The sequence below is a fragment of the Anguilla rostrata genome, chromosome 19 (assembly GCF_018555375.3).
Source record: "Anguilla rostrata isolate EN2019 chromosome 19, ASM1855537v3, whole genome shotgun sequence".
In the NCBI taxonomy this organism is placed as follows: Eukaryota; Metazoa; Chordata; class Actinopteri; order Anguilliformes; family Anguillidae; genus Anguilla; species Anguilla rostrata.
Genome location: NC_057951.1, coordinates 13,273,823 through 13,345,039, shown reverse-complemented (window position 1 = coordinate 13,345,039; position 71,217 = coordinate 13,273,823). Strand labels below are relative to the sequence as shown.

The following is a 71,217-nucleotide window of genomic DNA, read 5'->3' as shown; positions in this document are numbered from 1 at the left end:
AGTAGTGACTCAGCACTGACACGGCACTCCCACTGCCTGTGCTCTCATTCTGGGGCCTGGTGCATTTACTGAGAGGGCGACTCGCAGGTTTTAGAAGGATTCTTAACAGCATTGCTCTAGAACAAAGATGTCTCTCTCCAAATTTATTTGTTTACCATGTGATTTGAAAAAGAACCCAACAAACTTTTTTTTTTTTTTGGTCATTTGTCTCAAAATTAAAAAGAATTTTATTTATTCATTTATTTTTTTCTGTGTGCACTTGATGTTGATGCTCACCAGCAGTGACAGTAATGTCCACTAGGTGATGCACTAGGGCTGGGTTTTCCCTGCTCTCTCTCTGGGGGTTTTATAACAGTGATGGGTAATAGATTTAGACTGAGTGGAAGAGACAGTAAAGGGCTGTGCCTGCGTCAGGCAGCTGGGAGCAGAGTACAGGGGCATTGAGTGTAATCTGATCTGCTTTAATGAAATGTGCTGTGCAGCACTCAGGCTGAGGAACGGCTTCATCAATTCGATCAGCTTCCCCTTTTCAGTGGAAACTTTGTTCAGTGTGTTGAAATGGGGAATTTTTAAAGATGTTAGTTGATTCATCGCTTAAACGTACAAAGCTAAATAATATGCAAAGGCCTGGTAACCAGGTAAATCCGGTTGATCTGTGCCTGCTAACCAGGGAAATCAGTTTGTTCTGTGCCTGGTAACCAGGTAAATGTGGTTGCTCTGTGCCTGGTAACCAGGTAAATGTGGTTGCTCTGTGCCTGGTAACCAGGTAAATGTGGTTGCTCTGTGCCTGGTAACCAGGTAAATGTGGTTGCTCTGTGCCTGGTAACCAGGTAAATGTGGTTGCTCTGTGATCATCGATTAGAGTCCTCCTGCACAGCTGGTGGTGATGCTCTCAGCCTCTCTCCCTCTGAGCCGCTCATTACATCAAATTACCTTCCATCGCTCTGCATCTCAATGCAGTGCATTACACTCAGGGAGCTGCTCAGCCACGAGCACTGCCCTGTTTAAAGCCGCCAGTCAGGCCCCTTCTGAAGGACATGTCTGCCTGCCTGCTTTAGCCTGCTGCATACACACACATACAGTGTGTTTGCTGCATGCCAGTGTGTGTAAATGTGTGCATATATAATGTAAATGTAACACATAAATAATAATGTAATATAAAGTGCGTGTGTGCAGGGCTTTGCGGGACTCAGTGTCTCTCTCTCCTGTAGAATAAGGAGTTTGTGTGTCGGGGGCACGACTACGAGCGTCTGGAGGCGTTCCAGCAGCGCATGCTGAACGAGTTCCCCCACGCCATCGCCATGCAGCATGCCAACCAGCCTGACGACACCATCTTCCAGGCCGACGCCCAGTGTATCCTGCTAACCGCGTAGAAACTGAGATGACCGGGGCACTCTCCGTGTCTCTGGACATGCTGATTTTGAGTCAGATATTATTCACACACACACACACACACACACCTGTGAGCTGCAGAACCAGCTGTAAGACAGAAAACAGTCGCTGTTTCTCACTGTGAAAGCTGCTGCGATCGTTTTGGACGGTTTTTTGGAAGAGCTCTGTTCTGTAATGTGTGACTCCCCCCCCCCATGTGAAATTAGCGCAGAGGTGGCCAGTCAAATAGCATTAGCACGGCGCTTAGTTATCCTTGTGTAACAATTAATCAGCTCCCCCTGTGGGCTCTGGGCTGGTGCTTCTGTCCTGCACTTCCTGTCCTGTACTTCCTGTCCTGTTCTTCCTGCGGAGCCGCGGTCTGGCGGCCCCCGGCCCTCCTGGCTGTGTGTGTCGAGCGTGTGCGTTTGGGCCTTGACCCGCGAACGTGTCCAGACCTGCAGATCTACGCGGTCAGCCCCATCCCAGAGAGCCAGGACGTCCTGCAGCGGGAGGGGGTCCCCGACAACATCAAGAGCTTCTACAAGGTCAACCACATCTGGAAGTTTCGCTACGACCGGCCCTTCCACAAGGGCACCAAGGACAAGGAGAACGAGTTCAAGGTGCGCAGCTCGCTCGCCCCGACCCGCGTCCCAGCATGCACTCTGTTCTCGCTTCTCGGCGTGCCAAATTGAAAAAGTGGGTCTTATCTTCTGGAGGTTATTAGCCCAGAGTGGGCAGAGCCATTTGCGATGAGTGGAGCGGCGTAACAGTTCAGTGCAATCTGCAGTCATTTAACCACCGTAATTACACAACACTTATCAGTCCTGCTTTTCATCAGTAATTCTGTCCGTTCCCTTGATTCACTCTCCCAGTCCCTGTGCAGTGCGTGGGCCGAGCTCTGAAGAGACTGGGTTGGCGTGTGTGCTGTACAGAGACCTCCGCTGTAGACCAGGGCGTCAAAGCTTCACGCTTAGAGGGTCATAGTGTCCACAGGTTCTCGTGGTTTCCTCCAGTGGCTGGCTTAAATTAATAACAAACATGATTACACGTGTGTCCCTTTCAAATACCTTGGTTGCATATGCGTGTGTGCAGTGATCGTGTGTGTGTGTGTGTGTCTGTGTCACTTATGGACATAAGTGTGTGTGTGTCGTAAGCACTGATTATGTGTGTTAGTGTAATAGATGTGTGTTTTTGCAGAGCCTGTGGGTGGAACGGACCACGCTGACTCTGGTCCAGAGTCTGCCCGGCATCTCGCGCTGGTTTGAGGTGGAGAAGCGGGACGTGGTGAGTGAGGTTCCTCTCTCAGTCCCCCCTGCCCCACTACTTTTTTACTCTCCTGATTTTAGTCATGTGACTGGCTTTGTAAATACTGTATAACAGCAAAAGGCAAAAACAGTTACAGGTTTGACTCGGCTTCAGGAAGACTGTTTCCTTTTTAAGTGTTTCTGTTTGTGTGTGTGTGTGTGTGTGTGTGTGTCATGTGTATGTGTGTGTGTGTGTGTGTGTGTGTGTGTGCATGCGTGTGTGCGTGTGTGTGTGTGTGTGTGTGTGCATGCATGCGTATGTGTGTGTGTGTGTGTGTGTGTGTGTGTGTGTGTGTGTGTGTGTGTGTGTGTGTGATGTTCAGGTTGAGATCAGCCCGTTGGAGAATGCGATGGAGGTGATTGAGAATAAGAACCAGCAGCTGCGGACGCTGATCTCTCAGTGCCAGGCCCGCCAGATGAACAACGTCAACCCCCTGACCATGTGCCTGAACGGCGTGATCGACGCGGCCGTCAACGGCGGGCTCACCCGCTACCAAGAGGTACAGTACAGCAGCAGTGCGCTAACCTGCTAACCCACCCGCTACCAAGAGGTACAGTACTGCAGCAGTGCGCTAACCCGCTAACCTGCTAACCCACCCGCTACCAGGAGGTACAGTACCGCAGCAGTGCGCTAACCCGCTAACCTGCTAACCCACCCGCTACCAGGAGGTACTGCAGCAGTGCGCTAACCTGCTAACCCACCCGCTACCAGGAGGTACTGCAGCAGTGCGCTAACCTGCTAACCCGCCTTCTGCAGGAGCCCAGTACCAGCGGCTCACTCGTGAAAGGTCAAACGGACAGTGATGGATGCCTGGGAGAATTGCGACGTGCGAGCTGCTTCCGTTTCGTTTTTTCTCTCTCTCTCTGGACCTGGGCATCCCTGCGGTGGTGCACCTGTTTTATCTTTGACCCGGCGCACGGTTTAAAGTGCCCCGCGTCTCTCTCTCTCCCCCCCGCCCCCTCCCCCCCCCCCCCCTTGGAACAAGGCCGGCTTGCTAGAGGGTGCCAGTGGGGACTTAACGGGTGAAACTTGCACAGCAGGTTGCTTGAGATGAGATTTGTGCAGGGAAAAAAGCAGCAGGTTTAGAAGTGTCTCGCCTGTACCAGGGCCAGATATTAACACCCTGTCTGTGGAATTGTGCTCCAGCTGGAGTTTGTGTTGGGTTTCTATGGATTCGTGCACGTCAGTGCCAATAGTTATACAGCGATAGAGTCAGTGTTCTTACAGTGCTGCAAGTCAGAGTACCGATCCCCCTTCTAAACACAGCCCGAATGAAAGTTTATCCCAAAACAAACTTTGCCTAAGCCATTTCAGCCTGTGCGATCTGTCATCAGCTCTACCGAGTAATTATTTCCTCTCTGCTGCAACTCCGGAGAGGAGTTCTGAGATAAATTCACTCGCCGCTCTTCTTAAAGGAGGGGGGAGAAAAACACATCAGTGTTTGCCTTAATCAGTTCATTTATAAAAGGTCTTGATAAAAAAAGGCTAGACAGTCGCTGGAGTGGTGTGTGACTGCCGTTTGGAAACGATCCATTCTTCAAGGCCACAGCATCTCCTGTGTGGATCAGATTTAATTCCTTTAAGCAGTATTGAATATAAATGATGCGATTGCGTGTAAAGAATACTTTTTTAGGGTCATTGGCGCGTGGTAGTTATGGTGACGGGTAGCCGAGTCCGATGTTATTGACTCAAGTTATTGATAAGGTCTTTTGTTTCCCCGCTGGATTTGTCCCTTTATTTAGTGCGGTGTCTTTCTGTCTCTTTGGAGATACACAGGAGTGTCCTTCTGAGGCCGATTCGGACGCTGTTCCTTTATGTGCTCTTTTATTCGTTTATATTTTTCTGTGGGACGGTGCCGCTCTGTCACGGCGCTCGTATTGTCCTGTTCGGTCCTCCTGTAGACCGCTAAGTTGTGCGGAACGTCTGGAACGCCGGGCGTGAAGTTTGGCGATAAGGCCCGACCCCGGCCTCCTCTGTGCCGTTTTATTTCACAGACAAAAGGCCGTGTCCAAGGATTCATCGCTTCTCAGAGCTCACACTGCGCTCTGTGCATGAGGCTCAGGGAGCACCGCTAGATTCATTCAGTTCAGCATACAAATTATAATGTTCACTTTTTTTTGTATACCGCCTTTGTATACCCATGGTTGCTTAACAGATCATGGCAATGCCAATGCATATATATATATGTGTATATATATACATGCAAAGACAGAATAATAATATGAATAATAATAATAATGAGTTCTGAAAGTGCCTGGAGATGTAGGTGTTACTGCAGAGTGCTGCAGGTTTTCCTCAGGGGGGGTGGAGCTTCATTTTGAGTGACAGCTGAGCCCCGCCCCTCCTCTCCACAGGCCTTCTTCACAAAGGACTACGTGGCCAGCCACCCCGAGGACGGCGAGAAGATCGCGCGGCTGCGGGAGCTCATGTTCGAGCAGGTCAGCCTCACGCAGCACAGTCATTTATTAAACATTTATAACAACGCTGGGTGTCATTTATTAAACATTTATACCTACGCTGTGTATCATTTATTAAACATTTATAACTACCCTGAGTGTCATTTATGAAACATTTATACCTACAGTGAGTATTATTTTATTACAGTAATAATTGTAACTACGCTGTGAAATCTTTTATTAAACGTGTGTAACTGCTCTGCAGTCCATAGGGATTTATTCCATATCCTGCTATTGTAAGCCTTTCAGGTACAAGACTTGAACTGTAACGTATTCATGTCTGTTTTCCGTGACTTGCTTCGCTCCCCCAAACCGCGCCCCCTGTGAGGTTCTGAGGGGGAGGTCTCGTGGCTGTAGCTGAGCCTGTGTGGGTGGATGTGAGCAGGGTTCAGTGTGTGGGTGAATGTGAGCGGGGCTCAGTGTGTGGGTGAATGTGAGCAGGGTTCAGTGTGTGGGTGAATGTGAGCGGGGCTCAGTGTGTGGGTGAATGTGAGCGGGGCTCAGTGTGTGGGTGAATGTGAGCGGGGTTCAGTGTGTGGGTTCAGAGGTGTAACGGTGAGGCCCGTTTCTCCAGGCGCACATCCTGGAGTACGGGCTGGCCGTGCACGACAAGTTCGTGCCCCAGGACATGAGGCCGCTGCACAAGAAGCTGGTGGACCAGTTCCACCTGATGAAGTCCAGCCTGGGGATTCAGGTACGGCAGAACTGCCCCGCCCGCCTCCGCCTGCTGCTGTCCCGCACGGAACGAGAAGCTGCTCTAGAACCGCAAAGGCTTCTGGGATCTCATTTTCATGCCACTGCGGTGCCGTTCAGCTCTGTTTGTGTCTCATCTATGGTGCTCTCTCTCTCTCTCTCTCTCTCAGGAGTTCCCTCCGTACGTGTGCGCCAGCCCTGTGCATTTTCCCAACGGCAGCCTGCGCTCCTGCAGGGCGTCTGTCCCCAACGTCCTGAGCCCCGACGGCCCCCGCGTGCTGTCCAGACGCAGGTAAGCCTGAGTCCGTCTGCGCAGACGCAGCTAAGCCTGAGTCCGTCTGTGCAGACGCAGCTAAGCCTGAGTCCGTCTGCGCAGGCATAATTTATCATCATTTAAAAAATTCATAAAATCAGCAGAATGGGCTTTCTGTTAATCAGTTAATCAATCTATCTCTCTCTATCTCTTTCTCATTTAAATTTGCATGTTTTATTTGCATGCCAAGAGAGCTTTTGTTGATTAAGCATTAAAGTATAAAAAACAAGTGTACATTGTACACTAACACTCCCCCTCTCTCTCCCCTCCTCCTTTCTCACCCTCTCTCTCTCTGCCTCTCTCCCTCCCTCCCTCCTCCCCTCCCTCTCCCTCTCTCTCTCCCCCCCCTCCCTCTCCCTCCCTCTCTCTCTCTCTTCGTCCGGCAGTCCGCTCAGCTACCCTCCGGTGAACCGCTACTCTTCCTCCTCGCTCTCCTCCCAGGCCTCTAACGAAGTGAGCAACATCACGGGCCAATCGGAGAGCTCGGATGAGGTCTTCAACATGCAGGTAGCGCTCTGCGCTTAGCCGCCGAAATGGAGCCGGGGGGGGGGGGGTGCTTCCGCTGCCTCTACAGGCCCCTGATCAGAGCTCTGTCTGCCTGCGTAACCCGTAGCCATGGCAATTACCCATGGGGCCTTGCAGTGTACTCATTTCAGATCAGGGCAAACAAGCCTACACAGCTTTTCCGTACATATATTTGAAAATTATTAACCGTATATATTTATATTTCGTTGTATATTTCTGATATATTTCAAGCTCCTGAGTGACTCATTTGTAAATTAGTTGTGATTGCAGGCCAGGGAAAATGAGCTTCACTGAATTTTGTTTTGCATTTTTTATTCTCTCCAGCCAAGCCCGTCTACCTCAAGCCTCAGTTCCAATCACTCCGCCTCTCCCAACGTGACCAGCTCCACTCCCTCCAGCGCCAGAGGTACACCTGTTACACAGGAGAGACTCCACACTGCTCACCTGGGAGACTACACCTGTACACTGCTCACCTGAGAGACTGTACACCTGTACACTGTTCACCTGAGAGACTGTACACCTGTACACTGCTCACCTGAGAGAGACTCCACACTGCTCACCTGAGAGACTGCACACCTGTACACTGCTCACCTGAGAGACTATACACCTGCACACTGCTCACCTGAGAGAGACTGTACACTGCTCACCTGAGAGACTACACCGGTACACTGCTCACCTGAGAGAGACTATACACCTGCACACTGCTCACCTGAGAGAGACTGTACACTGCTCACCTGAGAGACTACACCTGTACACTGCTCACCTGAGAGAGACTATACACCTGCACACTGCTCTCCTTAAAGAAGCTGTACACTGTCAACGAGGTTTAGCACACGGGGGTGGCCTGTATGATAACCCAGTCATTGTCCTGCTGACCTGGCAGTCCTGAGTACCTGTGGAGTCACAGGATTCACCACAGAGCTGCTTCTGTTCCCCCACCTCCCCCCTGCAGCGTCCCCACTGCTGTCTGACAAGCACAAGCAGCCCAGAGAGAACTGCTGCCTTTCACCACGGGACAGGCCCTGCAACGCCATCTACACCAACCCGCTGGACCCCTCACAGGTGAGGCTATATACCCAACCTCACACAGGTGTGACTGTGTATCCCAACACCACACAGTTTGGTTTAGGTTGGCCTCTTTAGTGTGGCTGTTTACTATTGCTTCAGGTATAATTAAAAAGAGAAAGACGAAAAGAAAGGTAATGCCTCATACGGTGTCAAAGGCTGCTACTGCATTCAGTAATCACCGCTGTAGAAAACAACATACAGTTCATCTTTCAGCAGTCAGATGAAGGGTCACGGAGTGAAGTTTGAGTGTGATTTCTCTTCTGACATCACATTGCACAGAGGATGACTCCGCACCCGACTGGGGAAAGCGCCGTACCCCGCGGCGACCCAAATCTCTCTGCCCCAGACAAAGGTACAGTAGGCTCATTTATCTCCATCCCAAAGCAGCTAGCATGCATATGAAAGTGACCCTTAGTCTTCACCCTGCCAGGTCAGTCAAATTATTAATGCCATGACTGTTTAAAATGCAGGCATTGTTTTAATTATTGTGCGTAGTGTCGTGTGAGAGGGACTCTCTCATACACACTCATCGGACTAACGGGCATCCCTGAAAATAATGATTTGCTTTGTTTTTATGAACTACTGCAGTATGACTGATATTCATAGTCAGGAGTAGGGCTGCCCAACCCTGTTCTGGAGATCTGCCTTCCTGTAGTTTTTCAGTCCATCCCTAGCAAAGCACACCTCAATCGGCAGCTAAAGATCTTTTAATTAGTGGAACCAGGTGTGCAAAATTAGGGTTGAAATGAAAACCTACAGGATGGTAGATCTCCAGGAACAGGGTTGGGCGGCCCTGCTCTTCAGGGTATTGAGCTTGATGCACTTGTTTACTTTCAAAGGAGGGCTCATTTGAGTGAATGATGTCCAAGTCAAATAATATTTTCCAGTGCATGTATTTTATACTTTCTGGCCTTGTCATGGTTCATTGTTTCTGCATTCTACAGAATGATTTCAGACTGCAGTTGGAAGGCAGTTGTTGATTTATTTCTTTGAACTGATGTTTGAGGGTTAGAGAGTTTTTGTTTTTTTAGAAAACCACACACTAAAAATGAGCGTTCTTTATTTGGGAGCAGGTTCTGTAAAGTCCAGGTTTGCAGGAGTGGGTGATTGGCGGTTGTTGGAACACGGGGCGTAATGATCGTTTCTTGCTCATCAGAGAAAACAAGAGTTTTGCAGACCGCTTGGATCAGTTTTAACTCGACAGGAAAACAAGTGCCTTTGATATCTGCTGAGTTTAAATGATCGATGCGTATCCTCAGGGTGTTTTATCATTAAGAAGGCATTGAGTGAAACGTGAAGCTTAGTTTCCTCACAATGTGATCATTTTCGGTTTAAAGAGCTTCATCTTTAAAGAGTCCTTCAGGCTGTTGTTGATGAGTTGTAACTGACCAGATCTCCTGGTGTGTTCTTTTGTATATCAAAGTAGTGCACCCTGCCCCAGCTATCTGGAGTCTAGACTGTGTTAAAGAAGCTAACACACAATTATCAGACACTGTGGGCAAGTTGGTATCGCCCCCTCTCCCTCCTAGGCCACCGTACCCAGGTAAACCAATGAAAACGTGTCTTTGCTATGGTCCTGGCATTTCCTGCACCTGCTGGTTCGCTCCCATTGGCTCAGGGCGATTTTCTGCACCTGCTGGCCCAATTTCATTGGCTCAAACTTGTTTCCTGCAATTGTTCAGCCTCTTTGGTTCAAGCTGATTTTCTGCACCTGTTGGCATGCTTCCATTGGCTCAGGATGATTTCCTGCTCCTGCTGGCTCACTCTCATTGGCTCAGGATGATTTCCTGCTCCTTTTGGCTCACTCCCATTGGCTCGGGATAATTTCCTGCTCCTGCTGGCTCACTCTCATTGGCTCAGACTGCACACTTGTCGCTTCCTCCTTCCTGTCCACACTCTTTGGAGAACTGCTGCATTGTTCCCATTCATAGCCTGTGTGCCCAGTACATGATACCATCTTGCTACCATGCTACAATCTTGCTCATTTTGCCAGGCCCCCCCCCCCCCCCAATACAGTGCGGGTTTTAACTCAGTGTACGTGTGCGTGTGTGTGCGTGTGTGTGTGTGTGCGTTTGGGTGTGTGCGTGCATGTGTGTGTGTGTGTGTGTGTGCATGTGTGTGTGTTCTGCGTGTGATCAGGGTCACCGGGGAGGAACCTGAGCTCAATTTCTCCTGCCGCTCCGCCCAAGTCGCCTCAAAAGGTTTGTAGCCCGAGTACAAGGATTAAAATCTTTTATTTCTTTATTTATTTTTGGTGCGGGTGGGGGGTGGGGGGGGTTGTAGGGCATTGCATGCATTTATGGAATATACTGCAATATTTTGTAAATGTTTCATTAAGTTTCCACAATGCTTCGCCTCTTTGCGACAAGTTTTCCCAAAGCTTCCACGTAAAAGTTGGAGGGCGCAGTGTTAAGGACCCTACTGCAGCTCTTCATAGGGGATGCAGACGGGTAGCGTTCACCTTTACGCAGTCGGAGAGGAAAGTGAGATAGCGTGACAGTAGGGCTGTCTGTGCCACGTCCTTGCTCTGGTCACAATTTATAATGATGGAATTGTTCTACAGTCCGCTGTGTCAGCTGTTTGTACCTGGCGAACAAAAGACTGATGGCATACACTGATACAATCTGATAGGTTGCAACTTGATGAGGTTTGTGCATTTACTTCCAGGAGCCAGCTGATAGCGAGTGGGTCAGGGCTAATATCTAAGCTAGCTAAATCATGCTGAAGTCACTGCACTGTGACGGCATGTTGGCTTTTGGGAGTAATCTGTGCAGACCTGTGCAGTTAGAATAAGTGGTTTGGATGTAATAGGACAGTACAGCTGGTGTAAGATACGCAGGCAGCAGGCTGGGTTTGGGACGCGCCTGTGCGTAACCCCCTGTGTAACCCTGCGTGTTTCGGTGCTGTGCCCGCTCCTGCAGAGCGCCCTCCCGGCCTGCACCCCGTCCCCCACAGAGAGCCAGCCGGCGGGGCTGGCGTCCGGCTCGCCCGCGCTGTCCGGGAGCTTCAGCAGCGGGATCTCCTCCCTGAGCCGCTGCAGCGTTTCGGAGACGTCCGGCCCCGAGGCCCCGCCCTGCGACCACGCCCTCCCCGCCCCCGTCTCCGGGGGCAACGACGAGCTGGTCCGCCGGGAGAACAAGACCCCGCCCCCCTACAGCGTGTACGAGCGCAGCAACGCCCGGCGGCCCGTCCCGCTGCCGCACGTCCTGTCCGTCGCCCCCCTCAGCGCCGAGCCCCCCGCCCTGCCGCCCAAACCCCACCAGCTCCGCTCCGCCAAACTGGACCCCGACCTGCGCCGGGCCGAGCCCTTCCCCCGCCCAAGAGCCCTGCCCAGGAAGGTGTCCCAGCTGTAGGGCGGTACCCCATACACCCCCCCCGAAAAACCATCAGCCCCTAACCCTAACCCCCAACCCCTCCCCAGGAAGGTGTCCCAGCTGTAGGGCTGTACTCCCCGATACCCCCCGAAAACCATCAGCCGCTTGCCCCCACCCAAGACCCCTCCCCAGGAAGGTGTCGCAGTTGTAGGGCTGTACCCCACATCCCTCCCAAAACCATCAGCCCCTAACCCAACCCCCACCCCCTCCCCAGCAGGCCTGTACAGGGTCCCACCCGTAGGCCTCAGTCCCTGCCCACTGCCCTGCTGGCCATTCAGCACATTTGCACTTGGGTTCAGTACCCCCCCCCCCAGCCCTTAACACGTGAGATCGAGGCCGTACACGGTCAAGTACGTCCTTTGCATGCTGCCCTGCACTTTTGCTACTTTGTTCAGTGACTTACGTCGCAGGCCCTTTAGGACAGTGGTGACAGAGAGTCTATAGAGTCTTAATATTTAAGTTCTATGCAATTTACATATTTTTAATAGATGCAAAAATCCTAATATATGTATATAATGAAAATAAAATAACAGGGTTTTTTTTTTGCCTTAAATATTAAAAATAGCGTATTTCTATTGGTGAACGTTTGCAACGAGTCCTGCCGCTCACTGGAAACAATCTTTACTTTCCAAAATGGCTGTTAGGGGTGCTAGACCTGTCCTGTGTGTCTTATAACCTAGTACACTTCTTGCCTGGAAGGTTTGTTCCTTATATTAGATCTGTGGGCTTTTTCCAAGTTATCGTGCCAAAGGGCCACATATGCTTTTTATGTAACGGAAACTTTAGAGTCTAATCTAGCGAGTGGATGTGCTCTACTGAAGTATGACTGGACTGATGAGCGTGCTCAGTGACACGTGTTTCTCAGTTCTGTGTTCAGTACTTGACTGCATGAGGCCTGTACAAAGCAAAACATGCACTGTAGTACCAACAAGGGTTTTTTTTTTGTTGTTGTTTTTTATTACTGAGCCTGAGCACAAACAGGTCTTGCGACAGCAGATCCTTACAGGCCTGCTTACGAGACTAATGACTCACTGACAGATCAGTCGCTTTCTTACCAGTGCGATCATTTGCAAATACGGCATTTATGGAACTCTTGATATACAGTTTCCTTTTTAGATGTTACCATGGTGGACTGCCAGTGTGCCCTGCTGTGAGAGGGCTTCCATTATTTTCCATTTTAGCATTTCTACAAGTTCACACATTCTGTTTGATAGGGCTTTGGCCAGCATTTTCTGCAAGGCAGCATTCTGCTACATATTTGTAAAGTTGGAGCATTATTCGCACAGTTTTTATTTGTTGTCTGGAATGAAATATTGCTGAGAGAATACACTGTAAAGGCTCTCCTGGTTTACAGCCTGCAAGCTGAAAACTCATTATATAAAAGTGTTATTTTCAACAGATATTGGTCTGCATTCTTTCTGTGGACCATTTTAGCTAAACTCACTGATGAGTTTTTTTTTCTTCTTAATTTTAAACCTTGTTATCTTTTTTGTTCCAATTTTTTGTATTGGTTTAGTTTTTATTTTATATTCTTTTGTGAATTTCTGATAAAAGTATTTACATGAAGAGCAGTACTTGTGAAATTGTAAATGACTTTATGAGATTGTTTGTAAGTATGCCAAATATTTGTGAATTACAATTAATGTAAATATTGTGTTTTTAACAAAAATGTAGCCATATTCAATTTACCGCTTTGAATGTTGCAAGGACAAATTCTAATAAATGTTAAATATTTATATGTTTTAGTCAGTGTAGAAATAATGACACTGTTTAATAAAAGGACAAAAAATGACAATTTGCAGAAATTCACATTTCATTAGGTTCTTAGTATTTAAGAATTGTTTTAAAAAGGTTATTTGTTCATCATTTGTTGAATGTTGAGTGTCATTATATTTGAAAGCATCACATTCTTTCAGTTGAAGTCATTTCACCACTCTGGATCAAGTTTAAATGAGGTGAGTTTAGTGCACTTGAGGTATATGATCTGTCTTTTATGCTGTGTCTATAATCTTATTAAACAGACTGTCTTTGAAAGAATGCTTTTAATTTGGAATAATAATACCCTGTAAAGGTCAAAGAAAGAAGGTAATTACCCATCTAATTTGAGGGAGTATGTGAAAGTGTGATAATTGGCTATAGATAATCAATATAAAATTAATGTTCAGTATTTTCCCATTCAGGGTGAAGTGAAGCCTGGAAGTCTTGTTAGAAAATGTTTGATTTAATTTGATTGCATTATGAGACAAAGACACAGGGAACAGTGAGAGAGGGGAACAGGACACTGGGCTAGAGGGGAACAGGGATAGAGGTTAATATGATATGAGGAACAGTAATGGAGGGGAACAGAGATAGAGGTTAATATGATATAGGGAACAGTGATAGAGGGTAATCGGCAAGGAAGCTGGTGAAAATCAGCAAGAAGAAAGGTGGAAGAAATAGAAAGAGAGAGAGAGGCGAATGAAGCCACTGGATTGCTTTGGTGAGTGAGCATTCTGTAGAGTTGAGTCTGCTTGCGTACGCGACCTTTGACCTGAGGTTGTGTCTCACCTGCGTTCTCCGAAGTTCCTGTGGTACTTTTTGTGCATAGAGCAGGAGGGAAGACCTCGGTGTCCTGATCAAAGGGCAGAAATAGCCTCTCTGAGTCGAGCCTGCTAATCATCTCCCTTACAGCTGGTGGGCTGTGCGCTTCTCTCTATTCTCTGCCAGTCTTGTTTCGCTGTCATCACTGCAAGGAGAATCGAGTTCCCCACTTGACTTAACAGGGCGAATAAAGGGAAAACAACAAACAGATGGAAGGAGATGGATTCTGAGCCCCTGAGTATCACCTGGAGCCCCTTGTGTGAGTACAAACGCCAGCCTTCTACAGAGAGGACATCTTTCATAAATGTACAATCACGTTGGTAAGTAGGGTCACCTCAGTCTAGGCTCTTACGGTTCTTTAAGGAAACCGATTCAATTCCTCATTTTGCTGTTTTGAGTGAATTCAGCTTTTAACTGTGTTTTATACTGAGTCTGTCCATTCATTGGGGATTGGGGGTGTACATTACATTCGAGGATGTAAGTGTGCTTATATAGCAGGGTAAAAACGGACTCTGTCTGGGGTTGATTTCCTACATCACGCTGCTGTACCTGAAGTGGAAAAGGCCAGGTGGCTGTTTGCATTGCTCGCCGCCATTTTTAAAGCCATATTTGGAGGCAAAAAAACAACAACAATAGGACTCTCCTAAATCTCCATTCCCGTAAGTAAAGTGTGGCTCTCCGTGCTGCAGTTATGAACCAGCATGAACTTTATTCAGAATTAAATTATAAGCATTGCCGGAAAGCCTATTAATTAAACTGATGGTCATTACTGCAATTCCATATCTCTAAGCCTCTCTGTGGTTGGGTTCAGAAGAACTTTTTTTTTTCTTAAATGGATTTCTCATTCACCCAGTTTTAATTAACACACTGTATATTCCTGTGTATTCCCATTAAAAATATTAAGCAAAAAATGTGTGCTTTATCAATGTGGTGAGGCCCAATTGGCAGGCTCTCAGACGGCCCTGTGTGAGATCGGGTATCGGGGTTCACTCAGCTTGCTTCTCTCCTCCATTATCCATGACCGGAGGGAACAGGCATGAAGATAAGTGAGTAAGATTGAATATGCTCGGTTCTGCTTTAGAATGACCTGCAGTCACTGCTCTATTAATAGATATGGATTCTGCACATGGGCAGTTAAAAGCTGTAAAAAGACATTCAGTTAAGTGTCGAGCATAATTTTTTAATGGTTGCAAGACCAGCTCCTTACCCATTATACTACACGGCCTCAATGTATGTCAGTGTTTGCCACTGAATAAAATGCAGCGTAGAAGGTGACTCGGTGCTGTCTGCACTCAGAACTCTACAGTCGAGTGACTGACATGCTCCCCGAGCTGTGCTCCATAACTGCTGCTATTAGGCTGTCAATCGTGGTTTTAAAGAAGTACGATCATATCCTCCAAGGAGTATGCGCAGCCGTACAACTGCTTTCTTGAAGAAGTAAAAATAGAAAATAATAGGTATTTAGTCAATGTTTATTATTCATGAATGTAATGTCACATATGGTAGATACAGTAAAAAAATAAATTTAAAAAAAATGTGTGATGCCAGTAATTGTATATGGTTAAATGAGTCTATTCATTACTACCTTTATTTGAAATGTGTCACCCAGGAGAAATATCTTTCCATCAAATGTCTCATCAGTGATGATGCCGTGGCCTGTGTCTTGACTCTGCACTTTAACCACATGTGAAGTGTTTGCAAATCTATAATTGTGTAGTACTGGCTCTTTGTTCTAGCACATCGGATTTGAAGTAAAACTATTAACATGAGGTTAAAGTGCAGACTTATCTTAAATTTGAGTGGATTTACACCCATATAGGCTAATCCGTGTAGGAATTACAGCCCCTTTTTTTAAACGGGACCCCCAGCACCGCCCCATCCTTCGGTTTTCACACCTGAACCCCATTAAATCACTAAATTGGTATTCACTTCTGCGCGTGACTAATTTAATCGTTCGCGTTCAACAGGTGCGCAGCACTCCCCTAGAAACAGGTAACTGAGGGCGAAGCTGAAAAAAAGCAACGCGATAGTAGACGATTGGGCACCACCTGTCGAACGAACAAGCCGTAATACAAGTCTTCGTCACATTTTAAAAGAAGTTTAGCTCAGATAATAATAGTAAAATTGCGTTATATATATTTCATCGTAAATATTTTTCGGGGACCCTATATGCTCTCCAAATCACTACAACAGCACAAACGTGGAAACATTTCAGGTAACGTTAAGTTTAGTAAAATGGATAAAGGTGCAGGTGATAAGCGAGAAGCTCCACAACACGTTGCTATAAAACGCTCCTGGATGCAAAAGCCTTTCCAGTTTCATATTCAGAAAACTGTTTAGTCTCCAAGTGTTTGCATCAGCTGTAAATAGCTGTAAAAATGTCAGACCGTCTCGGACTTCGGGAGACATACGTGTTTACGCGTATGGTTAAGCCTCTATTGTCAAAATGGATTTTCCTCGAGTACACGATATTATCTTCTTGCTTTGCAAGGAAGTTTCCACAATATCCGTGTGCAGAATTCATTTATTTGAAGACACGAAGTTGACGGCACGAGACAAATGTCGAGCCTAGTGATTTGATTTTGAACAGAAGTCATTTTTAAACTACACTGCAATGTGCCGGAATGAACTCGAGGCTGTTTTTTGGGGGAATTGCAGGTTTGAGCAGAAGTAGATTAATCCGTTTTTAATAATAGGTTAATTTTCCTCGATGAATACTTACAGATTTTACGCAGACACATTGCATTTCAACTGGTAATAAAATTCAAGTTCTAATTTGCCATTTTAAATAAGTGCTCTTTGAGCTCTCACGAGAGGAATACGTCGCAGATCGCAGACGAGTTGACGCAGCTCATTACACGTGCCTATTAGTGAATCGACGGGCGGATCCTTCGGGCGAAAGTAGCATTATTGGAGCCGAAAGGGTTTCAAACGCAAACTATGTTGTTAGACATTGCAACAGACCAAATAATGTATCTGCATTAAGAAACCAATTACAGAACCATAGATTGAGGCAGGAACATTAACATTAAAGGTAGCCCCTGACATTATTTCTCAACTACAAAGTGACAGCAGTAGATTCAAGATGCCACTAAATAATCTATAAACGTGTACAATGGAAGATATTACATTCCCTTTGTTTTATGGTCCAATATAGTATTCGTTGTAGTAATAATGACCCTCATTATCATTTATAGCACATGGAACATTCAAATAAAAAAATAAAAAAATACCACCCTGGTGTGTGTTACTGGAGAAAGGATTCCTGAACATTGCTGAACAGTGATGTTTTTTTTGTTTGTTAAAAAGTACTTAACTATACATACTATTTTAAAAGTGTTTTATCAATACATTTTTATTGTTCTTATGTTTGCAAATACATCACCAGCAAGAGTGTCTGTCTGTGATGAGCTGTGGTAGAGTATTTGGGATTTTAAAAAAATCAGACAATTCAATTTAAGTGTTGTATAGGTTGCTTTTTTGATGCATTAACCTTTTGAAGTTATAATAGATTATTATTTTTAAATAATATGGGTTATTTTTAATATTAGCCTATTTTGCTTTTTATGAATGGGCTTCATTTGTTTTCTGTTTGCAGGTGAAAGACTTCATGACAGTGAAGCCATGTATTTCGTTCTTTGAGATCTGCGCTGAGATCTGTGAGAGTTGGGTAAGTTAAATATTCATTACTGATGCTTCTCTGTAGTAGGAAATAGAGTAACAGTGCATCACCTGTGAATGTGTGAGCAAGGACAAGTTTGAGCAGCAATTCACAATTATTCTACTTGCATTTCTTTTTGATGGAAGTAATACATATTTCATTATGACTTTCTTATTTAACTTCTTACTTCATTATTTTATTGTATGTTTTTTCCCCCTCACAATCTGGACCGCACAACCACTATCTGTTGTTTTTGGTCCTATCACTTGTATATCCTCAAATTCATTTGGAAGTGAGTAGAGTCGCGAACGTGCAGGAAATACATGGTGCCAGACACAGCTTCTGGGACGTTGGGGGTTGGGGAAATAGGCCTGAGTTCTTCTTTACCTTGAGAGCGTTTTTCAAGAGCACGCACCCTGAGGGGAAACTTTGCACTGAGTGTTGTGTGCGGATTTCACTCTGATATGAAAGCCTTCTGGCACCGGAGGGAATTCCTGTGTGACCTTCTGTGCTGGGAATTTTATGGGATGTGACAACATGGCTTCATTATTATTTCCTGCTTGAACTCCAGCATTGTTGTGTGTTTCATGGATTTGGCTCCCCATCCATGTATGGTTTGTGTTGGTAATATGCTGGGTGTAGATATACATTAGTCAGAAAGCGTCTGACTAACTGAGACAGACGCGAATGGGGGTGAGGGGTTACATGATCTCGAGCTGGCCAGCGATGGCCCCCCCATTCCCCCAGGTTCTTATAGTGAGTACATAAACTTGGCTCCTGCTCCCCTGTCCCATATTCTTGGAGTGCATCTGGTTCCTCTGGCTCTGTCTGACCCCCCCCCCCCCCCCCCCAACGTAAATAAAATATCACAAGGTCAGGATTAGTCCGCCGGGCTGAGCTGATGATCCCTTGGCGCCGGTTCTTAAGACGACCTGCTCGACGTTCCGCTCGACGAGCGAATCCCATTTCGGAAAACCACACGGGAGGGGGGTGTGTCTGTGTCTCGCGGCTACAGTGGGGGGGGAGAGAATTATAAAGAGCGCCCATAATCACCTTAGCGCTGCCTGATTGACCTTGGCGAGGCTGAGAACGCCGCGCGGAACTGAGCAAACGCACCTCATGAATAAACATGAGCGGATTAAGCAGAGCGGCGTCTTCCGGTGCGGGCCTGACTGACTTTCTTCACACCGTGAGGAAGGAAATGGCGCTCGGGGGCGATGGTGAGCTTTGAGAAGGGTAGCGTGAGCCCCCTCGGTTTCCGTGGTCATGACCCTACTGGCCGATAATGTTGGCGAAGCCATCGATGCCAGTCAGGAAGTGGGCCTTTTTGGAGTTTTACGGTTTCTGCTGTTCATTGGAAGATCTTGGATCAATAACCTGGCACAAAATAAGAACTCTGACCCTGGCTTTGAAGAACTGTAGAAGGAATGGCCGCGAGGTGTAATTACACAGGCAGGCAGCTAGTCGCTGTGGAGGACTTCTAGTGTTGCAATTAACCGCTCATCAGGAAAAATCAATCTGTTCTTCCTCTTATGTTCGCAAACATGTTGTTCTCCAGTCAATAAGGTATTATGGTGTGGTCTTTACTATGTATTTATTTTTGAGGAAAGTGGGATTCCTGGTATGGAGAAAAGTATACACAAACTTGCATTTCTTGCTTTTATTGCCATAAGTGAGGCGTTTGGAAAGCAGTAACCTAGGAATTCTTTCTTTGAAGTGATACCAAAAAAGCAAGCAAGCAAATGCAAAATTCAAGGCCCTCAGATTTGAAGAAACAGTGGGGCTGATTTGCATATATAAAACTCGCAGCGCAGATTGCGTCCTGGTGAGGGTGGGTTGCTGGGTTCACAGACTGTGTAAAATTGTCTGATTTACTACGGCTAAAGATAATTACACTATCAGGAAATGGGACTGTCTACTAATCACATTCTGTGTGTGAAGCAGAGCTTAAAAGGCACAGTTAAAAAAATAAAAATAAAAACTTGTGTTTAGTGTATGGAATATCTTCCATTGTATGTGGGAAAATTAATGAATCTTCTGGTGCCACGTCAGAGCGTATTCAGCACTACGGACAGCGCCGGACAAAATGCCTGCTGATATTCCAACTATGGCTGCAATTGTCAATATACTTAACCAAGGCGCTCAATCAAAGACCCTAAACTCACACTGTAGGCTACAACATGAGCCAAATCTAACTTTAGAGAATTAAAAACAAACGCACAGTAATCCTGTGCTTTTTTATTTTGGTAATGGAATTTGTGTATGCTCAGTTTCTAACTATGTTCTGTTAACGAAAAAAAGAAGCACCCGAGGTCTATTGGTCAATCAATGGGTGGTTTTTTAAAACGCCCTGTAATTTCTGCCTCTTTTTTTGAGGAACGAAAATCGCGGAAGTGAATAGTTTTGAGTCTCGGTGTCCCGCCTGTATATCCGTTCGGCTCTTCTGAGTTTTCAGTTGGTCGTTCCGTCACTTCTCGGGGGTTGCCATGGCATCGGCGCTCGAGAGCTCTGCACCGCTTTTCCCGTTGTGCGAGCGTCTGTGGGATTTACGCGACGATGGAAGACCACCGGCGCGGTTGGGCTTCATTATCCTTAGTGTGCTAAGCTTTGTCTGCGATAAGCATCCTTTTGAGAGGAAGGCATGGTGCATTGTGGGGAGGAATGGGAAACGCCACACAACGCAAATCAGTTAATTTTCCAGACACTGAGGAGGCAGGTGGGGTGGATGGGGGTGAAAAAATTTCATGTTATCGCCTGCACATTGTAAATGTAAATGTCACACGCTGGAATATGCGCTGTGCAATGATTGGTCAGCCCTCTGCTGTTTCAAGTCATTTTTGACCTTCATGGACATGCTGTATTATAGTATACATAAATTGTGACATTTAAAAAGTTTCATTTTAAATTGTGATTTATTTCACTCGCACCGCTAATGGGGTCAGAAGAGAGCAGCTCTGTGGGTGGATGAACTAACTGTACAGGGAAGAAACTGGTTAGTACACCGTCTCTCTTCCTCAAACTCTCTCCCTCCATTACTTTACATTACAGCCATTTAGCGGACGCTCTTATCCAGAGTGACTTGCACAACTTTTACACAGCATTTACACTGCATCCATTTACACAGCTGGATATTTTCTGAAGCAATGCTGGTTAAGCACCTTGCTCAACAGTACAACCTTTAGGGTACAAGACCAGGGGTACACTGCCGCCCTCCCTCCCTTTCCATCACTCCATCCCTCCATGTGATAATTAGATTATTAAATATTCGATGTGACTTTGCGGGTGTATACTGTGCTTGATTTTTTTCAAAGCGTGAACATATTTCATTTTGATATTTGATGTTTATTTAGTTTCCAATGTGCCTTTAAATGTTTTTTTTGGAAAATATATTCAGAACATCATACTTATGGTTCAAAATGAACTAGCGTCCAATGCTTTGATGGACAGCTAACCTTATTTGGGACTTGCGCGCCTGGCATATTTATTGGACATAGACTTGATTAGTGTCTGATTCCTTTTATTAAATCATTTTCAAAGGAAATTAGTTTTGGATGGAGTATGGCTAGAATAAAAATGCAAATAAGTTGTCATGGCAAGAAAAATGTGAAGTGCGCTTTCTTAAAGAATCAATCACAGTAAAAAATGTTTCCATAAATTTGAATGCGAGCGCAAAGCCCCCTCTTTGCTGCTTGCGACAATGACGGCAGTCTCTGTCTCTGAGACCCCATTAACCTGCCCATTGGTTCCTATCAAATGAGATCACAGGATGTTAAACTATCGCCGTGGTTACAGTCCCAGGGGTACTGATCTACCTGTCCCCGCTCCCGTCGTTTCCCAATTTCAGTTAGATTAAGAGGTCATTGCCTCCATTTCATAACACGCCCAGGTGGTCTCCATATTACAGTTATGGAAAGCGGGAAGCATTAATACGGAGTACTTTGAGATTTTTGTTGAGACAAGATGCGATTAGCCAGCTAAAGCATGTGACGTGTGTGTTTAAAAACTACTTTATGGATTAATTCTGTTTGCAAAGTGGCTAGGGGTTTTTTTTTTTAAGCCCACCAGGTGTTTAAGAGTACAACTTTTGACCTGTGCTAATTTGTCTGCAGTTTACTAATATATTAATTCAGCCTCTTTAATGATCTGTTATGATTACATTTCTCATTACAATTAATGTACCCCTGTGTTGATTATGAATGGTACACACCCTGAATTTTACTGAATGCAAAAAAGTAAACAAGTAAAGTGTGAACTGTTGAACATATCCTCCCCAGGGGGAGATCAAAAAGTCGCGTCGAACGTAGAGACTGTAGTGCTTTCTGAGGGCATGCTCAAACTTTGTTTATGTTGCCTGAGGCTCTCCAACTTTCATAGTCTGCTGCTAAAGCCAGTGCTCAGGTCGTTGCTTTCAGGTGTGATTTAGATGGATATGAGCAAGTTGGGCCTTGTTGAGGATTTGCTTTAGGATGAATATCGGGATTCACATTCACACTTCATACCGTCTGCACATTTTGTATGGTGCTTGGTTGGAGATTGTTGACATCAATAAGGATATGCAGGAAAACAATTTAATTCATTTTTTAAAATGAATTTAAAAAATGACAACCTGCCCTGTTTTTTTCCCTTCCCCCAGTCGCATTTTCACGCTTAGAGTTGACACTCATAAACGTTAATGCGATCTGCCGCGTGCTACTGTAACCGGCGCGTATCCTCGTTCTGAGCTCGAGCCCGTGATCACACCTCGGTTTCACAGCCTTTCTCCATCTAGCATCTGTTGTTTACGGCGCACGCTGCCGATCTGCTCATTAACGTCCAAAACCATCACAGAAGTTTACTTTTAATAACGTGTAAATAATGACCTCAGCAGTGGCAGTCACGCGGTTCTGAAGCTGTGAAGAACCGTTAATGAAGTTCACGGAGACTTGAATACAACATGTTAGCTGTGAAAGTGCAGAAGAGTGCATATTTATAAATTAATTCGTAACGTTATTACTATTCGTGATGCGTAGTTGGATGTGGCTTCAGAGGAATCCTGTGCGGCTCTGCACTGACATAATTAAAGAACATTTCAGCCGAAGGCTGGGCCTGACAATATGGCCCGGCATTGGAAAAACATTGCAACAATTTTTTTTTAATAAAACAGGATTAGAATTGGGGCTTAAATAAAGCATTGCGGAATGACAGTGTAGTCAGGCGAATTCCACAAATAAAAGGAAATGCTGTATTGAAGTACTGAAGCGGGGGGCAGATGAGGGTATACTTTGAATTGGGAAGAAATGTATGTGAATTCGGCCCAATGATGGTGCTGCACTTCAAAAGAAATCCTGGGGAAATAACCGTATAATACCAAAAAAAAAAAAAAATGACTGTGTTGGAAAAGACTCAAGTGTGGAATAGTTTTCTGGGACATAAGATTGCCTTTATCCTTTACCTTTGAGCTTCCCCGTGTGTCCTGTGATGTGATTTTTCAAGTGTAGACTGAAGCGGTAATTATAGGGCACCGCGAAAACGGCTTCATACCATCTCCTGTTGCTATAGAAACATCCAGAGAAAGCTTTTCGCTCCGCAACTTCTGAAGGATTCAATCTTTAAAAGGGAGAAAAAAAAGTGAAAACTTCTGAAAGCAAGACAAGACCATGTGTTCAATCAAGTGTGTGTGTGTATCTATGTGAGTGATAAGTATAGACTATTCTTTGAGTCTTCTAATATATAATGGCAGAAGGACTCATCTTTTATTAATGACCCAAGAAATAATTTTACAATGATGATGAAATACCTCAAGTTAAAAAATCCTACAAATAAAAGCAAAAACACAAACATTTATTTGGCAAAACGTGCATGACTTGAAAGCATAAAGTTAATATAAATTACTTGGCTGTACAATGATATTCTTTTAAATTGTGGTTCTTTTTTCACACCACGGTGTTTGTAGCTAGCTGAAGTAATGTTATTGAAAATCTCCAATTTATGGAAATCCATTCATTTTGTTTCATTTATTTGATTGTACCTGTGGGCTTAATTCCGTAGGTTGTTTGTCTGTTGGGCTCGCATGGGCAAGAAAATGGAAATTCAAGGCAAGGGGGTGTTTTAATGAAATGGCGTTTGACTGAACAGAAATATTTGACTTGTCTCTTGTGAGGCACGAGGACTTTTAAGACTCTCCTGCTCATTTTGCCTCTTCGTTTTGCTTTTCCCCAAATACGATCCCGCTGGCATTACGTTTGCGCCTGCACACACAGTAGAAAGGTTTGTGGAAATATCGCGGGATTTCACCAGCTTTTTAGGTCCCTGTAGTTTTGTGTTCATGCGGTGCTTTGTCAGTACAGCGTGTTTGGGGTGAGGGGGCTCGGGGGGGGAGAGGTCCATCAGACAGAATGCACTGGCGTGCCATGCAGTCACGGCACTCAGTAACTCTGGTGCATTTGGTAGGAAATCATTTTTAATCAAATGTTTTATGTCTGAGACTCTAGACTTTAGTGCTTTTTTTATTTCACACTTGGGCGGGCGTTTGACGGGCTGTCTGTGTGTTGGAGAGAGAACGTGAAAATGCTGCCACTCTCCCCATTAGCCACAGCTCTATTCTGGGAACTAGACCTAATGGTCATGGTTATGGATTAGCTGCCCCTTGATGAGAATTGGACTTTATCTGACCGGTGCTTGCATTTGTTCCAGTAACCTGCGGTATGCACTTATTGTACAGTGTATGGCTTTGGATAAAAACTTCTGCCCAATGAAAGGTAGTGTAATCGGATGGATGCATAATGCATGTTAGTGATAGAGAAAAAGAGGTGTGTGTGCATACGTGTGCATGCATGCCTGTGTGTGTGTGCATACATTAGCGTGTGTGTGTGCATTGCCTTAGTGTGTCTGTGTGCGCACGTGTTTGTGTGTGTGTGTGTTTGTGTGCGAAAATGTGTATGCTTATTGCAGTGTGTGTGTCTGAAATACTGTGTGTGAGTGTGTGTAACGATGATGCTTCATGTTTTGTGGAGAGGGGTGTGTGTCAACGTGTGATGCTGTGTGTGGTGATTAGCGTGTGTGTGTGTTGTTGTGTGTCTGTCTGTGTGCGTGAGTGTGTTTGAGTGTGTTTGTGAGTGAGTGTGTTTGAGTGTGAGTGGTGAGTGAGTGTGTCTGAGTGTGAGTGTGTGTGTTTTCAGTCTTTGCTGAGCCCAGAGGGGGAAGCCTCTCTCCCCGCTGCCTTTACCTGCCCATGTGCAGGACATGGACAGACTGGCTCTGTGAGGAACAGGTATTCTGTGGGATGTGTTTTCAGGCGCGCACACGGGTGACTCATCCAGGTGAATCTTTCCTGGGGCACTGTTATCCCCTGTCCCATGTTTCCGAATGGCTTTCCAAGGCCGTGTTTTCATCAGGCTGTAAAATAAGAGGAGGAAAGCCATGCTGGAGAACAGTGTGAGGCTTCAGCCCGCTCTCCAAAGGTATAAGAATAGCCTGGTTTCTTGCGTTCTGTCTTTTTTTGCCTGCTATTCTGTCCACGGGGCCGAAAGCTTTCGCTCTGCCAAGCCTGCTTTTTTACTCAGCCCCCCCGACCTGATTCTGCTGGGGTGAAGTGAGACTCCTGGCCCAAAAGTGCTCACCGGTCACTGTTTGAAATCACTGGGCCAACACTTTTATACCACCAGCCCAGCCCAGCCTCACTCTGTCGCTCCTTCTGATCTGTGCTCTGCTGGACTTTGGTGTAATTTGGAGAAAATTGAACCCAATTTGCCATCTGTTGTTGCCGAGCTCCTTTAATACCCTCAGAGAGTGAAGGTGGTGTCTCCCTGCTGAAACCACTTATCGACGAGCCGTCCGTCCCCGTGTCCAAATACTCATTTGCCCTCCTCTTCATTTGCTGCTGTCCACATATCCACTCCCCTCTGCTATTGCATTAATGAGATATTTGTGTTTTTCTATGAGAAAAATAAAAGTACTGTCCCACATCCAAAATGGCGGCCGTGAGCATTGATCTGAGAGGTGAATACGACGTTGATTATATCATTTGTACTCCTGCCATAGTTGTAAATGAGTGTAGGGGTGTAGTTCTTCTCTAACGCTGGAAAAGAGTTTGTGAGGAGTAGCATTCCAGGACTGGGCAGAAACTGGTTCTCCTGGTCTTCAGTGTAGAGAAGTATTTCAGCAACTCTGAATAAATGACACTTACCTTTTATCTGCATGTTAGGTGCTGTTACACTGGCTCAGATACTCAACTGTCATAATGCCCAAGATTCTATATCGTTGCTTGCATACGTCATGAAAACATCTATCTACTACGTCTCTACCATGGCCTCTTCAGAAGATATCTGTATTTTATTGCAGTTGCTTTGTCTTGATTACACTCAGTGAGAAAAGCAAGCTGCTTCTTAATCTTTGTGATTCTCGCTGTATTATTTTATATGACCCCAGCGTCCCATGACAATCTACAAGCCAGCATTAATAAGTGTTGTATTTATTACCTGAACAGGTTTTGACCATAAAATATTTAAGTCTTGTTTGGTGGGAGTGCATTAATCAATATTCAAAATTCTGCAGCAATCCTTTTCAACTGCACGAGAAATGAATCTATATTGACGGTTTGATCGCGAGGGATTGCTTTAGAACCACAGAGCCTTGTTTCTCATCTGCTTCACATGGAAGGAGTCCTATCTCGTATTTAAATTTCAAATGTAATATTTGTCTTCTGCCGGCTGCTATTCCCATGCTTAATTGACATTCATGTTGAAGGAAAATGGTTGAGGAAGGGTAGCTTGGTCCACTGAGTACTGGCATATTTACAGACTTTCCCTTATTTCTATTAGACGTTTCGGTAAGGAAAATCATTCTCCAGCTGCTTTTTTATGTACACACAGAGAAATCTGTCCTTTCATGTTTTGTGTACTTGTCATGTTTCCAGAGAAGGCTGTAAAAAAAAAAACATGATTTATTTCATATGTTGCATAAGCATAACAATTTTTTCCGAGCTGCAAACAGTTTTCTATCTGAAGGCTGATTAGGGTTGTGAGCAATGGGCATTGAAATTGCATTCCCTAGTGATGATGGTGCACAACAAAAGAATAATAAAACATTATTTTTATAGAACCGCAGTGCATTATATCTTAGTTAAACATTAATATGCTGTTCTAACACTACCGGCATTTTTTAAAATAACCTACATGCCTCCTGTACGCGGCCTTCGACTGAACAGTCTGTTAAGCATTTCTCCACAAGTCATGTGCCAATGGCCAGTTTCACAATAAAAGGTTTTTCATAGCTGGAGTAGTTATTTGGTAAACCGAAGAGACCGGCGTCAGTGCTTGGGGCGGCGGTGCTTTTGCTCATCAGAGCCATCGGAGCCGAGCCGCTCGCCTGTCACACTGAATCCGTCGCTGGCAAGTTTGTGTATTCTTAGACGCAGCGGTGCGCGTTTTATTTAATTTGCAAGTCATTTGCAAGTTGCCATTTTCCATTGTGTTTCTTTGGCACTGCAGCAGGGTTTATAAATGATGAGTTTACACGCAGGCAGCGTGATGTGTTATTTATGTACTGTAAGCATTCTAAAAGAATGATAAGGGGATGCAGAGTTGCTCAGTTATGACCTCCTTTTGAAAACATCTCCTCAGTACAAAGCCTGGTGTTTGGCACCCGAAGGCCATCTGCCTCTGCCACATGACCGGGAGGGCCGTGGGGCTGCTTGTGAGGGCCTCTCCAGGGCCTGGCCCGCCAGGCTTACCTCCCTAACCCGAGTCTCAGCCATCGGGGTGTGATGAATGAAAGTTTCACCGGGGGCTAAATTGCATGGAGCTGAAGGTGGGACCCGTTTGGAAAGCTTGGCGTTCGTCTCGGCAGTTGATTAGACTGAAATTCTGTCGCTGGGCTGTAAGGTACCGTCAGCTAAGAAAAATGACGGGAGAGTTATTCCACTGCTTCTGCGCTTGTACTTGTCAGCATGAAGTATGGAAGAGCAGGGAAACTGGCTGCCTTTAAGAGGAACCCGGAGACAAAACAGACCATGAATCAGCGGGAAATTAGAGCTTCTATTACATCAGCCCCAAACTGAGGCTGAGGTTCATCCTTAACTTTGGTGAAAAAAATGTTACCCAAACTCAACTTATTTTATTTTTTGTGCCAGGGGGATATTTTAAACTAGGATTTCATACAGTATGTGCAGTTCAGTTTGATGAATATCCCAAACAAGCTGCCTCATTACTACATAATTGCATACAATTTTTTTTTTTCTAAATAAACATAATCATCTTGCTTTTTCCCCTCCCTCACACTCCGACCATGTTTTTGCTGATGCACTAGACTAACAGTATTTCTTATATATATTTCTAACACTCCACCCTGAAGGTATGTGTGCTTATGCTTAACTTGGGTAAGCATAAGTATATTTTTGGGTATAAAATATTCCTTGTGTACTTAGTTTTGTTGGAGAAGGACTAGGAGGAGGAGGAGGGGGGAGATAGAAAGTCCTTTTCATAAGTCCTCTGGATCCTGAAGTGTGTGGTCCGCACGCTCACACAGTGAAAATGGACACTGCAGCGGAGACATGCTAATTTGTCAGAGTGTCGGTGTCGCTTCGCTACGAGACCAGCGGCACTAGGCTGGGAGCATGAATTAGGAAGCACTGATGCACTGTCAACACTCTAATCCCTTAATAAAGAACCCGGCTTTGCGGGGGATTAGGGGCTGGCATCAGCCAGGAGAGAGGGGCAACAGAGCCTCTGGCAACAGTCCCCGTCTCCCACCTGTTCCTTACGGTAACCAAGGCAACGTCACATTCCCCTGTGTGAAAGGTGAGAGTGATAAACCAGCCTGTGTAGTGTAAATGACATGGTCTTCAAACAGGTTTTTAATAAAGTTTCCCTAGTCAAATAAAGAATGGAATGGAAAGAGGAAACTGCACGATCCTCACCTGGATTTTAACGGCCAGGTGGGTGATTTTTAAAATTCTGCCTTGAAATTTAACAGCCAGGTGCAGGGTTGGTACTCATGATTCGCATTTTTTAAATTATCATTTTTACCAAATAAGAATAAATAATACTGCTTTTTTAGTAGAAATGCTTAAAGCTGTGTGTGTATGTGTGTATGGTTTTGTGCCGTCTCTCTCGAGAGTCAGAGAGTCACGGGGCTGGGGTAGAGGCATCTTCCTTCCTGTGTTTCTGTTTATACCCTGCAGGACCCTGTGGGATTTCAGCCACCAAGACCAGCTTAAAAAAAAAACTAAAAAGAAAGAAACTACTTTCTTATGGGTGAGCAGTCGAAGTCATTACGTTTTAAGGATTTTGGATGTTGAGCAAAATTTGTTTCCAGCTGGTACTCTATATCCACCACTTGTACATCTAACACCTGAGTTTAACGTTTGCTGGTGGTTTTGTGTGTGTGTGTGTGTCTGTGTGTGCGCACATGCGTGCATGTATGCCTATATATCTGTGGGTGTGTGTGTGTGTGTGAATGCATGTCTGTGGGTGTGTGTCTGTGTGCATATGTATCTGTGTGTGCATGCTTGTGTGCGCACATGCGTGCACTCCTGAGTGTGTGTGCGCGCGTGTGCGTGCGTGCACGAGCGTGTGCGTGCACTGTAGGTGTGTGTGGGGCAGAATTTCCAGTCCACATTCCCTCACATCTGGAGCAGAATGATGGCAGGATGTGACTCGCGTGGGCCGTGACATCGTAGACATGTCAGCAGCGCACAAGTGAACTGGCAACGGGGATCGAGTGCTACGCCTGCTGCTGATTGGACGGCAAGGAACGGCTCCTCGCAGGTGAGCCAATACAATTGGTGCTCTTGACACGAATGGAAACTGTGCGTCTTGGCGACTGCAGAGGCATCCTAAAATGCTGTGCCATTAAGGAGGAAAACGAGCACCGTTTGGTAGAGGTGGTCTGGGTGTAGTCTTCTTTACCCAAAGAAGGGGGCTTTTGTGCTTTTAGAATGTGATGCAGGTCACACAACCTTTAACGAGGCCTTGAGGCATTCCATAAATTATTCAAATGCTTTTCTAATTGAAGATCTCTTCTGCCGACAGTGAGGCCGTCCTCCGTGTCAGAGGGGAGTGGGAATTATGCTGGATTATCAGCTTTTATGTAAATGTCCTCGAATATTGAATCGATTTTTCTACGCGTCCAGCAGCAGCGGCGGCGGCCTCTGAATTCTTAAAGCAGACGTGTTTCTGGTTTTGCGCCGCGCGGAAAGAGAAGGCAGGCTGTGTGTTTTTCAGAGGGGAAAAAAGGGGGGGGGTGGGTTTTAGAAAGTGTTATTTAAATGCTACAGTTTGAGTTCTCAGGCATATTGACTGGATTAGTAACACGTCTGAGAGTGTATTCTAATAAACAGATGAGGCTGTAGGTGGTTGATCATCAGACTGACAAACATTGTGGTGTTCACAAAAGCTTTTGTATGAGAAATCTATTTAAGGCATTGGAGGTTTGGTGTATGAGGTTGAAGTTTTGCCCCCCCCCCCTTACCTCTGCACAGTTCTTGGCAACGGGACACCTGTAGAAGGCAGCCTGCTGGAAAGGTGTTTTTCCTCGCTGTTGCCAAGGTAACAGCCTGAATTGGGCTGGATGAAAGTGCAGCCTGTCTCGGCCTCTCCCATTACTACATTACTGCTCCCGACTTTTGTGATTTCATGTTTATTTAAAACCGTGACTGCAAGCCCATTGCCTCCACTGATCTCTATGCAAATGTTATGAATCCAGAACAGGAGGGAGGATGTGATCTTGTTCATAATGAGTTGTTGAAACAGGTTTTCCTCTGAAGGTTAGCATTATCAGCAAACTTGCTCGAGATGGTATCACGGGCGTTTGGGGGGGTATTATCATTATTGAAATGTATCATCCTGTCTGAATGCCCTTACTAGCTCACTGTACAGCTGTTCTCTTTGAGAGGACAAATATTCTCTTAAATTCAATGGCCTGAAAAGTTCTGAAATCATTAAAACATTAATTTTTTTTCTCATTACTTATTTGGGGAGGATGTTGGTCATTTTTTTTTCTTTAGTAAGAATGCTCTTTTTGGATAGGTAATGGGTCCCTTAAAACACAGCATTTTGAGGAGCACGTGCTCTTATTTTAAGGCCAGGGCTTTCCCTGTGTCTTAGGGTAGGCTCCTTGTGCGCACCCAGCTAGGATGCAGGCCTGGCTCTTGTAAGTGCAGCTGAGGGATGAGCTGGAGATGAGTGTGATTCATAGGTTTAAAGGAGGGGAGGACTGTAATGGCATATTGCTGGAGGGGGTAAAATACCCACGGAACAGGACGGATTCCAGACTCTGTTCCCAGAGCTTCAATCTCTGTTGAGGAAAAAATGATTTGCCGTCTGATTTGAAATCTACATAATTTTGTTGTGGAAGAAAAACCAGCATGCATCTTTAAAAAAAAAAAAAAAAAGTTACAATTGTTATCAGGATCTCCAACGTATGGAAATTGCCCTCGCCTTTTATTCAGCTTTTATTCTGCACATAATCTTCTCGCCTGACAGCGTTTTACGTGTCTTCAGAGCACTCGGTGCAATTGAGGGATAATGATTTCCTGTTCGTGTGCCTCTGAGGTTTATCTGAATGCTTATTTGTTGATGAATACGGAGCTGGTGGTTGGCTATTGATCATACTTACAGTGCCCAGGGTACTGGAGAGCAGTCAAATTAGTGCGCTGACACGGACTACAGCAAAATACATCTATAAAATAAATAAATAAAGGGGGGAAAAATACAGCCGTAAAATGTTTTTGTATTTTACACCTGATTTCCTGGCAGGAATGACAGCATCTCTTGTGCTTCCACGCATCGTAGTAGATGCATCTCAATGCCTTCCCTCTAATCCTTTGAAGAGTAGGTTTGTTGAAATCTTTTTTCTAAATTCTAGGTCAGTGTTCTAGAACTGCATGTCTTTGAATTACCAGTAGCGATCATTACATCAGAATTAGAATCTTCAGTTCAGAACATTCATTAGAATTTTCAGCTAAGAACATTCTAATCACATCTCCTCATCTTACACCTCAAAGGGCCAATGGCAGTATCCTCAGCACTGGCTGTGAGTCTGAAATATGCTGCATTTACAGAACTTGTGTTCCCAGATCATGGATGTTGTTTGTGCCCTGTGCATGGTTTTGAAAATGCAGCTGTTGGGTTCAGTTCTGTGAGCTATAAACAGAGCAGAGAAGAAAAGATGGCGGATCATTAAATGGCGGTGACTGTGGCTAGTGGCTCAGGCTCGTGCCGAGGCCGGTCCAAACTGAGCCAGGACCCGGCTTACTGGCGCTTCTCCAGGAGCCCGGCTCGCTGCCAGTGGACTGACCGAACCCCCCGGCGGATTTCGGGGAACAGGGGGCGTGTCCTGCGCTCACAGTAAGGGGGGGGGGGGGGGTCAGTGAATTAGGGTCTCCCACCGCTGCAGGAGAGGGGCCGGTCAGCCGAGGGTCCTCTATAAATACTGCCCAGCCTGGAGGAGCCGAGCTCCCACGCCAAGATTTCAGCACCTAACAGCCAGGGGGGCGAGCAGGGCGACCTCGGTTTAGAGGTCGTCCGCGTGACAGGAGCAGGCACGGGGCTTCTTATTTTTGCTTTTCTTTTCACAGAAATTGGAGCAGCATGTTTTAAACTTGTTCCGGCAGGGGCACGGTAACCTCTGTCTGAACTGTATTCTGCAGAGGCCTGTAATTTCACTGCAGTCTACCATCTCTGCATCTGCTGGACTGCAGAGTTCAGGGTTTAAAGCTTTGGAACTAGACTGCAAGTATACTTTTGAGGGGAGAGAGCATCTGAAACATGCGCAAACACACTCTCACACAGACTGTGACTTTGTGAATGCACTGGTTTCCCACAGAATTGAGACTACACCTTCAACAGCGGCTGATGTCAGAACACAAGACTACAATAACACATCACAGCCAAAGAATATCTGTAACAAATGCCTGAGTGAAATCCAAACAAACATGTGCATGCATGTATAATTCTCAGTGATGGACGTCCAATCAAAATACACATACAGTGCAGAGATCTCTCATACTCACATGTATGCATTCTTAATGGCCTTGCATATCAAATCAAAGTATTGAATGTCACCACACATTGGGCGACAGGTTGCCGTGCGTTACGATGCCTTTCTTTGAAGCGGGAGATTAAAAAGGTGCCCATCGCTCAGCGGCTTTAATCTCCTCTCCTCCTGTTTGTCAAATCTGGCTAATTAAACCCCAGCCGGCGCTCCTGCGATCGGACCATCTGACAGGAAGTGCTGTAAAAACGCTGCCTTTTCCTCCCGCTTCGTCTCCGTGGCGACAGCCCGCTGCTTTTCGCTCTGCCTGCCTGCCGTGTTTTTCTGTCTGTTTCTGCCGTGTCGTTTTTATCAGTTACTGTACGAACCCTCCCTCAAAAAATATAATAATATAATAAACTGACGGACAATGGGATAAAAATCTAATTTGCAGAGGACATGCAATTTGTTTGATTTTTATAATGGTACAATTTCCCTTTCAAAGTTCTGCAATCATGTGCATTGTTCTGTAATGCAAGGGAGATTCCTTTAAGGGTCATTGATGCATTTTATTTTGGGGAAAAAATGCAAACTAATGTTAATTTCGGAAAGAGAAAGGTAACGGTGGTTGTAATGAAAAACTGCATTTCAATTAATTCCTAAATTGAATGAATTAATGCGGAATTAACCCCAGTTCTGTGCAGCATAATGGGCGGCAGCACCCCGCTCTAGACTGAGCTGGGGGACAGGCAGCTTAACCCTTTAAGGTGTGGACACAAACGTGTGTATCGCAGATATTCTTCACTGAACATTCTAGTGCCGATGTCACAATCACTACTGATAACTGAAAGCAATGGAGTTCTAGGACACTGACTTGGAATTTTGAAGAAAAAAAAAAAACCCTACTCTTCAAAGGGTTGAATTTCAAACTGCATGCTGATGATCTCTCTCAACATGACTATCTTTCAGGAGCTGTCTCCAGTCCCTGTTTAGAATGCCAGCGTCACTGTATTTGCTCGTGGATAACCTGAGAAACCGTTTAAAATGGAACGGCAATTCCCCGCTGACACGTACAATAGCATCGGTGTAATATCAGACACTTGTGTAGCAGACACATTTCCATAACCCCTGGCTGGCTGTTCTCAGGCATGTTTTTGTGAGTGCCGTTTTTGCATAAATTTGTTACCCCGAGTAACATTAGTGGTTGTGTGAGGAGACGGGGCGTCCGTGTATTATTATTGCTGGCTGAGATGGTTAAGGGCTTTAACAGTGTCTGGACTAATAATGATGCAGTTACTGGAGTGTGGAGCTGAGCTGTAAATGGTATCTCCACCTGTCCCAGGGTTTAATGTAGAGTGCAGCTACTTACTGTACATCAGTGGCTTGAATATAAATCTGCTGGCAGATGTTGCAGCAGAGTGTTTGGATGATGATGTGAAACGCCTAAATACGCAGAATGCCCAGACGATTTTCTAATTTTTGCAGTCATTTCACTACCGCCATTTGAATCAGTAACTTTACAGTCCTATTCATAAAATAATACTTCTGCTGAGTGAAGTACATTAACATGTGCTCACAAAGCAGTCTGGAATTAGAACCGATTTTGAACAATTGTACAGATCATTGTGTTTCGCAGTGATTAGGCAAGGTTTTTCAGTCGTTCTTGAGTTGGATATTTTTGTCTGACAAATCTGTTGCTGGAGAGGCGGAGGAAAAAAAAAATCTGCACTTGGTTTTTGCAAAACACAACTGTGCAAATGAATTTCACATTACTGTAGGTCACTGAATTAATTTTCCAAATGGAAAGCGGTGTGATTTCTTGTGGGGATTATGAGTGTGCGAGCTGTGTTTCCTGCGTTAACCCTATGATGAATATGGACATCCATCTTTAGTAGCATGCTAAATTAGCAGAAACCCCCTTCATACAGTATATTTGCTATTTTTGCATATTTATCTGTGAAGGACTGTTTAAATTCTGTCGTATTACGGTAACAGTCATAACTCAGCTTCCAGTGGCTTGTGTGAACAGAAGATCAGTGTAGCCTTTAACTGACTGCCTTTAAAAGGCACTTTTTTTTTTGGATTTTTTAGAAGAACTCTAAGCTAGACCAAGTTACTCATTAATATACAAGTTACCTTTGAGCAAGGTATCACCATTTTAACAAGTAAGAACAGTGCAGAATAATGGCATTAGAACATTGGCATTGGCTGATTTGTTTGTATTTCCTTTTTTATTTAAATAGTTTCCATTTTTATTGAAGTTGTCATTCCCCCACCCCCCACCCCAATCAACTAATTTTTAAAAAAGCTTACATTTTTCATCCAGCTTGCAGTAACACAGCATGCTGCGGCCCTTTTAATATTTATTATGTTTCGATCAAAGAGCACAGACGTCTCCTGGCGTGAGGCGATTACTCATACGGACGGCAGACGGCAGTTGGTGTTGGCATTTAGGAGGGGAAAGGCCTAGCAGTCTATGCTTTTAGTAAAGATTTCCTGTCAGCTGGAGGCAAAGCCGCCTCCCGTGCTCTGAAACTAATCCAAACTTAGTGACTTTGGGCTCACCTCTCTGCTCGGGGCAGCGGTAGGTAGTGCCCTGGCCTTTTTAGCATAAAGAGGGAACGCGCTCTGAATCTGATTGGCTGCTACACCCTTCCTCTACCCCATTAGCCTGGCTGTGTGTACTGAAGGAGCTTTGGCCATCTTTGGCCTTGCTGCAGGAGCGCTCCTGTACCTGTGGTAAAGAAGTGGAAAGGCCAACCTGTTGAAACTGATTTCCGGGAGACTTAACAGTCTATTTCTGGGAAGTTAGATTTTTGAGAGTGGGTTGGTGGGGGGAGTTATTTTGAGAAGAGGAGAAAGAGGGCAAAGTATGATATGACTTATCATTTATGTGTGTTGGGGTTATAATTGGCCTCCACACTCATTAGCTTAGTTAAGGTGGTAGCAGTACTATGAGGAGAGTTGTGCTTTATGGAGTTTTTTTTATATATTTGATGCAGTTTTCTGTATATTTGTCCAGCCAAAGTTGTTTTTTAAAAAGCGTTTCTTTTTTTGCTTTTGATTTGTTGTTGAGACAGCTTCTAAATTTCTCATGAAGGCGACCCTGGTGCAGAGGGAAATGCCAAGCTCTGCAGGAGATCTGTGAGGGAAAATTACCAATCATGACTTCCAATTATAATAAAGGACCTGTTTTGGATGTTTCTCATCGTTATGCTTGATTGGTGAATCAGTGCTCGGTTAGCGCGCGCAGCAGGCGATGACTGCTCCGATTACCCAGAAGGCTGTGTGGGAGTATTTCCTGTTAGCGCCGGGTCCTTGCCGTGTTAATTGACGGATCTGGGAACCGTTCTATCCCCCCCCCCCCTTAGCCACAGTGTTACCGTGACAGCAGAACTCTGCCGGGTGCATCGTCTCATTACTCATTACCTGGGCTGAGGATCACCTGGGCTGAGGGTCACCTGGGCGCTCTCTCTGCGTCTCTCAGCCCGTGACTGCCATCGGTCTGGGGTAGTACATGTCCCGCCCGGAATAATCAAACTCTTGGACGCCCTCCTGAGGTCGATGCGAAACTGCAGCGATGAAACGCGCCGTATGGAGCTGAGAAGACGGTGTGCGGGAAACACCGGCGGAGAGAGGAGGAGGCCTCTCCAGGATGTTGGGCCCTGCGAGCGGACGCAGCATATTGGCATTCTGCGGAGGGGAAAAGCCTGGCCGCCTCATCACTCAGTCTGAGTCACTCATTGACTTGACCTTTTCCCTCTGTAAGCCACCACCGCTCCATTTGATTATAATTACAGTCGCAATTAAGCCTGACGTCTCTTACATAGAGCGCGGCGGGGGGGCGGGCGGGGGGGCGCTGAGGGTGGAGATCAGGCCTTTTTTTTGCGTCGTGGCCTTTGATTGACCTGGAGCGGATGTACAAGCGCTCGGAGAACAAGGCGTTCCCGTGGAAAGCGCAGATGAGCTTGGAGTATTTCATTTTTTTTAATGTGTTGCTACCAACCCAACCAATTGTCAAGATATCGTGAATGCGACAGCAACCAGGACTGCACATGCAAAAATGGAGCAACTTACAGCACTCGTTATGACCTCTAATTCTGCTCAAAAAGCAGAGCCTTAAAAAAGGATTCAAGCCGGTGTGTAAACAGACACATTACTGATGTTAGGAATGCAATGGCAAAGGAAGACGTCGCATGCATGTGTATATGATGAGAGATTTATGGGCTGCTTATTGGAGTGAATGAGACCTCAGCAGCAGCAGAGGCTCCTGAAAGAGTCAGCCGGTGGAATTCATGCGCTGCACTATTACTGTGAAATATGCACGCAGTAAAGGCCACAAAAAGCCATTTTCCTGCCGGTCAAGATCATTTAAACATCCTGCTGACATTTCACTGACGCTTCCTTTGTACCTCACTGCACAACCCGGCGTCCTGTCATTTTGTGCCTTGTTTCATCCTTTATGACGGGACTGTGCAGCGCCTACCTGCAGGGCTAGCTTCAGCGGTGTGTCGTTTCCTTTTCACAGGTATTCTTCAGACACCGGAGCCCCTGCTTCTCAAAGCTGGCTGTGGGTCGATGTGGCTCCTGTGCCTGGAGCGCTGGAGTGCTCTCCTGAGACCTGGAACGTGCTGAGTACCGCCGGTCTCCACATTAGGAGCATGCCTGATGTGTCTGCGTCTTCTGAGTCGTAAGAGGACTTGACCATTTTTTTATTTATTTATTCTTTTTTTTTTTTTTTTGCTTTGCCCTTGACCTGCAAAATATGTAATTCTGGAAACTCAGCCTTTGCGTTTCTTAATCTGATTACAAGGGCGAATTATGGATCTGGCCTCCTTCATGTACCCCTCTGAGAGGGATGCCAAGAGGGGCCACAGATCCACTCGTGTGATGTTCAGTGGGATCAGAAGGTACTGTCTTCCAGGTGCGCCTTAGTCATCAATGTTGGCTTCTTTTATAGGAAAATTGACATTTGAGACAGACACACACACACACACACAGCTCCTCTCTGTGAGGCATGTACTGGGTAAATGGAACATGCTGTGCTCGAGAAAAATGTGAACAGAATCATATTAAAAATAAAAGAGAAATATTCAGCGCATGCATGCGCTGTGGACGTAAATCAGACTGAACGTTCCTGTCGCGGAGCTCAGAATGTCCTCACTTCCTGCACATACAGTTAAACCGTTTACTGACACGTTCGCTGCTCTGTAGTCTGTGCTCAATTGTTCTAAATGGAACGTCTTATTTGGAGCATGGCTTCCAAACTGGGGTAGGACAGCCCTTTAGGGCCCCTGCGATGTCTCGAGGGGTGTTTGGAATAATTTGTGTAATGCTTTTATTCAATGGGGCTCACAAGTTTTTAAATCATAATCTGCTCTCTTGAGTAACAGTTTAAACTTTGGCAAATGAGAGCAAGCACTCAGAAATGAGTTGCCTTCACATACAGTAAGGGTGGTCTTTCAACATCAACCAACATTGATCATTTGGTACGATTTGTTTTCATAGACTTGCTGAATGGTGCAAAGTGAGCATTTACTCCATCTCATACCGATGTCGGTCTGCCTTGTCCTTTCAATTTCTCATTGACGGCAGCAATGAACTGAACCTGAAGGGGAGTGAGCCTGGTGGTGCAGTGGGCTGAAGGGCAGCCCGGTTCGGCCCATGAAATTACAGTACCAGTGCTGTCAGCCCCCCACCCCACCCCACCCCACCCCACCCCAGCCCAGTCCCCCCTGCCCCTCACCCCACCCCAGCCCAGTCCCCCCAGCTTTAGTCCCTTTCTTCCTGAAAGCCGGTTTGATTTGTGACTTTCACCAGGGGGTGCGGGGGGGTAGATGTGCGTTTATGAGCTCCTGACATCTTTTTTTTTTTTCCCGCCATTTTATGCGTTTCCCCGCCGCGCCTCCCCGGCGGGACTTGGCGGCGCTTTTAATTGCGCGGGGGAGACGGCGTTTATCTGCACCCCCAGCGCCCGCTGAGTCAGCGCCTGCGAAGGATGAATGAAAGTCACGCTTGAAGCACGGCGGGTGAGAGATTTGGGATGGCGGGCGGGCGGGGGGTGGGCGGGATGGCGGGCGGGCGGGCGGGCGGGGGGGTGGCGAAGGATGTCACAGGGTGTCCTGCTTCCACTGCGTGCGAAGCCTCTGTGTTCTCAGGGTCCGTTGGTGTGATTTCATTCCTGTGATTGGGGGTCCTGTTGCGTTCAGTGGGGTTGAATGCATTTGCATTTTTATGGGGTGTTGGGTCGGGGGCTGGCTCGTCAGCGTTCCCGGGCCTCTTCCTCTCTGAGCTGGTCCTCGGGCGATTCTGCGTGATTTACGGTCATGTGAAGTGTTTCTAATGCCTAATGTCTCCGGCTGGACACATCTGCTCCTGGCTCACCTGTTTGAATTAATGGACTATAATACTGCAGTAAAATGGAAAGCCATTTGCAGTTTGTGAAAGCGCAGTATTTGTTACTGTGCTTTTGAAATGCCAAGTGCTGCATTTTACATTTGTCAAAATGACCGTAGAAATGATGTTAAGAGAATTCAGTTTCACCTCAAGTCATGTGCTTTGTAAAGTGAGATGCAGTTCACATATTTCAGCCTGATGTCTTTAGTTTGAGTGAACTAAAGTGATATTCACATTCATTTTTTGGGCCTTGTTTGTATAAGGGAGGGGGAGGTGGGGGGGTTATAAAATGTCAGTGTGAGTTCTGCCATCTGAACCTGATCATTGAGAGCTGGATGCAGATGCTTTCACCATGGCAACAGTTGGAGTTCTTATTGGCAGACACTTGGAGCGCTCATGGTGTGCACGTGCTCTGTAAGGGCCGTCGGACGGGTACGGGTTTTATTTCGGTCTGACAGGAGAGGGGCACGTTGAGCTCCGCTTGCAGTGCGGCAGACTCGTACAGGAGCCCAAGTGAAGACTGATTTATAACCCTGCTTTTCGCTGCCTGAGAAGAGAGCCATTTGTACTCTGGTCCATGCTTCTGTTTATTGTTAACCTGACAGGAAATCACATTTCTAACAGGTTCTTGAGATCAAAAAGCCATTTGTACGGACTGCTAGGGGGAAAAAAAAAAAAAAAAGTATTTTAAGAGTGTAACTGGAGAGAGTAATTGTGTTTCAAAGTGCAGGTGACTGTATTTTGCAGTATCCTCTGACAGAATAGCACAGGTTTGTTATAAATGCCCTTGTGTGTAATGTTGTTGGCCTGGAAACATAAACATGACGCTGCTATGTCATCGGTTCCAGCTCCACATGTACATGCAAGGGTACAGAATGCCCAGACGTGTAGGAGTCATTCACTTTCTGGGCTGATGCTCACATTGATGTGGTTGAGCCATCTTTGGGCCAAGAGGACCAAAATCATTCCTCTTGCAATATTTCAGGATGTTAAAATTCAACCTACCCACCGGGCATACACTCCAGCCTTGGAAATGGATTCAGTTACGCGTGCTGCGATTGGTCGGCCCTTCGTTGTCTGAAAGGGTGCCAACGCTGCCTTAACCCAGAAGCCTGAACACCGGCGCTGTTAAACGCTGTAAGGCTTGATGAGACTGAAGTCTGGTTTTTTGTTTTTTTGGCGGTGTCGTTGTACGTTGCGGCCTCTGTCCGACTCCTGTTGGCCCGAGCTTCAGAACTAGGTAGCGCATTAGCGTCCTGTCCTGTGGGGAGTTTTCAACATTATTAACGTTACCATGATGGATTTGCCCGCTGGTACTAAGCCGTGAGGATTTTGTCACTTGTGGAATTACTTTACTGCCACCCGCCCCCCCCCCCTCCAAATCCCAGATCAGCTTTCCTCCACTGTTCTCAATTAAGACACAATTATTCACCACTAGGTACCCGGTCTAATCAGGAATTTGGCTTCATTTTCCCAGTGTTCTCTAAGCTGATTGGACCGCAGACGTGATGCTGACCTGACAAACGGTGGTCTTATGTTGTCCGATTTGTGCCTCAATCGGTTGCTCCAATCAATCATTCCCATCTTAATGGAACCGTTAATGCAGTGCACCCAATTTTCACAACCCCGCTGTGTGGCACCGTGGTGCCCCAAGCAAGGATGTGCGTTATCTCCCATTAAATGGCTACTGTCATTAGTTTATGAAAATTAAGGGTCTTTTATGGTTATCCTGGGAAGTCTTTAGGATGGGGAAAAACTGTACCCAGATTTGTTTAAATGTAAATGTAGTGCCTGTGGCTAAAATCCTATCAAAGGGTCTGGAGCTGTTGGAGGCCGGTAATGGGGGAGGTGCAGTGTGGGTTAGGCACATTTCTAAAGTACATTAGCACAAATGCAGTGGAAAGGGGTTTTGTTGAATTAACTGGCCAGACAATATGTGCAAAACTACAACACAACCAGCCTGCATCTTATCCTGGGATTCACGTGGAATTGTTCCCCTGTGCTTGGACACAATAGAACTCGTTTTTTTTTGCAAATGTGCTATCAAATGGCTTTGTAAATGGGCTCCCTCAGGTATTCCTTTGAGTTCACTGAAGCGCAAACATATTTGTATGGAAATACAGAGCTCTAGAAAGCAGTTGTCTGCACTTTTTTTTTTTAAAGCATAATTTGTTGAATAAATTGAGCAACAAGTCCGCTTATCTTTTTTGAATATGGAAGTGTATGGCTTCTATGTGCATCCATTAAAATCTGTCAATGAAATATAAAATGTATTTACTTGAATGCGTTTTGCCTCAGTGTGTGTGTAATGCCTGTGGAACATTCTGGGCCCTCAATGCAGGGGTCTGACAATGTGTTCTTAAAATGGAGTCCGTCTGTTTTAGGAGTGGCTTTGTGTGTAACAGATTTACATTTACATGAAATTCATTCACAGAGTGTGACGATGTCTGTTTTACCTTTTATTCTCATTCTAAACATAGGGTTACTGTTGCTCTGAACCCCTATTTACACACTTGCATTGTCACTGTAAGTCCCTCTGCAAAAGACTACCTGCCGTATGCCTGTGATGTAATGTGCCATTGTTCTTCAGTTGTATAATTATGAAAATGTTCTCTCTCTCTCCATGTTGGTCTGGGTGGCATCAGTCCAATTTGCAGTAATTTGGCTGAAACATTAATCTTGCTGTAAATTCAGAAATTTGTGCTGGGACAAGTGCAGTAAAGCCACTCTCTGACCAAATGGCCTTGTGCCTCATGGCAAGTGCAGCTCAGTGTATTTACTGAACCCTGAGGCGTTTCTTAAGGCAGTACATGAAGCCATTCCAGAAGAAAGGCATTCAAATTAATCTCACGTGCAAGCGAGTGCTTAGCTGGAATTATTTCCGGTCCTTGTCCTCCCCACTGTGCACATATCCTGAAAGCTGTCTGAAATGCACAAGGGGGTTTGTTTTTACACCTCTGAATAAACAGATGCATTTCCAGGTTTAAAAAAAAAAGTGGATGTTTGACTGTTCAATTTTCACTTTTTTTGCGCATGGGTTGGGAAGTGTTTCATCCTGAAGTTACATGAGACTAATTGGACATTTGTGAAGGTGAGAAACAAATTAGCGGATGTGAGCATCCTAAATTAACCTGAGATTGCACCTGTTTTTTTTTTTTTTTTTAAAAACACCTGCTTAATTTTCGTTTTGACGTACGGATGCAAAGCTGTTACCTTCAAGGTGTCGATAGGAAGCTGAAAATGAATTGTTAGCTCTGGCAATTTGCACAGAGCACTGAGCTGATTGTGGACCGGAGAGTCCTACACAAAGTATACTACTTGCTTACTACTAATACAAGTTCACAGGCCCATGCTGTAGAGTTCATTGTTACCTGAACAAATGTATTCGGTTTTAACAGAATGTAGCTTCTGTTTAGAATGTAGCTTTATCTATCTTTATTTTGTACTGCAGTTTGCTTCAGTTTCCGCCATTTTCTTTTTCTTCAGTTGTGTCGCGGGCTGGGTGGTTCTGGCATGCAAGGGAGCCTCTTGCATATTGAAGCGGGAGAAGACTGATTCGGTGGAGAGAAATGGGCCTTCTTATCTGCTCCTGAAGGCCCCCTTTGTCTGCGACAGCCATTTAATGCCCTTGGAGATTACGGAGATGTGAAATGTACCGAACCATTTATTTCCTCTGATATCTGTGAATGTGTGGCTCGGCTGTCAGGCCAATGTGCAGGTGGTGCAGAGTCTGGCTCTCAACCTGAGAATGCTTTACTTTGCATTTGAAATATTTCTTGCTTGATCTTTCATGGTGCTGAGATCACATCTGCCCGGCCCTCAAAATGGAAGCAAATATGTTGAATGGAGATTGAGTAGGGGTGACTGTAGATTCTACTTGTAGGTGATTGGGCAGGTAGTGGTTATGGTAGATTTCTTTAGCTACTTATTCCTTATTTTGGTTAAATGGCACACAGTCTAAATGGTTACCTTGTGTACGCAGAAATAATGTGGAAAATGAATTGTACGCAGATTGGAGAGGAGGGCATCTGCTTTGCTCTTGACTGGAAGTATAACGAAGTCTTTAGCCTGTTTTATTTTTACCCTCTCCGGCTGCTCGTTCAAAGACTGACAACTTTATTAAAACAATAAAACTGACCGGGACGTTGGACATCACCAAAGAAGAAAACTTGAGTATAAAACTATGAGTAAATGTGTTATCAAGGACTGGATATGTTGGTTCTTTCCAAAGAACCGATTTTTGCTATCCTGTGCATTGTCTATTGCATTTCCCAGGTCTGAAATACATTTTCACTCCAAGACTGCTCTTGATCGTTTTTTAGTTATGAGCCCACGGGATTTCTCACACTTGCAGCAGTGTATTTATTGCCAGCAATAAGCATGTGCGTAAACACAAAGAACAGATGGATAAAGCCATGGCCGTGTCCAAATCTGCGCACTTGCCTACTATTGAGTATAGTTGTTGAGTACACTGGATGAGGAATTTAAGTAGGCAAAATTTTCTCTAAATGTAGTGTACATTAAATTCCAGGAAGATATGTTTGTTTCCAGGGTTTTGCTGAGTATATTCGGGAGCTTAATTTTCAGGAAGTAAACAACCATTTTGGTCCAATAAATTTGGTCCAGTCCGTTTCTGGTACACTAAGGTGCTGATGCTTTATTTCAGACTTTATTAAATGGCAGTCTCTTGCTGTCCTGTTTTTTAAAGCTGTTCTTGATGTTGTGGTTTGCTTTTGAAAATGAGCCATGGGAACATGGAAATGGTCTCTCCAGTGCCAATATTTATATTTAATATTTCAAAAAAAATGCCCCAGCAAAACTGTTACCTTTCTGTTTACACAGGTCCGTGCTGCACTTTCAGTATAAGTTCACAGAGGGGAAAATTGGTGTAATTCATAATCCAATTTAGCTTGCTTGATTGCGCAGCAGATGGCTGGATGTGACCTTTGCGTTCGTGTCATCTCATCCTTTAAAACCTCAACCTCCTCAGTCGCTCGTCAGGGTGGCAAGTATAAACACCATTAAATTCCTCCTGTCAAATCTCCGTTTGATCAAAATGAGTGTGGGTTCTCTTTGATTAAACGGTGAGCTCTGAAACACACAGTGATGCAGAATCTGTGATCCCTGTGGGTGTGTTGGCTCCAGAAACAAACTCAACATCTTTGATTCATTTTAGTATGTTCTTTAGAAGGTATCGTGTTTAGTGTGTTGGATGCACAGCTGTTGTAAATACAAAATGGAGTCCCGTTAGAGCACTGCAGGGGGTCTCATGGGGTGCTGCGCTGTGCTTCATAATGTTCGAGGTGCGTTTTAGGGAGAGAGGTACGCTTGCGTCTCCGGGACTGTGATTTTGGAAAACCGGGTGCTGAGGTGTGTGGGCTGCTTAACGTTTTCTGACTGCTTAGAGGGAACCGGTTGGCCTATTATTCACAACGGTTTGGGAGAAAAAAGGGCTTTCCTGCTGTCAGTGCACTTTGCGTATTGGGCTTGTGGACAGTTGCAGCAGTCTATTCTCAAGCCTCTTGTCGAAGCAGTCATCCCATTGTGGAGCGTTTTAATTTATCATCTAATTACCACGAGTGAAGCTTCTGAGCGCGCGGATAGACTTGGACGAGTGTGCCAACGCTGTATCATCTATACTTGACAATTTGCTAAATTAAAATTGAGAGGAGGAGAAATTGCATAGTCGCTTAGAGTACAAGTCCTTACTGCTATGTGAAACGGGCTCATCTGTATGTCAGTTTAGCCCTTTTGAAACAATCTAATAGTCTTAGTGACTCTAATTTTGTAAATTTCCTTGTTAAATGTACCTGTTGAAGTGAGCCCAACTGCCAATTTTGTTTTGTATTTTGTGTGTGGAACGCCCATTGTGATTACATAGCAGGCCGAACATTCAACCTCCTCTATCTCTGTTAGCCTTTTTGCTTTTTAAATGGGGGGGCGGTAGGGGGGGAGGTTGTGGCTGAAAAAATGATTAGTTAGGTTAGATTAGTTTTCACAGAGCCAGTAGTGTTATGTAAAATTCTGCTCAATTGTGCCGATGCAACTTAATATTCAGAAAGGCCTGTTTTAATATCACGGTTCGTGGACAGGGAGTTTGAAACTGCAGGGGTTGTTAAGTGTTTTGGGATTCACTGGGGAGACTTCTCATTTCGTTTTTCTGCATGGAGTAATTGGTGAAACGAAATTACTATGATTTTTTTTTTTCCCAGACAGGATTTGACTAATACAGACCTTATTAATAATATACGGTGTAATTTCACAAATGTGTAGAGAACTGTCCCTGCCTTCACACACTGGCACCAAACGAGACCACAAGGAAAGAAACGTCGCCTGCCTTTTTCTGTGAGCTGCTTCCATGCAGATTTGGAGGGGGGCACATTCTCAGGCCATTACGGAATGTGTTATTGAGACAGTGCTGCTGGCACATCCTTTAAGTTTAGAAAAAGGGATTGTATAATTGATCAAACTTGTTCATGCTAGGTACCCCTTGGAAGGTACTTGCTGATGGGGAAACTACATCTTTCATCCCATCTTTCGACTGGACGTGATGAAAGACTACCAGAACAGAAGTCAGCATTGGGTTTACGCTCAATAGAATATAGAAAAACCATGTATCCATAAATTACCCATTCACTGTGTGCAGTTTTTTTGCAAATGACAAGACAAATGTTTTTAAATAAAAATGTATATTTGACCATAAAATTCTTTCACATCATAGCCACTGGTCTACTCTAGTAGGTTTTCTTCCAATATGAATGACACAGGCGGCATTTCTAACGCACAACTGTACAATACAGCACAGGGTATTGCTCAGGACTACTGACAGTTCCACTACTCTTTATATATGCAAATCCGTTCCTCTCTCTGCCCCCCGATCCGGTCTCCTGGGGGCAGCCCGCGCCCCAGTAGTGTGCAGTCGCCTGCAGCATATGCCTGTGTAGCCTCTTCAGCAGTTTAGGCAACCCTGTTTACTCTCGGGGGTCCCCCTGTCCCAGAATGCTCGGCTGCTGTAAAGGCGAACTATGCAGTTGGCATAGGTGTGTGTCCATCCAGCATTTTCAATCTCTACTGTTTATTTTTGTAGAAAACCCACAATATTTTGGGAGAAATTTTTTGTAAAACTTTCTCTTTTAATTTTTTTTTTTTTTTTTTTGTTTTGTTACAATTTTTATAAGGACTGATTGTTTGGCACATGGATGACCGTGGCTTTGACCTCCACGGCGACGGGCAGGTCTTTGCCTTGGACCCAGAGCCGTGTGAGAGAGCAGTTCTGTCCCGTCCCCTGTCCCAGAGAGCACTCGGAGGGCGCTTTCGCCAAATCTCCGGAAACGTGCTGGTTCCTCAGGGTGGAGTACACGAGCGAGCAGGCCACGGAAACGGCCCCCAGGAGCACGGCGAAGACGGCGATCACCGCGGCGTCCTCCCACCTCTCCTGGCCCTCCGGGGGGCGCTGCAGCGCCGCGGTGGTGACGTTGACGCACTGGACGCTGTGCTGGCGGTGGACGCCGCGTACGTCCACGCACACCTCGTACCGCGTGGAGGGGTCCAGGTGCGTCAGGTTGTACGCCTTCACGTCGGAGGGCACCCTGGCCGTGAACGCCGCCGCGGGCCGGTTGCTCTCGGACGGGACGGTCGACCATTTTATCCTGGGGGCCAGGCCGCTTTGGGAGGCCTGCCAGGACACCAGGACGGAGTTGTGTCGCACGGCCACGATCTCCACGCTCAGGGTGCCGTTGGGCGACGGTGGGAAATACCCGTTCACCTCCACAGACACGGACCGGAGGTCGGCGCCCACCAGGTTGTGCGCCACGCAGGTGTAGACGCCGGCCTCCCACTCCGTCATGCCCTCTATGTGCAGGGTCCCTTCCGGGTGCAGGTGGTAGTGGTCCCGCACCGCGTTGGGCAGGACCCGGTCCCCCGCGGGCGTGACCCAGTAGATCTCGGGCTCGGGCTCGGCGAAGGCGCGGCAGTGCAGCGCGACGGAGCCGCCGTTCTGGGCGCCGACGTGGGACGGGAGGCTCCGGGGCGAGACCAGCGGCAGGCAGATCTCCGCCATCTCGCGGAAGTGCACCCGGCGCACCGGCTGGCCCCGGTACTCCGGCGGCTCGGCGCAGAGCAGCGCCTCGGGCTCCATGAAGCGCAGGCGCGTCCCGCCGGCGCTCATCCAGCGCAGGACGCAGTCGCAGCGCAGCGGGTTGCTGTGCATGCTCACCTCCCGCAGATTGGGCAGCGCCTCCACCGTGCCCCGGTGCAGGGCGCTCAGGGCGTTGCCGCTCAGCATCAGCGTCTCCAGCCGGCGCAGGCCGCGGAAGGCGTTGGGGTGCACGTAGGACAGCTTGGGGTTGTTGGTCGCCTCGATTTTGGTCAGCTCGGGCAGGTTGCTCAGGGCAAGCCTGTCGATGGACACCAGCTCCGGCATGCTGTTCATTCCCAGCTCCTTCAGGTGGAGCATGTCCGCAAAGTCTCCCCTCTGTATTCTCTGAATTGGGTTCTTGTTTAGGTCCAAAAACTTGAGGCTCTGGACCTCTTTGAGGGCGGCGTGGGGCACTCTGGCGAAGCTGTTGTCGTAAAAGGAGATGCTCTCCAAGCGATCCAGGCCGACCAGAGCGCCGTCGGGTAATTTTGACAGGTTCATCCTGGCCAGCATTAGGCTGCGGAGGTTTGCGAGCGGCTTAAAGTTCATGTCCTCGATCCTGCCAATTGGGTTCTCTCCGATCGTCAGGATTTCCAGCTTAGGGGTGGCCTGGAACCACTGGCTGTTGATCGCCTGCAGCCTGTTGGAGTTCAAGTGAAGCCTGAGGAGGTTCCACAGTCCCAGGAACCCCCCAGGGGCGATGGAGGAGAGCTGGTTGTGGTTGATGTACAGCTCCTGGAGGCTGTTGAGCTGTGCCAGGCAGCTGTTTGGTAAGCTGCCCAGCCAGTTCTCCTCCATGTGCAGGGAGAGCAGGTGAGGGAGGTGTCCCAAATCCAGGTCTCCCACGGAGGAAAGGTTGTTCTGGGACAGGTCTATCTCCGTGATGTTGGCCAGGTGATCCAGGGGCCTCTGGACGCCGGCGATGTTGTTGGTCTGGAGCAGTAGCACCTGGGTGTCGGCTGGCAGTCTCTCGGGGAGGGAGAACAGTCCCAGGTCGTTGCAGTCGACGGTCTGGGCTTCCATGTACTGGGAGCCGGGAGAGAACCAGGGGCGGGTCTCGCACGTGCACCGCTGGGGGCAATCGGCCTTCTCCCCCGAGGTGAGGGAGGCGGCCATCGTGAGCCCCGCCAAAATGCGAACTGCCACTGACGTGTCCTTCATCTTGACTCTACCCCCCCATGAGTCCCGTTCAGCTGGTGATTGGTCCTCACGGACTCTCCGCGGTCTTTAGTGCTGTTAACAAAAATTACAGATCCTTTTTTGTTTGTTTGTTTTTTTTTTTCAAGTGGAGCTAAACAAATGTGTATCTGTGGGGGCGGCTGGTATCTGAAGGCCGGTTCCCACGGCGACGCGGCGGTGTAAATGTTTTGGAGCGCGTGGACAGGAGCGGGCGCGGCACACGGCGATCTCTCTCCTCCCTCAGGACCGATCCCGCGATCTCATTGGCCATCGCCTTCACACACGCTCACCGCCATCTGGTGTAAAAAGAAGCGAAAGGCAGAAGCAGTGAATTTCAGTTTTTACTGCAAGCATGGGAGAGGCTGGCAGTCGCTCTCCACACTGCCCACAAGCACATCAGCTTATTTGCATTTCATTTAGACCGCGCTGAAACGGGTTATGATGATGTGAAATGACCTTTTGGTGCCGTATTGGCCTGCTTGGCAGATCTTGTCTGATGGATAACTGTGGCTGCAGAATTAAAGCAGGGCAGGAGGTTTGGATTTAGCTGCTGGGTTTTTGTTGTTGTTTTTGGAACACTGTTGCTGAAATGCCAAACTTTTTCAAACCTGTGCTTTTGGCCGCAGAACCAACCCAGCTACTGTAACAAATTAATGTTCTCACAGTGCTATTGTATTGGAAGTTTAGTCAGTCTTAGGACATTGCCACTGCATGGCAGCATTTAAGTGAAATGCATGCAGGGGCTCCCTGGTCCTCCAGTGTGTTAGCATGGCTTCCCGTTATTAACCTGTGACTCTGAGCTCGGAGGTGTACAGCGCGTGCTCGCTGCTCTGTTGGAGCGGGGCCTGGTTTTATAGGAAGCCCCGGGCAGTTTGAACTGACTTTACAAACTGCCGCTAAACGGATGATTAACTGCCGTTTCCTGCTTTATATGCCGCCCTTTGCTGCTCTGCCAGCTGATTTGTGGGCATAGGAAGCAAAGGTCAGTCAGTTCAAGACCGTCTACAATGCCCATGCTTACGATTGTTTGCCTGAGTGCGATAAATTGAAATTGAGTCTTGATCCGATTCTAATTGATACAACGCTTCTCTCTGTTTAGCAACTATTTGTCGATTTGAAGCAGAGCTAAGCTATTTGGTGTATATGGAGGAAGATGGATTTTTACCCAGAATGCTTTTGCTTTGTCATGGGTTCACTGCGACTATTTTGCTAATTTAATGGTTTTACTCTTGACATTGTTGCTTTTGGTGCCTTTTTAAATAATTTTTTTTTAGATGTTAGCAGCTGGGATTAGGCTTTTCCCTAAATTGAATCTGCTGGTTGCATGATACAGTAGCATGAGGTCTTTGGAGAAGCATGGCTGTCTGCTTGTGTGAATAGTGAATTAGCAGGCAATAGCACTACAGGGAACCAGCTCTCCCAGCAGATAAACCCGAGCTGTCACTGCTGCCCTGGAGCTGATCCTGCTGTAATAGGAGTCTGTGGTGACCAGACGCTCGTGTATCGTACGGTCTGGAGGAGTTAGACGTATGCAGGAACACGAACGTAAAGATTTTCTGCCTCTGCGTGGGCATGCAAGTTCTATTTTTCATAAACCTCCAGCTCCGGCCTAAAAGTGGGAGAATGATGCTGCCGCCACTTTCGTTTCTCTTTGTGGGGAAAAAAGTGAACGCTGCACGGAGTGGATTCATTTTGCGAGGAAATCCATTATCGTTGTCCCGAGGAGGCTGCCGGCACTCAGACTCCTTACCACAAAAAAAAATGATTTGGCTTCTTTGTGATCGATGCCATGCGACGCTCGCGCTCCCGCGTTTAATCCAAAAAGGCATCACCATTCTGTCACTCGTTTACAAGAATGAGGCATGACACGGTTTAAGCCTCTCCAAAAAAAGTTGGCAAAAATGAGACTCGATCATTGTGACAAATGCCACGTGGATGAAGTCTGCCTGCATGCTTTGATTGGATTTTCAAATGCATACAGGAGAGTGTGCTGTCCTGTTGCACATGCTCTTCATACCCTGCAGGTTTTAGGCTGGGTGAATGTTGGGGTAAATGTCCATCCACCCATTGAGGGGAAACCCTGGAGACTGGCTTAACCCTTTGAAGAGATTTTTTTCCTAAGTCAGTGTTCTAGAACTCCTTTGCTTTCAGTTACCAGTAGTGATTGTTACATCAGCATTAGAATGTTCAGCTAAGAACATTCTAATCGCACATTTGTCATCTTACACCTTAAAGGGTTAAAGCTACTGGGTTTTCTCTGGCAGAATTTAAAATGCTAGTTTAAAACACTGCAGTTTCAGATGGTGAAACTATTTACAGGGTGGTGGAGGGGCTCATTTTACCATGGCAGACAGGTCTTGGTAAAAATGGGGGGGGTGGAGGAATGACGTCAATCATACAGACTTAACCCTGTATGATCTGATGCAATGAATCCAGACAATTCGAATTTGACACTTTAAAGCTGAAGGATTTACAGACTGTGGCAAAGCAAGGTAAAGTGGAATGCAGTACACGGGCACTGCTGCATCTGTGAACGTTCGTGTAGGAGTTGGCAAATTTACGTTTTTATAGTGCAGAATTGTGTGCTGCACATGGGTGCTCTTAATGTGTTAATTGTAAAAACGCTCAGTGTGGACACCGGGGGGAAATTAATCTGGCTTCCAGTGCTGCATGGGAGTGTGTGTGTGCAGACGTTTGTGTGCGTTCGGTTTTGTGTGTGTGGATCCTGGCGGACTCGATGGCACTGAATGTTCATCTGCAACAGGGTGATTTAAAGGAGAAATGCAGCAGCCTGTTTAGTCACATAGTGGGGGAATGAAAAAAAAAAACGACTTCAGTCACACCGAGTACATCAGCCCCCGCATAGGTTCTGGTGCAGAAGTTGTGGCATCAAAGTGCGGATGTTTTTTGGGGGGGATGGGGGGGGGTTACATTTACGCCTATGGTATAGCTGTACACTCCAGGGGATACACACGCTTACGCACACACACACACACACACACACTCCCCCCTCTCTAAAACGCACCTCGAACATTCTGAGGCACAGAGCAGCACCGCTTGAACCCCCTGCAGTGCTCTAACGGGACTCCCACAGCCCCCCCCCCCGCTCCACCCCGACAGCAGGCAGTCTGAGAGTTAAAGGCACTCACCGGTTTGGACGCGCTCTTCTCCCCTTCCACACGACACGCAGACCCGGTCCTGTAATCCCCATCCAGAGCCTTGCTCCTGCATGCCAGTCCAGCTGCACACACACTCTCACACACACACACACACACCAGCGCCGCTCTCCACAGGTTCCCCCCGCAGCGTCCCTCCAGTCAGACGCACGGCCGCGATCCCAGAACACAGTCCAGCGCAGGGAGAGGCAAAGTCCTTTTTATTTAATCCCTCCTTCTTTTTTCCTCTCCTCCTCCTCCTCCTCCGCAGCGCTCAGCTCCGCATCGTTCTCCCCGTCCGCTGCCACGGCGACATGGCGCTGCCCGCTCGGCGGTCGTTAATATCCACCCCCCCGCCCCCCCGTGCAGCCCCCCTCCTCTCCCCTCCCCTCCCCAGAGAGGACCAATCGGCTGCCAGATCCCAGGCACAGTGCTCCCAGCTGCCTGCGTCTGGTTGGCTGAGTGGGCTGTCCATCAGGCACTGGGAGTCCTGAAGCATTCATTGGACAGACTGAGAGGTGGGAGGAGAGGGATGAGGCAGTGAGCCTCTCTTCCTGTAAGTGACAGTGTTCCTCTCTCAGTCCTTTATACAGTCTTCAGAGCTAACGTTTGCCACAGGTTCACCAGGTTTACTTTGTCTTTGGGAATGACACACACTTCCCTCTCTGCACTGCTGTCGTCCACCCTGCTGGTCCGGCACCCGGAAGCCTGTTAGCATGTTTTTGTATATTTAAAAAGAATTGTTCAAATGCAATTGAAAAACTAATTGGGGAAATGATTAATAGGCATGCATAGGTGTCACAGGATCAGAAAGTCATAAAACCATGAACGTTGGCAGGTGATTCATAAGTCCACAGCAGACCAGTCACTGATTTCTACATTTCTTTAGACAATTTCCACCCAGTAACAAACCAGCTATGTTATTTCCATTTTCCCCTCTTATCTGCTGAATTTATTGAATTTTGTACTGGGGTGTTTTGGAAATGCATTGTTAGTGGATAGAGGTTTCCATGGCATTTTTCTTCACTCCTTATCCTTGGAGGACTGCACAATTGGAGCTGTCCTCTGCACAGCAGAGGCTTCTGGGAGACGGGCCTGCCCCCGTTCGAGTGCCTGGTAATGGGTCCTAATGTTCTGCACAGGGATCAAAGGAGCGAGAGGCACAGGTTGCTTTTCAGCTTCCGTGAATTCCCATTACTTTCTGACCCTGTCATTCACTGCGCGTGTGATGCGTACAGAAAGACAAATTTAGGAACTGCTGGTGCATGCTTTTATGTGGAAAGGATATGCCCCTTTCCCAGTCCATTAAAATGTGACTGCTTTGATTGTTTCTTGCTTTGCAGAGCCCTGTGACAGTTACACATTTGAGTTTTTGCGAGGTTTTCTCCCCCTTGTTGTTCTGTAATTCCAGCCCAGTTATTTGGCTGAGGATCGTACGGTCCGCTCCTCTCCTCTCCCACCTGTTTGATCTGACATGCGGGGGGGGGTTCAAAGCGGGGGTGTGCTCTGTGACCCCCCCCAGCGTGGGTGCATGTGGCCTGTCAATCAGCACTATGTGCCATTCTCTTTGATGTGCATGGGGGAAACTCATTTCCAATGTAATCCTGCCTTTGGGGAATGGAGAAAAACCGCTTTAAAATTTAATGAATTGCTGCCAAAAAAAACAAAGTTAATTTTTAATGATGGAATGCTGTCCAAGGTCATTTTTAAGAAGGTTTTCCTTTTTTAACCTCGCTGACCAGCCAGCAATATGTCGCAAAAATTGCCTTGCTGTTTATCCACAATTTGTAAGTAAAAGCATGTCTTAAAATGTACTAATTTTACAGCGCAAGAGAAGATGGGACGGGGCTGGTTCATTTGTCAGCCAGAGTAATGCACAAGTGTGTGTCCTCTGTCCCGATTTGAACCGAACCGTTCGACTTCAAAGAGATCTCTTTAGATATCAGGGTGCGTTTTTGTTGGCTGCACTTGCAAAACCTTTAAAGGAATTATGGGTAATTGTGTATTTATGTTTGTGTGCCTTTCTGATTTCTCTCAGCACAGATGCATGCATGCACAGTCTCTTGGAAGCAAGTGGCAGGATATATTGAAGCTCCGCTATTAGGCTCCATGGGGCTTGGTCCCCATCGGGGAATTTATATGCCCATGGATGGCAAAATGAGTCTGCCCCAGTGCCTTTTGTCCTTGTCAGAGGGTTCCACCTCAGCACATAACTGCAGTACACGCCAACTCTGAAACATCCTTTACCGTTATTAATACACCATTATGACCTCCACTGCGGCTGGGTATGCAGCAAGACCTAATGCGCCGGAGTGGAAATGGGTTTTTCCCTCCACAATGAGCGCCTGGCAGTGAAGTCATTTAGTTCTCTTTCGGGGGGGGGGGGGGACTCTTTAAACGTGAGCACAAATTGTGCCACTTTGTTTGCAGGCGTATTAATGCTCAGTTAGGGTGTAAATGGGGGAAGGAGCGTGGAAAAGGCACGGGATGCAGCCCAGGTTGTGTTTTAATGAAGTCTGGGCGCGGGGGACGAGAGTGCCCGAAAGGTAGCATTCAGAAATGGCCAGACAAGTCTGGAGGCTCCGTAAACCATTCAGACAAAACCGTTCAAGTTTCCCACTTGGTATTTAGGCAGATGTCTCGGGGACATCAGCGTGTGGTTAAAATGACTGCTGAGGAGCTGCACTTCATACCTCCCCCCGTGCTGCAGAAGCGTACGTCACGCTCAGGCCTGTGTGCCGTCAGGCGCCTGCTAAAGCTCTTCCTATTCCTGTCGATGCCATTACCTGCAGCGTTTAGTTTAGCCCCCCAACACCCCCCCCCCATCGTCCCCCCGCCCCCCGCTGTTGGAGCAAGTGCAGAAGGTAATTTACCGTCCCTGACGGCCAGGATTTGTGTTCCTACCAGCAGCAGTCAATTCAATTCAATAACTGAGGGCTGCAAACAAATGTTAGAGCCATTGTGGGGCAGTTTTAATTAAGCATTTCAAACGGGAGCAGTCTGCAGCGCAGCGCTCTCTGCTAACTTGGGGAATAGTAGGTAATTAAAACGATCAATTGGCGCATTGCGAGCGAGAAGTTCATCAGAACTAATTTTGTTCATTGCGCAGTGCTGAGTGCTTCCGCGTCACTGGGGACTGTGTTTGCTTATTCTGGGACATTGTTTCATTATAATGTTTGGCTGCGCTGGCATGTGGATTTTAGACATTTCCAACATTTTCTTTTATTTTATTTTTTTTTTGGAAGTGGTACTCAAGTGCCCCCTGGCTGTGGTTCAGTCCTTGGCCATGAGAAAGGCTCTGATTGGTCCAGATTTTTCTGTGCACCTGTAACTGACTTTTCTTTCTTCACCTGTTTGAAAGTGTGTAAAATTCTCATGGGGGGTGAAGGGCCATCGTTCAATCAAACTTCCTCCAGTTTTGGCTGTTTGGTAGAGCAACTGGGGGAGTCCATAACTGGGTTCTCCTTTCTATCACCTTGGAAAGGCTATTTTTACCGCATTACATTCTCATGTTGTAGCAATGTGTACCACAGTTATAGGTTGCTGAGGCTAAAGTAAAGGAAATTCAAATCATACCTCAGCCGCATAAGCTGGTCTATTGCATCTCGGGTTTGTTTGCAGACAACAGGGGAAGAGACTTTAATAGCCATATGATAACCTACATATTCTTTTAAGAGATGCTGTAGCAGCTGCAGTATGGCTTTGTATCTGGCATTGGAATTGTGTGACTGTGGGTGGTTATAGGGGACATGCTGTACAATCGCACTGCTATTCACGCGGCAAAGAAAATAGTATTCCCCTCAGAGGTTCCCTGCTTGTTTTAGTGGATACAGATGCATGTGGCTGTGCTTGGTCATCTTAGAAAAACAATGGAGCCAAATCCTAGTTCAAATTTGATGACAATACCACCGAAAATGAGCATTCAGCTGCTTTTGCGTGGCAAAACTTAGGCTTGATATAAATGGGCAACCAAAAGTTGAGTCTTGTAAGGTTGAAGAGCGGCTGAATACCGCGGCAGACCGCGGTCAAACTCTGCAGCCTGCTCCATGACATTGGCTGTCGCTTCGCATTCCAACCAAGCTCATTTATAATTCACTTAGGGGGACATGTTTGGAAATGAAGATGTACTGACTGGCTTCCCCATTAGCCGCTCCGTAACTGGAAGGGCCTCCGATGGAGCATTGGACAGCGTCAGCTTGGATAAAGTGTAATTCGGGGGGGGGGGGGTCATTTTGATTGGGACAAGGTCAGATTTCATCATAGAAAAGTGCTAAAGAGATGTGCCTAATTGTCCTCCAAGTGAATCTTTTAGGCCTGAATGCCTGTGGTGAGTGAAACTGTTGATTGGCCGGTGCTGTTACCGTGCAAAATGGCCTCCAATCAGAAATGGTGACTTTCAGTCCGTATTCCTTGTCACTTTATAGGCTTGCTGCTCAATGTTCATCAGTAATGCAGCCTCTGGCCATAATATGATCACATCGCATGACATGTCAAATGGATGTCAGTTCGGCCAAGTGGCAATGACATTACCTCAAATCGCACGCGTCAAGCATTTTAAAATTGCCAGGAGTCAAACATTTTTCTTCTCTCTTCTCCCCCAGAACTGTCAGTGTACAAACCGTGTGAGGAGCTGTGATTAAGATGTTTGTACATTTGAGGGGGGGAGGGGGGGGGTTAAGGATCTTGACAAACGCGGGGGAACTTTGAGAGGTGGAAATGGCGTCTTGACAGATTGAGTTAATGGAGTGGATGTGAAGTTGAATGAGGTGAATGGTAGAGGGCAAACTGCCATTTTGCTGCGGCTCACTTTCTCTACTGCAGCGCAGTGGGACCTCAGGAGGAACAAGAAGGGAATTAATTTGATAGGGGTTTTCATCCTGCCAAGAAATCTTTTTATCCTCAAAGTAAACAAAGCGGAGGTCATCTCTTTTTTTGGAGAACTGCAATTAAGTTCTAATAAGCGCTAATCAACTAAGCCATTAAAATATTTTCCCGGCATATGCGAGGGCTCTAATTGCCCGCAGTCACCGCTCTCATTTTAAAAGGCATGTTGGGGGACAGACGAGGGGGCGACTGGGGACTCTCTGCCATTGAGAGCTGATCCAGCTTTGGGAGTTCTGATACAGTGTGTATGCAGAAAATGTCTCCCAGTGTGCTCAAATCCTGAGCACTGACCGTTGGAATTCGCTATCTGGAGATGAGCAGCAGACTGTCATGACCCTTTATCTGTGTTGAGCTGACTAATCTTGGGTTTTAGAGCGTTTATAATAACTATAATATCAGAGGATGTGATGCAGGGATTTTTATTTATAAGGGCTACCTCATTCTCTGCCTATTCTAGGCTGAAGATGAGAACCACACACTGTATTAAATACTCCCCAAGCGGATTGGCCAGGTTAATAGTCACTGTGTTCATAGTCTCCCAACGGGTTGAGTATGTATTTCTTTATACCATTTTTATACTGTGTTGCATTCAGTTCCCAGCAGTGATTGTTACATCATCATTAGAATGTTCAGTTAAGAGCATTCTAGTCATGGTTACACCTTAATGGGTTGACATTGCTTTGCTACTGTGACATCATTATTGTGCGACTGCCGGAGAAAGTTGAAGCTAGTGAGTAGTGAATGTAGTTTTTGCTGTTCAAGGAGAAAACGGGTGTTTGCCCGAGTATTCAAGTAATAAATAGATTGTTGCCTTAACTCTTGGACTTGAAATGACACAATTCATTTTAGTTTTACACTCGGCGATTGTGTGATTTAGGTTGACTCTGTTGACGGGGAGTTTTATTTTCCCTGCCCTCTGCGAGCCTTGGAAATGCTCCTGCTCATGTTTTGGGGCATCAATATTTCTGTTGCTGATTAATCTCTCTGCGTCTAAAACTGAAAACCAGTCAATGTAACTGTCCTTCAGCGGCCGTTGTGCTGTAGTGCATCATTTCCATTGACGTTTCTGCACTTAGACGGCGTGTGGGAAAAGGCATCAAGCAGACATTTTTCTTTTTAAATTCATGTTTCTCCTCTTTATTTTAGGTTCACGTTAAAAGTGGACAGATGTGGCCCAGTAAAAAAAAAAAAAGATTTGGAAAGGATGGTGCTTTATGAAGCCCACCCCTAGCATTTTTCACTTGGCGCAGGTGATATATGGCCACGCCCGACTCCTCCTCCCGCATAAGCAATCACCGATACAAATGACACTCCCTCCGAGGCCACTGAACAGTGGATTGAAATGGAAATTATCAAGACGAAACGGATGCTTCCCCCCCGCCTCCCCGCCACCAAACACCACATTCTGGGGTGGACTGAAGGTCCTGTTTGTCAGGGGTAATATCTTATTTTTTGGGGGGAGGAGGGGGGAAGAGAGCACTATGAAATATCACACAGGAACTGCCACAGACTGATGATTTTGTTAAAAAGCTATTATTCCTCTCCTGCATCACTCGCGCTGAGATATTGACTCGTGTCGGTCAGTGCCTGAAGGAAAACCGTTTGGCTTTTCCTTAATGTTTGTGCTGTTTGTAAGCTGTCCTTGGCCCACTGTGTTAACCTGTGGATGGATGGAGCGCATTTTTAAGACTGAGAATGGTACTTACCGAGTAATGGGCTCTGTGGGAACAGCTCTTGGACGGTCCTGAGCGTGTTCTCTCCCCCTCCCTCAACAAAAACAATGAGTCTGCCTTTTAGAGTTCGCTGGTCGCCCTGCTGTGTAAGCTGTGCAATGAGGAGGAGTTGGGTTTTATAAGTTCCAGTGTCTATGATGCAATTCAGTAACCCCTGACTTTTAGGGCCCCAGGTTTGCCCTTGTGGGAGGAAATATACTGCAATATATTTAATAGAATAGTGTGTCGAGTTGTCAATCAAAAGCCGTGGAAGAGGAGAGGGAGCAGGTGCGGATGCAAGTTGCCATCACTGTTTCTGGCAGTAACGGCATTTTAATATTTCATACTTTAAAGCACAAACACCCCGTGTGAAAGATCAAATGGCCTCTTGTACATCATAATGTTTTTTGAGAAAGCTGGCATTGATAGTTAAACTGTCTTTTATTTGAATCGAGGCCCAGACTGTTGAGTCTATGCATGATGGAGTAGGTCACTGGGGGAGACAGCTAAGAGAAACTGTTGAGCAGATTGATGAATACATATGCAGTTTCCCTGCCCATATACTCCTCATCCTCTCAATAATGGAGTACCATTAAAATAATGAATTACTAGCACTCATGTTTTGCAATGGCTTGCACATGGTTTGATTGAGCCGGCTGACCGTTGGCAGTAAGTGCTGCTTTCAGTGTTACCAGCCACCGCAATTATCAGAGACGCACGCGCTGTGCGGGCGACCCACACTGCTGCGGGTGGCCGAGGCAGGACATGGAGACATCGAGGTGTCAAAGCCTCGCTTTCATTTGCGTTTGGCTAGCTGCAGAATCTGAAGAGGCATTTGGGCTCTGACAGGGAGCACTCTTATGCCCCTGACGGGCCACCTCTTATCCTGACGGGCCACCCCTCCTTATCCCCTGGCAGGTCAGCCCCCCCCTGTTCATATCCCTGACAGGCTTATTATCTTAATTTCTGTGAAGGGCCCCCTTTTATCTGGGCTCTTGTTTGACAGTTGATGAGACTCCTGGGCAAGCTGGCGAGAACGGAAGAACTTTTTCCAGCACGCTGCACAGTGACTCGTCAGCATCCATGGGAGAAAAACAAAAATGGTGTGTGCGCGATTATGTAAGCACTCGGAATATTTCAACGGCTGCTTTCATTTCTAAAACGGCAATAAAAAGAATGTGGGTGCGTCGGAGGGATTCCTGGAGATGAAACAATGTTTCAGTATTTTTCGAGGCGTTTAGTTTTACATTTTCCTTTCTGTCAGCCCCAGGTATTCTGCGACAGCACCTGTGTACGGTTGAGCTGTGGAACATTAGCTGGTGCCACACACAATGAGGAAAACGAGAAGCAGTGGAAAATATGATCTTTGTTTGAAGCGGCGTTGTGTGTGTGTGTGCGTGCGTCTGTGTGCATGTGTGTGTGCGCGTGCGTGCGTGTGTGTGTGTAAGCACACAACGGGCGGATCAATCACTGTTAAATCAGTCAACTTTAACAAGTCAATTGTAACTTATGTCTTTGAAAAATGATATCCTCTTGTGGACAAGTGCTTCCAGTTAACACGCACGTTTGGAAAACTGTGGAAGGGTAGCAAGGTAAATCAAGTGGCGGCGAATCAATTTCCTGTAAAAACCCGCAAGTCAGCATCTCTGCTTTCAAAGGGGTAAAATATCGCCTTGACACAAGACTGCTGTGCCCATGAGTTCAGTCATCCAGTTTAAACAATGCGCCACTTTATCGTATGTGATGCTACATTGCTTACAATTTAAGTGGACAGATGACATGGAAATTGAGGCCGGTGGCTGTAAATTCAGCTTTGCTATAGATTACTGTGATTGATGCACAATATTTATAGCAAGAGGGTTGATTGTGGCTAATTTGAGCCTTGAAATGTGGCTCAAGTAGGTAGTCACAATTTCTTTTCAGTTCCAAGAATGCACTGTAATTTAGATCCAGTTTGTTCTTACACCTGGTCTTTCTCTAAAGGTAATGATGCTTTAAAAACTCCTTGCACTAAAGGGTAATTCATGCAGCCGAATCTATTTTCCTTGTCTCAACTTTTATACTCAAATAAATCTCATGTGATTTGTTCTTGTTGTGATGTTTTTTTGTTCTTTATTGTACAGTAACTGTTTTGGGCAATTTATGGCAGCTACTTTTAAAACAAGGTGAACAAGCATATCTTTCCTTAAGATGCTTTTTAAAATGTTTTTTTGGCTAACTGACTAATTAAATTCTTCCTTCTAGGACTGTCCTCTTTCAGCTCCCCTGGGAATGTGTATACTGTCAAAGCTTATAGTCTGGTCCTTTAGTGAACATGAAGGAAAGTGCATATTGGTCTGCATTTTTTGGTGTTTTTAATGCATCTTCTGCAAAACTAATTCTATCCACGGACATCGTGTGATATACTGGGTGGATATACCGGGTCAGGAAGCAGGCCTAATAATTTCTGAGTTTACTGCCAACGGCAATGTCCGAGTTGAGTGAACACCGAACATAAGGTCCGAAATTTCTGAACCGTACCCCCCTGTTCCTGCCCCCCCACCATCACATGAAGCGTCCCTCACAGCTGCTCTTAATGTTAGAGTGTACAGGGCCCCTGTGGCCAGTGTACTGGACTCTGTGATCGCCGTACGAGCGGTGCCATCTGTACAGAGACAGAAATGAATGTGAATTACCTGTGGCCTTAAAGTATATACGCCAGGCTTTTTAAGGACTCGGGCACAGCTGTAAATGTATGCAATCTGCAAGTATAATTTTCTGTGCGGGGTCCGGAGTTCACGCTGATGTAATTACCTCCCAGTGTTCTGGGGAGACTATTCCTGGGTTAATTACACGGTTGGTCTTGTGCCGTTCGCTCCACTTGTAATGTGAACCAGAACATTAGCCCTGTCCTTTATTCGTTTATTTATTTATTTATTGCTCACGCAGCATGGTTACTCTGCCCCAAGCGTACGAGGCTCGAGTCAGACCCCCTCGTGTTTTAGGGGGAGACGGAGAGTGATTACACGTGCAGTTTTACTCCGCTCTCCGGCTACTAACGCCAGTTTGCTGGTACTAAACGGAGGGAAACGGTCGTATTTACAGGCGCACAGTAGAATAATACTATTGTGTCTCTCAGAGTCGAATGACCCAAATATTCTGTCCTTGGGGGTGTGGGGGGTGTATAGAATAAAATTTTTAATGGTTTTTTAAATGGTTTGCTTAATGAGTCTTATTATATCTGTGGAATGTTTCCATGGTAATTTCATTCAAACTCTTGTTTTAGTGAGAGGATGGTTTGGTAAATGCTCTGGCTGATGAAGGTTATTCATGAAGCTAACAGCGGTGTGGATTTGTCTGACCGGTAGGGGCATGAATTTTCATTTGACTTGCCAGGAGAGCCACGGGGATCTGTTAATTTTATTTTTAAATTAGCCAATGACATCTTAAGTAACATTTTTAGTTCCAAACGACTGGAATTTTGTACATTTCTTTTTTGTTGTATTTAATGGATTTGTTCCCCAGGCAGTTGACGCTGGCTGCTACAGCATTCTGCTCTGGCAGTTACTTATCGTGATTCATTGTCTTGCTGCTCCATTTCCTTAATTTGACTGATATGACGTGCGTTGTGCACTTTGCACAGTGGTTCTTGAGTCGGATTAATTAACTGGTGCGTACAGTTCTTTTTTTTTTTTTTTCTTTCAAGGATGAGTGTCATGGTCAATAAAAACCAACTTGCTTGTTTGGCATTCTAACAATTTACTTGTGTGTCAGCACTGAGTTCGGACTGGCAGGGTTTGCAGTAACGGCCTCAACCAAGGGCTGCTCAGCCCTGTTCCCAGAGATCTGCCGTCCTGGAGGCTTCCCAGAGATCTACCGTCCTGGAGGCTTTCATTTCAACCCTAATTTGGATCTCTAGCTGTTGAAATGAGGTGTGGCCTTAATTTGGTCTTAACCTCAAGTATACACCAAACTAAATACTCTCTCGCTGATCTTTCTGTAAACATCCAAACTTGATGAATGCTAGTCTTTACAAATGCATAGAAATGGTCACCATTAAACTCATTTACTACCAGTGGGTTTTTTTTTTTTTTTGTTCCACAAATGGCTCTGTGACTTTTAGGGAACAGTCGCACCCAGGTGGGGAGTTCTTCTGTTCTGTGGCGTGGCAGTAGTGAGCATTCACCGAATTGTGGCGCCAGTCTCCACTGATGGACGGGTAGTAGCACCATGGCTTTAATTTAGCTCATACACAGGCGTGTAATCGCATTCATTTATGCCCTGACAGAAGCCGCGAGGTGCAGGGTGGCGTAATGAAAGCAATCTGAAACCCCGTCTGAGTCTGCTGCCGTGCCACGGGGCAAAGTGCCAATCGTCTCGGGTGTTATGAATGTGCGATTCGCACGGCAGTTAATGTAGATTCATGGGACGAAGACAAACGCTTACGCTGGTTTTTTGGGGGAGAAACGGCCTCGTGTTGCGGTCTGAGGGGACAGGGGGGGATGCGTGCTGGAGGATTTTGGGCTGCATTCGGCCTGATTAAGGGCAGTCTATTAACTAAGGCTACTGAAAATTACATTCGGCTCGGTTCACCTGAGGCTACTTGGCATGCTTTTTAATTTAATGGGGTTTAATGGAATAAGGTTTTTTTTTTTTTTTTTTTTTACCTTGGAAGCAAAGCTTTCATCTTGTCACATGTTGTACCTTTGTATGTATTAAGCTACAATCCGGGAAAATACACTGGACTATTTTCTCTCCGTGCTTTTCTGGGAATTGGAGAAAAACAGGTAATGGTAGTTTCAGTAACCCCCCCCCCCCCTCCCTCCCGTCAAGCTGAAGTGCTTTCACTTCAGCTTGACAGTATATAAGGAACTATACATTGAGGGGAAAAAAAATTTAATTCACACTGATTGCCTGAAATTACACACCCACAACCTGGAGCAGGGATACTCAAATCTGGTCCTCAAATCCAAATCTGGTCCAGGTTTTCTTTTCTCCCATATAATTAACTAAACAATTAGTGCTAGCAATTGGCCAAGACTGTCTTCACACCTGACTCCCAGGTAAAGGGAGGGTGGAAAACCAGCAGTTCTCAGGTGGATTTGAGCACCAGGGACCTGGAGGATCGCACAATATTAACTGGAAATGACAGCGGAAGAATGAGACCTTCCATCCGCAGGACTCCCAGCCCTGAGTTATTCACTTCCTTGGCCATAATTGCTGCCCTGACATTTAAATTTTAATTGGGTTACCGATGAGTTCCTGGAAGGGATCGCTCTTGCGAAAGGTCGCTCCTGGCCGAAGCCGGAGTTTAGCACGCTTGCGTTTCCGCCGGGGGGAAATAATTGATCAGGACCGGCGAAGGCTGAAGGAAGCGGGAAGGTGGCCGTGAGTCGCCGACAGGCCCTACTGTAAAATATTTACAGTCTCCTCTGTGTGTTAAATCACCCTGGCCAGGCAGCAGGCCTTATATAGTGAGGGGGGTGGCTGGGTCAGTTTCTCACCATCTGACCCTCAGCTGCTCATAGTCCACACACGCTCAAAATTCAGTGGCAACTTCTTGGACGAAATATTGCAGCCGTTACCGACCTGGTTTCCCCTTCGCCTGTTTCATTGTACTTATTTTTTTACTTTTTCCACTACACCCACTGCAGTCAGAACATCCCCCCCTTCTTCCAATGTCCACATTCCAATGATTGCGTAGACAACACATTTTTATTTCCTATCTTGAGAATTTGTGACTAAAATTTTTACATAAAGCACATGTAGCACTTTTGCGCTAAACTACTGATGTCCATGGCAACCAAGTGGCTTTCATGATCTGCTTAAAATGAGTGTAATTAACGAAACGCTCATTTTACACCACCACTCTATGCTTCCACATTCTAAATTGACTATCATGTACACTTGTTATAGACTGCATTTTTTTAGGTTTGTTGTAATCATCATTATCGCTCCAGTAAAGACTACATGATATCAAGATGACAACTAAAGGGTAAGCAGCACATAACAGCATCCCCCAAAGATATTAGACCCATTCATTTTCGTTGAGGATTTTCACTCAATTCAGCTGAAATTGCTGTTCGTCAAATTTGAAGCTGTCCAAATTGATCACTCTTCAGGGAAAACCCAGACCAAGGGGTGTCCAGATACTTTTGGTCATGTAGTGTATGTGTACGTATATGTGGCATAATGTCTTAATATCTCAATTGCCTGCCTTGCACAGATTTGTATTTTATGAATGAGCAATTGTGCTTCACGGGTCATAGGACATGACACTTTCTGACAGTCATTCCAAAATGGCTGCTAATGGTTCTATGAAGGCCTGCTGGAGTCCATGATAATTACTTCAGAGAGATTGCCGTGGCGACCAAATGCTTCCTGGTTTGGTCTGACAGCGTTTTAATTATAACCCACTCAAGGGAGTACCCACGGACCCAAGCCAGCAGATTGATTGATAGGTGAATTAATATCATTGGGCCCTGGAGATGAATCTACATTCTGCTTTAGTAATGTTATACCCTTAACTTTTTTCAAGGACAATTTGGTCCCCTGCCAGTGTCACAGTTTTGTATCCTCGAATTTAGTTTTAAAAAAAGTGGTTAGATGTGTGTAGCTGCGCTGGTTTCTGGCAGATTTGTGCTGATTGTTACGTGAATTACGCTTGGTCATCGGTGAGATTGTTTTGCAGGCAGTTAATGTGGAATAAACTGAATGTACGGTCTCTTGGTTCAGTGCAGGTTTGGTACAGGTTCAGTACAGCTCAACTTACGGTTTTCTTCATGTGGGCACACACTTCTCATTTCTGATGGAGTACGTATCCAGTAGCTCTTAAGATGGCTGCTGGCTGGGTCATGTAGATGCTGCAGAGCACATGCAGATCTAGGCAGTGCTAATGACCCATATCATTTCATTGAGTCATTAAGGCTCAGTGCTTCCCCACTGCACTCAGTGTCTGGGTTAATGTAATGTGCCACCCCCCCCCCCCCCCCCCCCCCCCCCAGTCGTGTAGGTCAGCTGGCCATCTGAGGGCCACATACACCCACACATCTGGCCACTTGCGCTACAAGGGCATGGCAAGATCTAGCCAATTTTAATGCATTCACTTCCACAAGGATGAGTTGACGTGACCTTGTTGAACGCAAGGTCAAACCTCACCCTCGTTGCACTACAAATTCATTGGAATTATAGAAACCAGAACAAATGGTTGCCATTGCACCTTGACAACCAACAAAAAAGATAACATTTTAAATTGGACCCTACACACCTGCCAGACCTGTTTTTTTTTTTTTTTTTGCTTGCCAGAGAGAGATGGAGGGGGGCAGATAAGTGACAGAGGGAGGGAGGGAGGAGGAAGGGAGGTGGGTGGTGGAGAGAGAGGGGGTGAGAGAGGGGGAGGAGGAGGGTGGAAGAGAGAAAGTTGCTTGTATGAGAGAGGCCAGTAGTATCATAATGAGATTTTATGTAACTGCGTGACCTTGCTTCTATCAGACATGTATGTTTGTCAGGCTTTTGCCCTTAATCCAGTGTCTTCCCATTTAAAGCCAAGGCCTGCCGACAGCACACATTATCAGACAATTTATATCTAACAATTTTCTTTAAAACCATGTAACAAACATTGAAATTACATAGCAGACAGAGTACCATTTCTGCAGAAGATAAGAAAAATGGGCATCCTTACCAGGTTGTTTCACCATTGGTTTTTTTATTTCCTAGAAATGTATTATGCATGCCAATGCTATAGTAAGATGTGTGCATGGGCTTGGTGACCTTCTTGGGTGAGATGTATGTAAATGGGAAAAAATATGTTTCTATAATCACTGTAAAGAATATGTAAAATGTCTGTCCAAGGACTTTACTATTATAGTGCCTTGTTTGCCCTGTGAACATCCTAACATGTTGCAGTATAAACGTGTGCAAGGATTGTTTTTTTTTTTTTTTTGGAATAACTTTCTCCCTCTTCGTCTTCTAGGAATTGATCTCCACACGTCTGTCTTCTGGACGTCTCCAGCTGGATGCCGAGTCGACTCGAGCTCAACTCCGAGCTGAAATTCGGATGCTCTGCAGCCTCGGGTGCGTCAGCCTCCCTGCTGGACCCATCCCTCTTCCCAGATGGCACCAGGGTCCCGTTTTCGCCTGCTGGGTGTCATGGAGTGGTACCTGGCTACTGACAGTTCCGCTGAGAACACCAAGACAGGCTGTCAGGTAAGCATGGTCTTCCTGTGCAGCATCCAGAAAACTCACCCCCTGCTCAACTGAGCTCTTTGCCCATGTGCTAACTGGCATGTTTTGACACAGATCGATAGGAAATCCTGCTTATGTTACGTCTCAGTGTTTTTGTTGCTGTAGCATTTTTTTTCCCCCTGTCTCTCCTACAGGCGGAGGCAGTGACATCATGGTCCCGTTGCAAAGATCTCTGGATCCCAAGATGTGCAGGAGATGGGGGGGGGGGGATGCACGCCATCGCCTAGCAACCAGACTGAGGGGATGCCTGTTGCTGAGGATGCCAGGACCGCCGTGGCACAGCACTGTCAGAAAGATGCCGGACTATATAAGGGGAATGTGCATCTTTTCCATTAGTTCACACTCCACAGCCACTGTCCTGTTGCCTGCTGATTCTGTGCTTATGGACTTTTCTATAACGTGCTTAATAAACTGGAGGAATTGAAGGATGAACTTTTAGAAAAGAGGACTATCTTCAACTCTGCCGTGGGCTACGTCTACCTGCCCGGTGAGATCCTGCAACCTGCGCTGTGCCTGTATCTATGCTACGTATGGATCCAACCACCTGCTCTGCTGTATAATAAACGCCTGCCAGCCTGCCTGCCTCTTATGTAGCGCTCTGTGCTCTCCTGGGGTCTTCTTACAGGTTGTGGTTATTGTTCAGGTTACGTCCATAACGCTTGTGTGACAACCATGGTGGAAAAAAAATGTGTTTTGAAGAAATTTATTATGAAAACATCGGACACACTCCTTCAAAGGTGTTCATTTTCCAGACTCCACGTATTCCTCCATCTGCAAAGGAAATGAGTGGTCCTCATTTTCGAAGGTGTGTACCAAGATTTCTTACACAGACTTGTTCAAATAGGCTTTTTCTTCCACTTAGGGTGCACACACAACATGCTTCCCTGGGAGAATACTCTGTGACAGTGTCAGGAGACGGGACGTGCTAACCACGAATGTGATTGTATAGTATTTCATGGGCATGCTGAGAAGTCCAGGCTTGTAGTATATTTGGTTGATTCTGTTTGTGGAGCCAAAGTCTCATAAACCAATGATTAATTCTAAACTTGATGTCTTGAATATTGATGTCAGAAAATATCCTTTGGTAATCTTTTAAGGAATTTCTCAGTCTTCTTTTGATTAGACAGTGAACTGCAGTGGCCCCCAAAAATGCTGTGAAAGATCACTTATTGGAATCCTTAAAAATACCATATTCTGTCCATGTTTGTATGAGAATATACAAAATGCATTGTTGCATATTTAGAATAAACCAATCAGAAGAAACTTATGCATATTAGTTAAAATGCATTTTGGGTATTTGTCACACAACCATGAATGGAACAATATGGTCTTTTTTAGGGGTGCCAATAAGTGATCTTTCAATATATATTTAGTCAGTTCCTTTGTTGGGGGGGCTGCTGCTGTTTGATGTCTAATAAAACGTAGACATCCTTGGCTGCCTGAGAACATCTAAAATGCATTGTGGGTATTCAGGATAAACCAATAAGAAGAATATTATGCATACTAGTTGAAATGCATTTTGCATATTCTCACACAACCATGGATGGAACAGCATGGTCTTTTATAGGGGTGTCAATAAGTGATCTTTCACAGTATATTTAGTCAGTTCCATTTTCTGGGGCCACTGCTGTTTGGTGTCTAATAAATACCATCAATGGTAGCATTAAGCACAAAGTTAATTGTGGATATTCAGAACAAACTAATCAGAAGAAATTTATGCATAATACTTAAAATGCATTTTGGGTATTTGTCACACAACCATGAATGGAACAATATGGTCTTTTTTAGGGATCCCAATAAGTGATTTTTGAAAGTATGCTTGGTAAGTTCCATTTTGTGGGGCCACTGCTGTTCAATGTGTAATCGAAAGTAGATAGGCTATATTTTGAGGATCCCTATTTTCAAAAAATAAGGGTATTCTCTGTATTGCTTGTTTGTTTAAAACAAATGATTCAACTCTAAAACTGACATCTTAAGTTTATTTTAAGATGAGTGTTTTAGAATGAAGTCACTTGTTTTGATAAATAAGCAGGACAGAGAATATCCTTATTTTTTGAAAATAGGGATCCTCAAAATATAGCCTATCTACTTTCGATTACACATTGAACAGCAGTGGCCCCACAAAATGGAACTTACCAAGCATACTTTCAAAAATCACTTATTGGGATCCCTAAAAAAGACCATATTGTTCCATTCATGGTTGTGTGACAAATACCCAAAATGCATTTTAAGTATTATGCATAAATTTCTTCTGATTAGTTTGTTCTGAATATCCAAAATTAACTTTGTGTTTAATGCTACCATTGATGGTATTTATTAGACACCAAACAGCTGTAGCCCCAAAAAATGGAACTGACTAAATATACTGTGAAAGATCACTTATTGACACCCCTATGAAAGACCATGCTGTTCCATCCATGGTTGTGTGAGAATATGGGAGTATTCAGAATAAACCAATGAGAAGACATTTTGCATATTAGTTTAAAATGCATTTTGGGTATTTGTCACACAACCATGGATGAAACAGAATGGTATTTTATAGGGATCCCAATAAATGATCTTCTGTGGCATATTCTGGGGCCACTGCCGTTTCCTGTCTAATGGAAAGTAGATGGACAATATTCAGAGAATTCTTATTTTTTAAATAAATAAGAACATTCTCTATTTTGCTTATCCATTAAACCAAATGGTTGAACTTTCAAAGATGCATCTTAACATCCATTTAAGATGTCTATTTTAGAATAAACAATTAGTTCATAAGATCTAGGCTACTATTATTCCACAAAAAGAATCAACCAAATATACTACAAAATTTGACTTGTTAGTGTGCCCATAAAATACAATACAATCACATTCATGGTTGTGTGATAATATACAAAATGCATTGTGGGTTGCAACTATGAATATATGCTATTAGACCAGTTCTATCCACATTACAGCAAGCTCCCCATTGCTTTTCTAAAACACAAAACACCATTACAAAAGACCATATTAACATTCTAAGCCATTATTATGTAGACCCTCCTGTTATACCTTTTTTATTGTTAAAATCACTACAAAAAAAGTTTATAATCATTTTAATGCAGTGAATCACACAATATCTAATAGCCTATTGATTAACATGACATGTTTGAATGCATATAAATGACCAGATATGTGGTTGGGTAATACACAAACATATTATGGGTAATTTATTAGTACAGAAACAATTTCTAAATCCAAGTGCAAAGGATCCTGGGTGCATTACAGGACTATTTATGATGGATACTGCAAATATAACACAGTCTTTTGTGTTAATTATTCTTGAAAAGTACACATCTTACAGAAGTGAACAGGATTACATCCATGTGTGTCTCACCAACAACATGTAGATGCTACAGTCATTCTGTACTGTTTGTTTTGGAAGTTCCTGAATTTCTATAAAAAGCTAAAGCAATTTGTTACAAAAAACACATACACAAGTCTGATTACATAAAAGAAGTCTCCACATAAACACAACACCACCATACCACTGCTTCAAAATCAAAGCAATATTAGAATAGATCTCACCTGCTCAGGTATCTCAGTACTTACAATAAAAAGTGTCTGGAGAAATCAAGCGTCATCATTATTAACCACTGAAAGCCAGTATAGGAACATGCAAAAAAAGAAAAAGGCATGTATCAAAGGTGATTGTCAAGTATTTTGTGTATATACAAACAAGACAACCATGTCTATCGATGGGTAATACAAAATGCACTGTTGCTAGAAGGCATCTCTTCAGACTATACCTGGACTAACTATCACCACTCTGCAAGGCACTCCCAATCTAGGAGCACTCTTATCACATATCCTTCCACTTTGTTCCTGTAGCACTTACATGCTGTACATGTACCTCCAGTACCACTTTTATATTCCATGTACCTCCATCCAGCACTTATATTGAACTTGAATTGTTATTTTGATGCTGTAGCTTGTTGTCATGCCTCCTAGTTTGATTTAAGATTATTGTCTGACCTAGACTATGCTTACTATGTGAACTGGAATTAATGTGTTCATGGCTATGATTAATTGTTACATAATGAATATTGTATCTTATCAGACCTGTGTTTTGTGTTTCTGTTACAATGACCTTCGGTATGCACTCATTGTACGTCGCTTTGGATAAATAAATGTAATGTAACGTAATGGTAGCAAATTAAAATGTTATATGCAAATGCTTGTATTGATCATCAGATGTTTCAAAATGAGAATATTGGGAAATATTCCTCTTCTTGCACAGCAGGAAATGAGTTATGGATGAATACTTCTGTTTGTAGATGTTTTTTTTTTTTTGTTTTTTTTTTTGTATGGTTGTCAAATGTATGTGGATTTTAAATGTTGCACTCAGTTTTCCCTTCGGGGATAATAAAGATATATCTAAATTGAACCTGATCTGATTGCATGTTATTTTTATTGAGCAATGAGAGCACAATTAAAATTTCCAAAGCTGAAATGTAATGTTGGAATACAATAAATAGTACGCACTGCACTATTTTTCATTATTTAAATGGAAATAATGTGTATTTACAAACCGTGCCCCCAACACACACCCAATTCATTTTATGAAAACATAAACGAGTATACTCCGAAGTACATTACTAGCTTCACAGTACAAGTACAAGAACATCACTGCTTAAAAATGAATGTAATATTTGAATACATTTCATGTGCATAGATGTCGCCATACTTACAAAAAGAAACGCCTGAAGAAATCTCATTGACAGAACAACCAAGTATCCGTCGGTACAATAAAGATAAATTCTAAAAAAAAATAAAAAATAAAAAAATAAAAAACGAATCAGACACGCTTTGGAAATGAATACCGAGTATTATATGTATATACAAACAAGACAATCACGTTTACGGTTCAGAAATACACAAATACATTTTGGACGGATAATTAAAATATGTAGAAGAAAATGCTTGTAGCGTATGTATCATTGGATGTTTCAAAATTAGTGTGGGGAAATATTCCTCTTCTTGCGCAGCAGTGAGGATGAAAACTTGTCTATGCAGAAGAGATTTATTCTAACCACAGAACTGTACAAGAAATAGAAAGTTAATCGCTTTTTCAACCAGGAGATTCAAACCGCAGCTAGCATTGATAACATAGGTAATATAGTAAACCGTAATACAGATAATATAGTAAAGACTATATTATCTGGATGTAATTATTCAGCTTGCTAAATGCTCACTAGTTTGTGTCATATAAGTT

At 45.3% G+C, this 71,217-nt stretch overlaps 2 protein-coding genes and 2 long non-coding RNA genes across 8 annotated transcripts in view; 3 read left to right on the top strand and 1 right to left on the bottom strand.

Moving 5' to 3' along the window:
- The window catches only part of LOC135245943 (dedicator of cytokinesis protein 4-like), a 71,815-nt gene extending 60,543 nt beyond the window's left edge, over positions 1-11,272 (top strand). For 3 of the 5 annotated variants that reach the window (XM_064319328.1, XM_064319330.1, XM_064319331.1), the window contains 14 exons: positions 1,212-1,353; positions 1,825-1,991; positions 2,569-2,655; positions 2,999-3,175; positions 5,031-5,114; positions 5,707-5,826; positions 5,996-6,117; positions 6,525-6,645; positions 6,988-7,069; positions 7,616-7,725; positions 8,011-8,083; positions 9,155-9,274; positions 9,871-9,932; positions 10,653-11,272. In XM_064319328.1, coding sequence (XP_064175398.1) covers positions 1,212-1,353; positions 1,825-1,991; positions 2,569-2,655; positions 2,999-3,175; positions 5,031-5,114; positions 5,707-5,826; positions 5,996-6,117; positions 6,525-6,645; positions 6,988-7,069; positions 7,616-7,725; positions 8,011-8,083; positions 9,155-9,274; positions 9,871-9,932; positions 10,653-11,084 — 1,899 coding nt within the window. In that variant the 3' untranslated portion in view covers positions 11,085-11,272. The remainder of the gene's footprint in view (positions 1-1,211; positions 1,354-1,824; positions 1,992-2,568; positions 2,656-2,998; positions 3,176-5,030; positions 5,115-5,706; positions 5,827-5,995; positions 6,118-6,524; positions 6,646-6,987; positions 7,070-7,615; positions 7,726-8,010; positions 8,084-9,154; positions 9,275-9,870; positions 9,933-10,652) is intronic. The other 2 variants (XM_064319329.1, XM_064319332.1) reach the window with 2 other exon arrangements.
- A 4,411-nt stretch (positions 11,273-15,683) lies between these two features.
- LOC135245789 (uncharacterized) lies at positions 15,684-66,565 on the top strand. Its single transcript, XR_010327402.1, has 4 exons — positions 15,684-15,900; positions 17,284-17,355; positions 65,710-65,942; positions 66,116-66,565. It is a non-coding gene; the product is annotated as an uncharacterized LOC135245789 (long non-coding RNA).
- Positions 27,623-29,003, top strand: LOC135245790 (uncharacterized). The gene is made up of 3 exons (XR_010327403.1): positions 27,623-28,121; positions 28,505-28,577; positions 28,961-29,003. It is a non-coding gene; the product is annotated as an uncharacterized LOC135245790 (long non-coding RNA).
- On the bottom strand, positions 45,817-51,485 carry LOC135245788 (leucine-rich repeat neuronal protein 3-like). Its single transcript, XM_064319065.1, has 2 exons — positions 51,157-51,485; positions 45,817-48,303 (listed from the first exon to the last, which is right to left on the bottom strand). Exon 2 carries the CDS (start codon positions 47,987-47,989, stop codon positions 45,863-45,865), a length of 2,127 nt encoding a protein of 708 aa, XP_064175135.1. The 5' UTR covers positions 47,990-48,303; positions 51,157-51,485; the 3' UTR covers positions 45,817-45,862.
- Positions 66,566-71,217: the final 4,652 nt, after the last annotated feature.

Coding starts and splice junctions, on each gene's coding strand:
- LOC135245788 (XM_064319065.1), bottom strand. CDS start 47,989: ATGAAGGACACGTCAGTGGCAGTTCGCATTTTGGCGGGGCTCACGATG.